This window comes from Helianthus annuus, chromosome 16, assembly GCF_002127325.2.
Source record: "Helianthus annuus cultivar XRQ/B chromosome 16, HanXRQr2.0-SUNRISE, whole genome shotgun sequence".
Taxonomy (NCBI): domain Eukaryota; kingdom Viridiplantae; phylum Streptophyta; class Magnoliopsida; order Asterales; family Asteraceae; genus Helianthus; species Helianthus annuus.
This window is the reverse complement of record NC_035448.2, coordinates 46285052-46357140: the sequence shown is the minus strand read 5'-3', so window position 1 is coordinate 46357140 and position 72089 is coordinate 46285052. Positions and strand designations below refer to the sequence as shown.

Sequence of the window (72089 nt, the reverse complement as noted above, 5' to 3'; positions counted from 1 at the left end):
TGGCATGATAGGTCGATTGGATAACGGGTCAAGACTGTTCCAGTCCAAATGGGCACATTTCAAAAATTTATTATGTTAAAGATAAATCTAGTCAGGTTGAGCATTTAAAAGAAAATTAAAACGGGTCAACCGGCCCCAATAAAGACATATTTTGGCATGAACCTGTTTTGACCCGTTTACCCAACTGACGTAAACTAACATATCGAAATTTTGTACACAAAATGTCTCGGAAAGTAGATACGACATTGTTACGACATCTAATCTTGTACACAAAACCCGTCGAAACTACGTACTTTTGATTAAAAGCTTCAAGTTCAGTTAGAATACTTGTTCACAAATCTCATACATACTATCTCTGGTTTGTATGCTTTTATAACTTTTAATAAAAAAACCTGCATCTTCTCCATTTTCTCAAATGTGGAAAACAAAAGTAAAGTTTATGTTGATATCCTAATACCCTATCTGCGTTTTTAAGTTTGTTGATAGAACTCTAATTTTGCTTGGTTCTCACATAAATATTTAGGGATTTTGTTCTCTGTAATTAAAATATTCTATATTAATAAATTACCACAAAATCATACCATGATCTAGAAATTCATTTAACTCTTTCTTTCAATCATATTGCAACCAAGATGTGTGAAACTACTTACACTTTTGGATACACAAGCAGTTAATCTCTATAAAGAACATTCAAGGCTATGCAAATTTTAGATCTATATATTTGTTCTTGAATTCTAGTATTAGATGTATATAGATTCATGCATATGCTATTGCTTAAAGAATGTAATCTTTATTCACCACCAACTGATACAACCATGCAAAAAAAATGTTGCTAACTGTGACAACCAGCAAAATTAATGGTAATTCCGTACAACTTAACAGTTATTTATACGATTAATTGTGTTCAGTTTTGCTTAATTAATGCATAATTAGGTCATACAAGTCTAGCAATTGTGGGACATGTTTAAACTTTACAAATGGTAATGTTACTTTCGTCGCATTGCGAAAAACAATTAACTATGTCCTAATATGTTGGCGAAATACTGAAAACACTATTCATGTCGGTAAATTTTGAAAACTGACTGAACGATCAACGAACGATGTGGAAGGCATATCATCATTGAAACTTGAGTAAAAACCCTAAATAGGAACATAAATTGCAATGAAACTCTAACTTTCTGGAAAAGGCCAAAACTATTAAATTGTCCGATCCGCAATAAACGGTAACAATTATAATTGTCCACAACACCAAAATTCATGCTTTTACAATGTTCATAAGACTTGTAAATGATGTTAAACACCTTAAATAAACCCGAAATATCAATGGGATATCCAAAACATAGCTTCTGGTATTACGACACATCTTTCGCAAATTGTCCGGTTTCGAGCCAACGAACGAACTAGCGATATTTTTACTATCCTAATACATAGTTAACTAGTCTAATGAACTAGTTAAGAGTAATTAACACCTAAACCATCATTAGTGGTCTAGTGATGCAAGAATACTACTAATTACCTAAATATCTAAATATAACATATATTTCTAGCTCACAAACACCACTCTTTCTTCTCCCGTGGTTTCGGCCAAGATCGCCACCACACAACCACCCATTTTCAACTTATAGACAACTAATTTCAAGCTTCACAAGCCCATTTCAAGATAAACTAAAGGAGTTGCAAGGATGGAGAAGTATTAGGAAGCACTTTGGAGCCTTCATATCTTCATATCTTCTTCTTCACCTTCATGTAAGAACTATCCTAGCCTTATGCTAGTAGTAAGGCTCTTTCACACTCATTTTTATGGTTATTATGTTAAGTAGATCATAAGTGTGCAACTTTCCATCTTGAACATCTTACATAATGAAGCTTAAAACTCTAAATACAACTTAAAAGTTTACAAAAGTTAAGTATTTGCATGTTGATTATGTTAATTTTTGTGAACTAGTTGGTATGATATTGATGATTATGTTAAAGTATGTTGTTTAAATGTTATGATCTTGTGTAAACATGGTTAAAAATGATGATCCAAACATCAAGATGTTTAGATCTAAGAAGATCATCATCTTCATGAACCATGAACTTAAACAATAAACTTGAAAATGATTTTTAACAAATATAACTTTTACAAGAACTTAAAATCATAATTTATTATATAATGACCTTAAAAAGTAGCCTAAACAAGTTTGTATAAATGGATGAACCAGGTTAAAGATCATAAGAAAATATGTTGGTTTTAAAGATCTTGTTGAAATATATTTTTAAAAGTGTTGTTAAAAATATATATGTCACAACCCAACCGATGGCGGAAACATCAGGGTGCGGCACTAAGCGTTCAGATTGCTCATGAGATTCCATAACACTAGTTATTTCAATATAGATTAATCCATTGCATAATAATTGTCTAAAACATCAACCACACAATATCAAATTACAAACCATCAAATATTGTCTCAAAAGTTTCTAAGTTTAACTAGAGTGAGTTTCTAGCAGCATCCTAGAAAGTTTCTTTAAAACAACATCCTATCAGCCTGCAACATGTATTAAAATAATGTCAATACAATGATGTACTGGCGAGTATACAAGTTTGAGTATATAGCATAGTAGTTTAAAAGACTCATATCCGTCATGTAAACAATAAAAATAGTTTCAGCCATGCTAGTTTACGCAGTCCAAGTGATAGCCCAAGTGTCCCAATGCATTTACCACTTTCCCAAGAATCAAGGAAAGCAAATAGAATCCTCCTAACAATACCCCCGAGAATAATGGGGAGGTGCATTCTCCTATAGCGCTACTATTGTTAAGGCGGAACTACACACAAGGATTAATCGTTCACATAGCATAAGAATCATGAATCAAGAATCAAGAATCCAAAAGTATCAAGTTTCACATTTACAGAGGATATAGTTAGATTACAAATAGTTTCAAGTTTCATAGAATACATGTTGCATCCCAAAAGTTTAAAATGAAAAGGGATCGAGTATAAGATGGGACGGATCAGTCTCCTGATCGGATGGCCATCCGGATGGATGGTCATCCGGTCGGATGACTTATGAGATGGGACGGATCACCATCCGATCGTACAAAATCTCGGATCAGTCTCCTGATCGGATGACTATCCGGACGGATGGCATCCGGTCGGATGACTTATGAGATGGGACGGATCACCATCCGATCGGATGGTCATCCGGACGGATGGCCATGCGATCGAATGGTCATTCGATCAATGAGTGAGTTTCCAAAGGTTTAACTTTTGAAGTTTTCATTGTAGCATGAATCCAAGTCGTTCGATCGGATGGTCATCCGATCGGATGACCGTTCGGTCGAATGACTTATTGGAGTGTAAGTTTCAAAGTTCTGATTCAAAAATAGTTTAAGTGCTGAAGTTTACTATGATAGTCCATCTGGTCGGATGGTCACTCGATCGGACGGCCGTCCGATCGGATGGTCGTTCGTCCCTTGGTGTCCTTGTTTGTTTGAAAATTTTGCAACAACTTTAAGTTTGCGTTTAACGAAGACGACATGGTAACGTATCAAGACAACGGAAACCTCATCAAGGTTCAGCCTGTCTGATAGGATGGGAATCACCCCGTCCGATCAGGTATATGTCCTTGACGTTGTTCATGCCTGAATCCGTAATCCGGTCATCTTTTTCGATGATTAACCATTTCCAAGCTAGCTCCAGACTAAATACTAAGTCTACAGCCCGTTTGGGTCTGGTCTTCATCATATTAAGTAAAAGTTTAAGATAGTTGAAAAGATAGACATAAAATCGATAAGAAAAACGTTTGCAGAAAAACTTTGTAACGATGTAGTGAAATCCTTCGGATTTGGACCAACTTTGATGGTATGACGTCATATTCACTGAACGTGATGACATCACCACCAAAGAGTCCAGATCTTGGGGATTTCATGGTGGAAATCAATGATTCGACCAAGATTTAGATGAGGAATTGTGCAATGATGAAGGTTGTACAAGAATTTAAGAAAAAACTTACAAGAATCGGCTTAGAATGGAAGAAAAGTGTAGTGCGTGCGCCTGGATTGGAGGGGATTGTCACATCAGTGAAGAATGATGTGACAGGTCCTATTTATAGTGTCTGAGGTGGGAAAGGCGGTGCAAGAACCTGGATCGGATGGTTGTTCGGTCGAATGGCCCTCGGATCGGATGGTCATCTGATCGGATGTCCATTCGGGCAGTCCAATCTGTTTTGCAACTTTTCCGTCTTTGGTCCATTTTGCGAGTTAGATTAAGCGTTGCATTGCGTATTATTGTAAAATATTATCACATAACAAGATTATTTGATTGACATAAAAGTTCCCAAGTTTACATAAGCGTCAACTCTCTAGTTCCTCGTTTAACCAAGTCTCAAGTTTCACGAGTCTCAAGAGTCAAGAGTCAAGAATCAAGTCTCAAGAATCAAGTATCAAGAATCTAGCATCAAGAGTCAAGTATCAAGTATCTAGTATTAAGAATCAAGTTACATAGAATCAAGTATCAAGAATCAAGTATCTAGAATTAAGTATCAAGAATTACCAAGTATCATAAGTGTCAAGTTTCACATAGTGTAAGGACTAAAATTGATAAAAGCTAAAAGTTCAGGGACTCAGGGCGTTACAGTCTCCCCTCATTTAGGAGATTTCGTCCCCGAAATCTAAGCAGAAGACTGCTCGAAGAGCTGCGGATACTTGGTCTTCATCTCACTCTCGAGTTCCCAAGTGAATTCCGCGCCACGCTTTCCTTTCCATTGAACCTTGACTATGGAAATTTTGCTGCACCTCAATCTCTTGACAGCCCGATCCATGATTTCGACCGGTTTCTCCACAAAGTGTAAAGCCTCATTTATTTGCAAGTCTTCAAGGGGAACCTGCAGTTCCTCGCCGGCTAGGCATTTACGAAGATTAGATACGTGGAACACTGGATGCACATTGTTTAGTTCCTGTGGCAGGTCGAGTCGGTACGCCACCTTGCCTATCCTTTCGAGTATCGTGAAAGGACCCACATAGCGAGGAGTGAGCTTTCCCTTCTTACCAAAACGAACTACTCCCTTCCAGGGAGATACCTTGAGAAGAACCCGATCACCAGCATCAAATTCCAGAGGCTTGCGCCTTTTATCAGCATTGCTCTTTTCTCTGCTCCTAGCCTTGATCAAATTATCACGGATCTGAAGAATCTTATCCGTTGTCTCTTGAATGATTTCAGGGCCAGTAAGTTGCTTGTCACCAATCTCATGCCAGCTGAGAGGAGATCGACACTTGTGACCATACAAAGCTTCGAAAGGAGCCATCTGGATACTGGAATGATAGCTGTTGTTGTACGAGAACTCAAACAATGGTACATATACATCCCAGTTACCACCAAAGTCGATGACACAAGAACGGAGCATATCCTCTAGGGTTTGAATAGTATGCTCAGTCTGTCCATCCGTTTGAGGATGAAAGGCCATGCTAAGATTCAAGTGAGAACCCATAGCGGACTGAAAGGTTTGCCAAAGACGCGAAGTAAAACGAACATCACGGTCAGAGATTATGTCGAGAAGTATGCCACGACGACATATAATCTCATCGGTATAGATTCGAGCAAGCTTCTCCACTTTATAATCTTCGCGAATAGGAAGAAAGTGGGCTGACTTAGTCAAACGGTCAATGATCACCCAGATACTATCATGACCGGTAAGTGTACGTGGTAGTTAAGTTATGAAGTCCATAGCAATGCTATCCCATTTCCAAACAGGGATTTCAGGTTGTTCGAGAAGACCCGAAGGACGTTGATGTTCAGCCTTTACCTTCGTGCAAGTAAGGCACTTAGAGACATAGGCAGCAATGTCCTTCTTCATACCAGGCCACCAATAGGTCGTACGCAAATCATGGTACATCTTATCGGCACCTGGATGAATAGAGTATCGGGACTTGTGAGCCTCGTTCATAATGAGCTCACGGAGATTATCGCGATCTGGCACCCAGATGCGATTTAGGTAATATTGAAGTCCATCAGACTTAGTTTCGAGTTGATCCACTGTAGCACCTCGTACTTCAACAAATAGACTACCTTCATTAGCTGACGAATACTGAGCTTCACGAATATAAGTATGAAGATCACTAGAGATATGAAAGCAACGAATAGTATTAACATGAGTCTTACGACTAAGAGCATCAGCCACGACATTCGCCTTGCCAGGATGATAGCGAATTTCGCAGTCGTAGTCGTTAAGCAATTCCACCCAATGTCTCTGTCGCATGTTCAGTTCCTTTTGGTTAAAGATATGTTGAAGGCTATTATGATCAGTGAAAACCACACACTTAGTTCCATACAGGTAGTGTCACCAATTTTTAACGCAAACACGACTACACCAAGCTCCAGATCGTGAGTAGTATAGTTTTTCTCATGTATTTTGAGTTGACGGGAGGCATAAGCAATAACCTTGTCCCGCTGCATGAGCACACAGCCTAAACCACGGTTCGAGGCATCGCAATATACCACGAAGTCGTCATTCCCATTAGGGAGAGTAAGGACATGAGCATTACAAAGAAGATGCTTCAAAGTTTGAAAGGATTCCTCTTGCTCGGGACCCCAAGCAAAAGGTTTCTCTTTCTGAGTCAAAGTGGTAAGAGGAACGACGATCTTAGAAAAGTCCGAGATGAATTGGCGATAATAACCCGCCAATCCTAGAAAGGAACGAATCTCAGATGCAGATTTAGGCGTACTCCAGTTCTTCACAGCTTCAATTTTAGAAGGGTCAACATGAATACCCTGTTTACTAACAACATGCCCTAGAAACTGTACTTCATCAATTCAAAACTCACGCTTATAGAACTTAGCGTATAAGCGTTCACCACGTAGCAGTTCAAGCATCAAGCGTAAATGATGAGCATGATCAGCTTTAGTTTTCGAGTAAATAAGAATATCATCAATAAAGACTATAAAAAACGATCCAAATAGGGTTTACAAACACGATTCATAAGATCCATGAACACAGCGGGTGCGTTGGTCAAGCCAAAAGGCATAACCACGAACTCGTAGTGTCCATAACGAGTGCGAAACGCAGTTTTGGGAATATCATCTTCAAGAACACGGAGCTGATGATAACTAGATCGAAGGTCGATTTTCGAAAAACAGGACGCACCTTGTAGTTGGTCGAATAAATCATCAATACGAGGGAGAGGATAACGATTCTTAACGGTAAGCTTATTAAGTTCACGGTAGTCGATACACATATAGAACGAACCATCTTTCTTCTTGACGAATAGCACGGGGGCACCCCACGGAGAGGTACTTGGACGAATGAATCCCTTGTCGAGCAGTTCTTGCAATTGACTAGCTAGTTCTTGGGCTTCCGAAAGGTGCAAGTCGGTAAGGAGCCTTGGCGACAGGAGTCGCACCAGGTATGAGGTCAATACGAAAGTCAACAGATCTAGGAGGAGGAAGACCAGGAAGATCTTCAGGAAAGACGTCAGGGAAATCACGTACTACTGGAACGTCGCTTATGTTCTTTCCCTTGCCCTTTTGTTCCACCACGTGGGCCAAGAAGGCAAGGTTCTGTTTACGTAAGCATCTGTTCGCTTGAGTGCATGAGATCAACTTCAGTCCTTTAGAAGGTTGGTCTCCATAGACGTGTAAAATATCACCGGACGGAAGAGGAAGACGTACAAACTTCTCGTGACAAGCGATCTCGGCATGATCTTATGCAACCAATCCATGTCGATTATGACATCAAAACTACCAAATTGCATGGATATTAGATCAATAGTAAATACGTGGCCGTTAAGAGTCAAGGAAAACCACTGAGAATAGAATCAACTAGAAATGATTTACCATCGACAATCTCAACCAAAAACGACTTAGGTAACTTAGAGCGTGCACAGTTTAACAAAGATTCAAATTCTACGGACACAAAGCTTCTATCGGCACTAATATCAAATAGTATCGAAGCGTAAATATTATTGACGAGAAACGTACCATTAACGACGTCATTGTCATTACGGGCCTGATTAGCACTAAGGTTGAACGCTCGTCCACGAGCGGCTGGCTGTTGGTCCTGGTTTAGCTGAGGACACTAGTTACAAGATGAGTAGTATCTCCACACTTGTAGCATTCACGAACAGCATTGACTGGCCTTGGATTTTGCTGGGAAGCTGGGAGTGCTGGTAGAGTTGCTTGAACTAGGGCTTGCTGAGCTTGTTGGGCCGGGTTAACTTGACGGCAATAAGGAGTCGTGTGACCATAGCGATTATAGTTGGTATACAAACGACATGCAGAAGTAGCAGGATGATGAAAATTACAAGTCGCACACTTGGGATGAGGCCCAGTGTACTACTTTTTGACTTCAGGAGCAGTAGGGTTTGGAACAGGAGCAGCAGGAGCAAGTTTGGCAGCTAGGTTTGCAGCAGGGACAACCGCATTGCACCCTAGACCCTGAGATTTTCTCTTCTTGTTTCTGCTGCCACTAGGCTGCTGGGTAACTTGGTTTGCTGACTTAGAGGGAGCAGGAGTAGCAAACTGTTTGTCACGGATGCGGTTGTTGTTTAAGCTTGCGGCCAGACGATAAACTTCTTCAATAGTCTCCAGTTGAGCTGCTTCAATCGAATCACGCATTGCAGGAGGTAACCTAGTCTTTAATTACATAGGGCACTCACTGTTAATGAAGGGCACTCACTGTTAATGAAGGTAACCTTCTCGTTGCAGGAGGTAACCTAGTCTTTAATTACATAGGGCACTCCAGAGGTCTACCTTGAAACATTCTCGTTGCACTCCTAGTCTTTAATTACATAGGGCACTCACTGTTAATGAAGGTAACCTCGATGTTGTCAAACCATTCCAGCATATCAGTCACCCCACCACTGCCCGTGAAAGGCTTAGGGTTGCAAGAGACGAAATGTTTGTAGTTGAACTTCGTAGGCTTTGGCTTCTCGCCTTTCGATTCCACAGAGGATGGATGAGTGTTTGATCCTTGGATCTCAGAGACGATCTTTGGCACGACGCGAGCGATCTGGTCGGCCATGAAAGACATCATCTTTTTCTGAGAGTTCTCCTTGGATCTCTTGAGAGAGTCGGATAGCTTACGGGAAGACATCTAAAGATCCAACTAAAAGGATCGTGTAAGTCTAGATCACAAGGTCTCACGGTATATGGATTTACACACGATAGCAAAAGACTCAAGTCTCAAAAAGTTTCTCATAGTTTAAAGAATCAAGTTTCCAACAAGTTTCACGTAGATTCCAAAAGATTCAACATCCACAAACGCACGACCTTCACATGGCACGTTTTACGAAGGTTTGGCAACATGTCAGAAACACTTATATATAGGAAGTACCAGCGGCGTGTCCACCATGTTTCGGGCACATCACTTCCGCCTCGTATTCGGTGTCATGTTACGTGTCGCATTTTGCCAAACATAACAATACACTCATCATCATCACATACGCGTAGATTAACCAAATAGTTTCACGTAGATTAGCGTTCAACATTCTCACCACACAAAACAACGAATTCCCACATGGCACGTGTTACGAAAGTTCAGCAACTTGATAGAAGCACTTATATATAGGAAGTACCAGCGACGTATCCACCATGCTTCGATCATGCCACGTCCGTCTCGTCGTCGGTGTCATGCTTCGCCAACCATAACATTAACTCCATAACTCTCATAAGACTTTTACATAGATTAACCAAATAGTTTCAACAACTTCACCACGAGCCTGCAAAACTACGAACTTCACTTAGTGCGTGGTACGAAGGTTTGGTAACATGCCAGAAACACTTATATATAGGAAGTACCAACGGCGTATCCACCATGTTTCGGAAATGCCATGCCCGCCTCATCTTCGGCGCTAGGCTACCTTTCGTATTTTGTCACTCAAAACAACATATACGCACTAGAGTACACATAGATTTCACAAGTAGTTTCTCATAGCTTAGAGTTCAACATTCTCATCACCGGCCTGCAAAGCACTAAGTTTCGCATGTCACATGGTACGAAATTTGGTAACATGTCGGAAACACTTATATATAGGAAGTACTAGTGGCGTATCCACCATGTTTCGTCCATGTTACTTCTGTCTCGTCTTTCTGTGCCATGTTACGTTTAGTGTTTTTGCTACCACAGTAACACATAGATTCCTCAGATAGTTTCACATAGTATCATAGTCAATCAAGATTCTCACATAGGTTAGCACAAAAAGCTTTGTAAATTTAGTTTGATATTGAGGGATTAGAGTTATTGTTTTAGATTGCGGACAAACGTGCGATTGTGTAAAAAGTCTCAAAACGAACAAGAATCAAGTTTAAAACCACATTTAAAAATCGAGATGACATAAAAGATAGGCTCATAAAACATAGGATTGTTCCGGGTAGAGGAACGTTGACTAACCAAAGTGAATCGAACCCCTCTTGAATTGAGGCAACGTGTCTTGACTTACTTAGACGAATACGTCATCGATGTTAGGCCTACGATAGTCGTCCTTTTGGTCATTTCACATTCCTAATTGATTGGGAATTTCGAGACTTTGGCGAGACAGAACAATACCAAAGAATGGGACTAGTCATCAAGGTATGAGTTTCACCTCTATCTTGTCAACATCGTACCCTAATAGTGTCGGTACTTATCAATAGATAAGACCTACTAGAATATAATATGGAAATTTCCCATCAAGGTTCGGACGGCACTCCTGGTGCGAAATACAAACACTGCATAACAGCGTTTTCAAAGTATCCAAGTGTATATTGTGTCAGCCTTAGGAAAGGCATGTAAGTTTAACAGAAAATGTGCTGCTAGGAAGTAGATACGGTAAAATGCATAAGTCTTAAACAACAGATAAGAGTCAAGATTCCTAGAACTATAGACTAGGGCAAGTATTCCTACTTTTCCTAATTCCCTATAGTTATGGCTCTGATACCAACCTGTCACACCCCAACCGATGGCGGAAACATTAGGGTGCGACACTAAGCGTTCAGATTGCTCATGAGATTCCATAACACTAGTTATTTAAATATAGATTAATCCATTGCATAACAATTGTATAAAACATCAACCACACAATATCAAATTACAAACCATCAAGTATTGTCTCAAAAGTTTCTAAGTGTAACTAGAGTGAGTTTCTAGCAGCATCCTAGCAAGTTTCTTGAAAATAGCATCCTATCAGCCTGCAACATGTATTAAAATAATGTCAATTCAATAATGTACTGGCGAGTATACAAGTTTGAGTATATAGCATAGTAGTTTAAAAGACTCATATCCGTCATGTAAACATTAAAAATAGTTTCATCCATGCAAGTTTATGCAGTCCAAGTGATAGCCCAAGTGTCCCAATGCATTTACCACTTTCCCAAGAATCAAGGAAAGCAAATAGAATCCTCCTAACAATACACCCGAGAATAATGGGGAGGTGCATTCTCCTATAGCGCTACTATTGTTAAGGCGGAACTACACACAGGATTAAACGTTCACATAGCATAAGAATCAAGAATTCAAAAGTATCAAGTTTCACATTTACAGAGGATAGAGTTAGATTCCAAATAATTTTAAGTTTCATAGAATACATGTTGCATCCCAAAAGTTTAAAACGAAAAGGGATCGAGTATACTCACAGCGGGTGTTAAGTAACTTCACCTACTACTTGGATTAAAGGGAGCTCAGAGATTAGCCTGATTATAGATTAACAGATAAGCGTCGGCAGAATAACGAGAATCGTACAAAGTGTCGGATCAGTCTCCTGATCGGATGGCCATCTGGACGGATGGTCATCCGGTCGGATGACTTATGAGATGGGATGGATCACCATTCGATCGGATGGTCATCCAGACGGATGGTGATGTGTGTAAAATGCAACATATAAATTACATCAATTAAGGCATAAAACTAACCCTTTTTAAGTACTAATGTTGGAAAAAGAGTGTTTTTGTCTTCCTTTTGTATTTTCAGGATGAAATGAGCTTAAATTCACAAAAGAAGCAAAAAGACAGCTAAATCTAACATAAATACAAGAAAAGGAACAAAAGTGGATTGCCCGACCCCTCACGGCATCCTCCCAAGCAAGAATAGAGAAGTCAGAAGACTGAACACGCCCCGTGCTCAGCCAGCACGGGGCCGTGCCCAAGAAGCAGCAGAAAAGACAAATCTATAGAAGCTTCTATTGCCCACCACGGGGCCGTGTCCAGTGAGCACGGGGGCGTGGCGAAAGTACAGCAGGTGCATTAATTGTAATTGCGAATTACAATTAATGAAGAGAGATAGTGTCAGACGGGCACGAGGGCGTGTCCAGCGGACACGGGGCCGTGCCCAGCCTTCTGTTCAGCCTATAAATAGGAGTGCTTGGCTTCATTTCAACTCATCCCTTGGCACACCACCTCTTTCACACTTCATCCACCACCCACCACCATCACAACACCATCATCCACCACCATCATCCATTGTCCATCATAGAGTGTGTGAGTCGTCTCGCGATCCAAGATTGATCGTAAGAGTTCTTGACAATCAAGGCCATGTTTGCCTAAGTCTCTTACATCACTTGGTGAAGACAAGTGTTTAGTATAATACTTTTTATTTTTAATCTTTTGCACTTTTTATTTGGTTTTGTATTAATGACTTTGATAACTAGTTACTTATGTTGAAGGTGATCTTTCCTTATCGTTTGTCCGTGGTGTCTTGGCATTATTTTACTGTCTATATAAAATAAAAGATTTTCACCATTCATATCTCCACGGTCTATATGGAGGTATGTTGGCTACCTGGTCGGGGGTTAAGGGAACGGTTTGGTAAGGGTCTTGCCCTTGTTCAGCGTTTAGAGGTCCTGCAAGGGACCTGGGTCAAATTTAGTAGGATCTCCTTCAATGCCCATAGGTATTGGATGGCGGGGATCCAAACTCTTTGACCCCCTCATAAGTTAACTACTATTAATACTATAACCCGGCTATTTAGGACTGTATCCCTGCTGACTCAGACTACTTAGCCGAGGGTAACGTCGCCGCCAAAAACGGGGCCTACCATAATTTGCATTAATAACTTAATTCATTATCTTTCAATAATCCGACCCTTTAGGATTGTATCCTTGCTGACTCAAACTACTGGGTTGAGGGTAACGTCGCCTTCAAAAGAGGGGCCTACTACAATAACTAAGATAATCTCTTAAACAAGTGCAAAAGTGCGAAAATAATCAAAGGTTATACTAATACACGAGTCGGATCCAAGTGATTCATCTTGTCTATCTGTTTTTTTATTTTTATTTTATTTTTCAGCATTTAGTTAGTTTTTATTTTCTTAGTTTTAAAAACCTTTTCTAACTTTTTGATTTGATTAGACGTTGAGGATAAACCGGTACTAAAAGCTCTTGTGTCCTTGGACGACCTCGGTATCTTACCAACGCTATACTACGTCCACGATGGGTGCACTTGCCCATATGTGTGTTTAGTGTTAGTAAATATTGTGTTTTATAAATTTAAAACTTGGCTAAAAGTGTAAAAAGGGCTTAAATATATATCTAAAAATATATACACGCTAACACGCATCAAGTTTTTGGCGCCGTTGCCGGGGACCCAAGGATTTTAAGAAAGTTAGGAATCAACGGCCTAATCATATTTTTATTTTTCTTTTTAATTTTTAGGTTTTTCTTAGTTTTTCAGCTTCTGCAGAGCTCAGCACGGGCCGTGCCTGATCGGACACGGGCCGTGCCCAGCATCGTTATTGGCAGTTTTTAGTTTTCCAAGTTACAGAAGGCTGAACACGGGGCCGTGTCGGTGCAACACGGGGTCGTGTCCAACTTTCCAGTAACTGGGATCTGGAAAACAATCACTGTAACTCCGACCATGGGTCGTGTTCATTGAGCACGGGGCCGTGGTGAACCCTCTGACCAGCATTTTTTTCTGTTTTTATTGCAGGAATTGGAACCAGACGCCATCCTACGTAGTGTATGAGCTCCAGTTCTAATAAGGACATAAAAGAACCTCTAGAAGAACCCGAACGCTTTCTCAGAAAAAGACTAAAAGCTAAAAACCAAGAGAAAGTTTCGGGGAATCCACCCATGGCGGACCAAGGTACCCTCATGGATTATCTACGACCCACTGTAGGTAACCTAGGCGCCGCTATCAATGCACCGAATGTTGAAGCCAATAACTTCGAACTTCGGCCGCATTTGATACAAATGCTCCAAAACTCCGCAACCTTCCATGGGCTTGCGGACAAGGATCCCCATCTACATATTACTAATTTCTTAGAAATATGTGATACCTTTCGGATCAATGTAGCATCAAATGACGCCATCCCCCTCCGAATGTTTCCTTTTTCACTAAAATACCGAGCGAAAGCTTGGCTCAACGCCCTCCTAGCTGGATCGGTGAACACCTGGGATGAACTAGCCCAAAAATTTCTATATAAGTATTTCCCTCCCGCTAAAACGGCTAAATTAATGACTGAAATTAATACATATTCACAAGAGGACGGGGAATCCTTATATGAAACTTGGGAAAGGTTCAAGGAACTATTACGCAAGTGTCCACATCATGGCCTTGCAGTATGGCAACAAGTATCCACTTTCTATAATGGATTGTTGCCACACACAAGACAGACACTTGACTCTAGCTCCGGGGGACTTTTAGGTAATCGCCGCCCGCATGAAATATATAACCAAATTGAGGAAATTGCTCAAACCAATTTTCAGTGGCACACTCCCCGAGGCAATAAATCTATTGCCCCGTGCGCCCATAAGGTTGATGAAAGCACCTCTTTGCAAGCCCAAATCGAGGCCCTTTCTTCAAAAATAAAAAAATTGGAAATGACAAAAACAGTCTCGGTTATGGCTTGTGAAGGGTGTGGTGGGCCACACGAAAATTGGAGTTGTATGAAAGAAACGGAAGATCAACAAGAGTCGGTAAGCTACATTGATAATAGACCTAGGCCGTCGGGTCCTCCAACGGGCACCTACAACCAAGGATGGCGAAGCCACCCAAACCTTGGTTGGAGAGAGCCCGGCAATAGTAGTAACCAACAAACCCAACGAACAAACTTTCAACAACCAAGAAACGAGTCACAAAATTTCACTCAACAAGGTGGACGAGAAAGGCTTGAAGATACTGTATCTCGCCTCATCTCCGACACTAAAAAGAAAAACTCGGAAAGGTTTCTACAATTAGAGTCAAATTTTAGAAATCAACAAGCTAGTATTCAAAACATAGAAAAACAATTAAATCAACTAGCTCAAAATTTTTCCGAGAGACCACAAGATGCATTACCAAGCAATACCGAAACAAACCCAAAAGCGCAAGTTCATCTCATCACGTTATGAAACCGAACCGTGGGGCCTGCGGAGGCGCCACCGCCAACAGAAGAAATTATACCCCCGCCTCTGCAGGAAAAGAACTCCCCTCCGTCATCAGAGCCTGCCAAGGCTCCTCGAGTTTCGTACCCCGGTAGGTTAATTCGTCAAAAGACCAATGAGCAATTCGCCGAATTCGAAAGTCTGTTAAAACAATTGCATGTCAATATTCCTTTTATTGATGTCCTAACCCAAATGCCCAAATACTCTAAGTTCATGAGGGACTTCCTCACTCATAAAAAGAAAATTGAAACTTTGCAATTAGTTAACTTAGGCGAAGAATGCTCTGCTCTCGTACTCAACAAACTTCCCCAAAAGAAAATCGATCCCGGAAGCTTCACGATTCCCTGCTCAATCGAGGATTCCCCCGTTCGTAATGCACTAGCCGATCTTAGGGCTAGCATTAACCTCATGCCATCATCAATGTTTAAAAGACTCGGCCTAGGAACAACGAGTCCCACAAAAATGAGCATACAACTTGCTGATCGATCCGTCAAATTCCCGCAAGGTGTCATCGAAAATGTCCTGGTAAAGGTAAGCAAATTCGTCTATCCGGCCGACTTTGTCATACTCGATATGGAGGAAGACACCGAGGTCCCCCTCATACTAGGGAGACTATTTCTTGCCACCGCACAAGCAGTGGTAGATATGAATGATGGAACGCTCACCTTGAGGTACGGGGATGATGAAGTAAAATTCGGAGTTGGGAAGAGAATAGAAGACGACGACCCGGTCAACTACATGAAGGTTATTGATTCAAGTTTGGATGCGGCTCTCCGAGGGTGTAACATGGGATGCCAAACATCCCACTCAGAAAACATATAACCTCACATTGGGTCTAGCCAAGGACCCTTATAAACGTGGCGCACCACGGAGGCATTCCGCAGAACTATCCTTTGTTTAGTTTAATCTTTTAGTTTTATTTTGCAGGAATAAAACACACTCATGGTGGTAAATGATGAAAAGGGAAACGAGAAAAATGGCCCCATGCACAAGAACAAGGCAACCCGACATAAATTTCTCCATTACAGAAGGCTCAACACGGGCCGTGTCCAACCAACACGGCCCCGTGCTGAACCCCCTACAGAAAATGCCCAGTTCAGGTAACTGGACACGGGCCGTGTTCACCAGACACGCCCCCGTGTCCAGGCTTCTATCTCATTTCTTTAATTTTTGTTACTGGCACCTGAACACGGGGCCGTGTCCGGTCCCCACGGGGCCGTGTCCAGACTGCCAGTAACATAAATCCTTGCTTTTTAACACCGTATTACACATCCAATCAACCTAAAAAATTATTTTTGGGACACATTGAGGACAATGTGTAATTTAAGTGTGGGGGGGGGGGGGCGAAGCTAAAACCTTGAAATTTTGCAAGTCCTATTAACAAGCCTTACACAAAACTCTATTGGAACCGCTAAACAAAAATTTTCATTTTTTTATTTGTCTAAAGTTTAAGTTGGAATCCTAAGATTAATAAGGTTATATTTTTACAAATTTACAACTGAGAGCGTCGTGATAACAAGAACCAACATAAGAAAATTATGAAACGGCATGACAAGCTTAGTTAAAATTTGATTATATATACTTGATCACATAAAAACCCATTCCCACAAAAGTGAGTTTTGAGCCTTTATTGAGCATACAAAATTTACATCTTTTGACTAAATGCTCATTTTTCGTTTCTTGTGTGAATAGCCGCTTGGTTCTTACGACTCTAGAACTTGCTACGATGATTCATTCCCGGTCCTTACCAACTTAAACCCAAGTAAGTAAATGATGGAGGCATTAGGACTAACCATTTTTTTTCTACACCATTATTTTTCATTTTTTTACCACCTACCCAAAATCCCCCTAGTTAACCCCCTTTGAGCCTAAACCTTTCATTTCTTTACCCTAAAAACCCTTTTTACCCACCAAAAACCCTTTTTATTTTCACCCTTTATTTTAGTAACAAGCTCGGTTTTTCGTGTGAAAAAAAAATGATGATGAAGTTAGAAATAAACAAACAAAGCTATCAAAACAAAAAGCTTGTTTGGAGAAATACTTCGAAATAAAAAGTCAATAAAACAAAGTGTTTTACGAAAACCGACGCTTTTTACGCCTTTTCGCCCTTTTACTAACCACTAACCCAACCACCCACCTTTAGCCCAAGCCTAACCCTTCACCCAAAAAGCCCTCTTGATATTTACAAAGGTATAAAGTTAAAAAGGAGGAGGATTGATTGCTTGGCAAGCTTATGGTAGGAATAAGTTCCATGCCGCTCTCGAGTGATTCACTAAAAATACACCTTCGGCCGAGTGCTGAGTGATCCCCCGTGAGGTATGTGAACTTGTATATAGATGAAATTTTAAAAAAGGCATGCTATGCCCAAATAAGTAATTTCTCTTATGAAATGTTCTAAATAAATCATAACAAATAGGATTGTAAATAAATAAAAATAAAACCCAAAAAGATCTTGGATTCCCGACACTCTATGACAAGCCAAAAACCTTCTCTTCTACCCATTCCATTTGGGAGTGTAAGCCACATATTAAAGAGTTTTGCTTGAGGACAAGCAAAAGTTCAAGTGTGGGGGTATTTGATGTGTGTAAAATGCAACATATAAATTACATCAATTAAGGCATAAAACTAACCCTTTTTAAGTACTAATGTTGGAAAAAGAGTGTTTTTGTCTTCCTTTTGTATTTTCAGGATGAAATGAGCTCAAATTCACAAAAGAAGCAAAAAGACAGCTAAATCTAACATAAATACAAGAAAAGGAACAAAAGTGGATTGCCCGACCCCTCATGGCATCCTCCCAAGCAAGAATAGAGAAGTCAGAAGACTGAACACGCCCCGTGCTCAGCCAGCACGGGGCCGTGCCCAAGAAGCAGCAGAAAAGACAAATCTATAGAAGCTTCTATTGCCCACCACGGGGCCGTGTCCAGTGAGCACGGGGGCGTGGCGAAAGTACAGCAGGTGCATTAATTGTAATTGCGAATTACAATTAATGAAGAGAGATAGTGTCAGACGGGCACGGGGGCGTGTCCAGCGGACACGGGGCCGTGCCCAGCCTTCTGTTCAGCCTATAAATAGGAGTGCTTGGCTTCATTTCAACTCATCCCTTGGCACACCACCTCTCTCACACTTCATCCACCACCCACCACCATCACAACACCATCATCCACCACCATCATCCATTGTCCATCATAGAGTGCGTGAGTCGTCTCGCGATCCAAGATTGATCGTAAGAGTTCTTGACAATCAAGGCCATGTTTGCCTAAGTCTCTTACATCACTTGGTGAAGACAAGTGTTTAGTATAATACTTTTTATTTTTAATCTTTTGCACTTTTTATTTGGTTTTGTATTAATGACTTTAATAACTAGTTACTTATGTTGAAGGTGATCTTTCCTTATCGTTTATCCGTGGTGTCTTGGCATTATTTTACTGTCTATATAAAATAAAAGATTTTCACCATTCATATCTCCACGGTCTATATGGAGGTATGTTGGCTACCTGGTCGAGGGTTAAGGGAACGGTTTGGTAAGGGTCTTGCCCTTGTTCAGCGTTTAGAAGTCCTGCAAGGGACCTGGGTCAAATTTTGTAGGATCTCCTTCAATGCCCATAGGTATTGGATGGCGGGGATCCAAACTCTTTGACCCCCTCATAAGTTAACTACTATTAATACTATAACCCGACTATTTAGGACTGTATCCCTGCTGACTCAGACTACTTAGCCGAGGGTAACGTCACCGCCAAAAGCGGGGCCTACCATAATTTGCATTAATAACTTAATTCATTATCTTTCAATAATCCGACCCATTGGGATTGCATCCTTGCTGACTCAAACTACTGGGTTGAGGGTAACGTCGCCTTCAAAAGAGGGGCCTACTACAATAACTAAGATAATCTCTTAAACAAGTGCAAAAGTGCGAAAATAATCAAAGGTTATACTAATACACGAGTCGGATCCAAGTGATTCATCTTGTCTATCTGTTTTTTTTATTTTTATTTTATTTTTATTTTATTTTTTAGCATTTAGTTAGTTTTTATTTTCTTAGTTTTAAAAACCTTTTCTAACTTTTTGATTTGATTAGACGTTGAGGATAAACCGGTACTAAAAGCTCTTGTGTCCTTGGACAACCTCGGTATCTTACCAACACTATACTACGTCCACGATGGGTGCACTTGCCCATATGTGTGTTTAGTGTTAGTAAATATCATGTTTTATAAATTTAAAACTTGGCTAAAAGTGTAAAAAGGGCTTAAATATATATCTAAAAATATATACACGCTAACACGCATCAATGGCCATTCGATCGAATGGTCATTCGATCAGTGAGTGAGTTACTAAAGGTTTATCGTTTGAAGTTTTCATTATAGCATGAATACAAGTCGTTCGATCGGATGGTCATCCGATCGGATGACCGTTCGGTCGAATGACTTATTCGAGTGTAAGTTTCAAAGTTCAAAGTTCTGATTAAAAAATAGTTTAAGTGCTGAAGTTTACTGAGATAGTCCACCTGGTCGGACGGTCACTCAATCAGACGGCCGTCCGATCGGATGGTCGTTCGTCCCTTGGTGTCCTTGTTTGTTTGAAAAGTTTGCAAAAACTCTAAGTTTGCGTTTAACGAAGACGACATGGTAACGTATCAAGACAATAGAAACCTCATCAAGGTTCAGCCTGTCTGATCAGATGGGAATCACCCCGTCCGATCAGGTATCTGTCCTTGACGGTGTTCATGCCTGAATCCGTAATCCGGTCATCTTTTCCGATGATGAACCATTTCCAAGCCAGCTCCAGACTAAATAATAAGTCTACAGCCCGTTTGGGTCCGATCTTTATCATATTAAGTAAAAGTTTAAGATAGTTGAAAAGATAGACATAAAATCGATCAAAAAAAAAAAACGTTTGCAGAAAAACTTTGTAAGAATCTAGTGAAACCCTTCGGATTTGGACCAACTTTGATGGTATGACGTCATATTCACTTAACCGTGATGACATCACCACCAAAGAGTCCAGATCTTGGGGATTTCATGGTGGAAAACAATGATTCGACCAAGATTTAGATGAGGAATTGTGTAATGATGAAGGTTGTATAAGAATCTAAGAGAAAACTTACAAGAATCGGCCTAGAATGGAAGAAAAGTGTAGCGTGTGCGCCTGGATCAGAGGGGACTATCACATCAGTGAAGAATGATGTGACAGGTCCTGTTTATAGTGTCTGAGGTGTGAAAGGCGGTGCAAGAAGCTGGATCAGATGGCTGTTCGGTCGAATGGCCCTCCGATCGGATGCTCATCCGATCGGATGTCCATTCGGGCAGTCCAATCCGTTTTGCAACTTTTCCCTCTTTGGTTCGTTTTGCGAGTTTGATTAAGCGTTGCGTTGCGTATTATTGTACAATATTATCACATAACAAGATTATTTGATTAACATAAAATTTCCCAAGTTTCCGAGTTTACATAAGCATCAAGTCTCTAGTTTCTCGTTTAACCAAGTCTCAAGTTTCACGAGTCTCAAGAGTCAAGAGTCAAGAATCAAGTCTCAAGAATCAAGTATCAGGAATCTAGCATCAAGAGTCAAGTATCAAGTATCTAGTATTAAGAATCAAGTTTCATAGAATCCAGTATCAAAAATCAAGTATCTAGAATTAAGTATCAAGAATCACCAAGTATCATAAGTGTCAAGTTTCACATAGTGTAAGGACTAAAATTGACAAATTCTAAAAGTTCGGGGACGCAGGGCGTTACAATATATACAAAGGTTCTTGGAAGAATGAAGATGTTATGAGATATACATGCATGCAAAGTTGATAATGTCATTTGTTTTGAGTTGATGACGATTTTTGGGCTTAAACATGGTTTAAAATACGTTTTAAAAACGTGGAAAACGCCATAATTTAAGAGGAAACTATGGCGAAATTTTCTAAAAATCCTAATCGTGATTAAGTGTAATTAGAAGTGATTAACATGACTAAGGTGCTGTTTGTTTTTTCTGCAGGAAAAGGTCTGCAGTCTGCGGACCACATCTGCAGGCATCTGCAGGAGAAGATGTGGACCAAATGTCTGCAGTCTGCAAGGAGAAGTGGTTTGTTTTTCTTTCTTCTACAAAAACACTTTTCACACACATCACATAACACACACTTCTCCTCTCTCTGCCTCAACTCTCTCTCTCTACTCTCTCTCTCTACAATCTGCCATAGCACCACCACCACCGCCCATAGCACCACCACCACCGCACCACCTCCGCCATCACACCACCGCCATCATCTACCGCCAAGAACAACCACAACCACCCACCCCCGTCGTTCAACCACCACCACCGCAGTCGTCGTTCACCTTTATCAAGTCCTAATTGCCGGAGAAACATTGGGAATAACGACGCCGCCAGGAAGCACCAAGTCCTGAGTTAGGGTTCCACCGAGTTCGATGAGGGTTGACCCGGATGGACCTGGTTTGCATCCAGTTAACCGGAGGTCGCTGATCGAGGGTCGAAGAAATTTGGGGGTTTTGTTCGATTAGGGTTTTTGGTTCGATTTGGGGGTTTTTTGTTCGATTTGTGGTGGTGATGTATCAGGTGGCTGTGGTGGCAGGGATGTGGTGGTGGCGGTGGTGGCAGGGATGTGGTGGTGGAGGTGGTGGCAGGGAAAAAGAGGTATGTGCCAAGAAGAGGTTCCAAGAAGACATGGGTGAATGTCTGTGTGGTGAAGAGGTATCGCAGACCTTTTTTAATGAAAGGTCTGCGAGAAAACAAACAAGCCGCAGACTCCAAACCTCTGCGCACGTCTGCGCGGCGCAGACATAAGTGGCCAAAAGTGCTTCTGGCCAAAAAACAAACACCACCTAAACGTCATTGGTGAACTTAATCATGATTAGGCAAGTCTTGATGGAAAAGTTTAAGTCCTAAACTCCTAAAGTATTTTCTTAAATACTTAAACATATTTAAACAAGTTAGAAAATGGGAAGTTATATATATATATATATATATATATATATATATATATATATATATATATATATATATATATATGTATTTTAGGATGAAAATATATGTCTTTAGAAAACCCATTTTGTGTAAATGTATAAGTGTGTTATGTGTATGTATTAGAAGTTAGGAAAAATACTAACTAAATACAAACACACCATATAAGGAAAACCCTCAAAATACATGGAAGATTTATTTACACAAAAATACATTTACGGACAAACTTATGTTATATCACTAAACATGATGCGGACAACGGATAAATTGGACATCGAACAAACCGTTACATAAATATATATGTATTGACAAAATAATATACAATTGAAACCGATACAAAATATAATACGAGTTCGGTAATAACTTAAATACGTTGTCACCGACAACGATCGCCATATCGTCACGACAAGAAACAGATACATATCACGAACGACACTTAGGCATTCTCGACACGAAAATATATATTAACGAATCCTACGACGAACTCTAAAAATAATATATTTTTAGACCTTGGATAATATATATATTTCAATACTCTTAAAATTCCGGCAAGTATAAAATAAATAATTTCTAAGTGTAAATACATAACTATACATGTATACTATTACGTATAAGAATATGTACAAAAATACAATTGGTGAAATTGCAAGAATACGAGAAATGTACATGTACACAAATACATATAAATATGACATAAATACCAATAATAAAATATACAAGTAAAGTATATACATGGTATACCTATACGTATAAATATGCAAGTACACAATGATGTACTCAAATACACTTGTTGAAGTGTACACACATGAAGAATACCGTACATGTACATCAACATAAATACGACGTTAAAAATAAATATTTTTAACTATTATATCAAGACAATATATATATAGATATATATTTGTGAAACAAATATACACAATCGAACCAAACATACATACACATGTGAACGAGGTTCACTAAACTTAAAAATATATATGACACGTAACAAATTTATACCGTGCTTGGCACGGAGACTCAAATGGGCTAGGTCCATTCTCACTTGTGCAAGGCATAAAGACTCTCATGGGCTAGGCCACTTATGCTCGTGCTAGGCATGAAGACTCACGAAGGGCGTGACCCGTTCGTACACATTATGAATGCAATATGTATATATATATATATATATATATATATATATATATATAAGAAGTATATATATATTTAAAGCAAACACACGAAACAAATGCCAACATATTAAAATACACAAGGGTTCCAAATATGTAACAAATACAAATTTAACAACGGATTGAGCAACGCGTAGGTGGTCTAGTAGAGACCTAAGTGTCTAATGGGTTAGAACACTTATAGGTTGTCTCACGCATTTGGAATACCCCTTTGCTAGCATACTCATTCAGACACAAAATTGTGAGTTCATGTCCCCCTTTTCTTTTAAACGTTTTCGGTTTTATAACTCTCGGGGGAAATACATGTCACTATGGTATGGTTAAGTTATGGAATGAAACAACTAGATCATGTGCGAATAGGGTCTCTCTTAAGCGTCATTAATCTTGTATAAGACCAAGGAACAAAAATGGTAGATCTATCGGGTACGGGCGAGCCCCATTCATGGGTCCTTATATGGCCGTATGTAGTGCTTTTGTTATCCCAGCCAAGTGGATCGATACTAAATCGTTAAAGGGTTGAGTGCTTCCTATGTCGTCACATATATTAATGTCCTTGCAAAACATTAATGATGAACGATTTCATAGACGCTTTACATACCAGTTTTTTATACTCGAACTTTTAAATGTTTTTAAGATTCATTTGATGTGAACTCAAACACATGAATTCACCAACTTTTGTTGACGATTTTTAAACTTACATGTATTTCAGGAAACTAAGTGGATCTTGGCGCTATTGTTATCACAAAGAATTTGGTTGTCTTGTTGGCGATGTCATCTGCTTTTGAAGGGTTTGGTCCATATATCTCATCTTCGATGAGACATAGGATGCAAGCCTTGGTGTTTAAAAATTTTATTATGAAACAAGTCCTCTAAAACATTATAACTTGCATTGTCTTTTGTTATCGAACATCGTATGACTTGTATTCTTTTTTAACTTATGTTCAATGGATGAACATCGTGACTTTTATTCATATAGTTGTTTACTTATATCATATGTAATGAAAACTGATCAAGTTCACACCGTGCGCTTTCACCTACGAGTGGGTGTGACACTATCGGTGAAGCCCATCAAAATGAGAGAAACATATTAAGATGTAAAGAGATTCGACTACAAAAAGAATACCATTTTATTGGAATAGTTAGTTGGTGTTCTTGTAATTATTCTCGAGACTCTTATACGTATATATTGTATACTATGAATGGTTATCTAATATAAGGGTGAGAGGGGCACTCCCCTCTTAGGGGAGTCCCCTTTCTTACGCACACCCAATCAGGTTATGCCACGTCAACTCCCCTCTTAAACTCCCCTCGCACCCCAATTTGATGGCGGCACTCCCCTCTTAGGGGAATTGTTTTTTTATTAAAAAAAAGTTTTCATTGGTTGAAAATGAGGGTGGCCCCACCTTCTCTCTCCTACCTTCTTCGGTGTCTCCCCACCGATTTGGCCCCCCGATTTGGCTCACCGCCTGGATGGCGGCACCACCACCGATCGCCAACAATGGTCCCCGCAAGGGGTCACCGATTGTGCCCCGCTCCCCCTAACTTTTTTTCATGATATGCAGGGGGGACCTACCTACAGTAATGAAATATTTGTACGAACAAAAATTAATCCTTAACTCACCGCCAAAATTAACCCAGGTTCAAATGTGAAAATGAATCCTTAACTTACCACCTAAACCAACCCATGATCCATACATCTAGACCTGCATAGGTTCATTCGGCCCGTTTCATTTAATTTGCTATATTTTAACTTAGATTCATTTGTTTATTATATCTTGTACTTACTCAACCCGTTTCATTCTAGTTCACTATACTTGACCCATTTCATTTTAGTTCCCTGATTGACCATATTCATTAAATTTATATTATGATTCAGTTGACCCGTTTTAATCTAGATTTGCCTAGTTCTGATATTACAAATTTGAACGCCATTGAATAGGAAATTTTCCACCTTTATAATGAAAATAATACATACAAGACATTTCACAGATGGGAAAACATTCCAAATCCTAATGTTTCATCCATGTGCCCATCACTATTACCTGACCATCGGGTGACGTTGCTAGATACAGTACTCTATTGGTGTGTCTAGTCCCAGTCGCATCCTTAAAAAAGAAAAAAAAAACTATATTATTAATAACCTTAAAAACATCAATTAAAAACTTATAGACTAACGATATCTTTACCTTAGACAATGTTGGATATTTCTAAACCATAATTTGATTTTGAGGTACCCATGAGTGCTAACCAATTCATTCATATTCGTGCTCCATCATTCAAGATTACACACATGGCTCGCAATGTCAACGTAGTTCAGTTGGTTTCTGCTGCCGGTGTTCCAAATCCGAACGCAACAGGTGGACTTGCGCGCGCGAAGCGTGTCCAGGAGTAAAGAGTGCTCGCGTGACAGAGTTCATCCGCGGCGGCGGACTGACACGACGAGCACGAGACTTCCTTCAGCATGCGCTTATGAGTTGTGGTCACTAATGGCTTTAAAAATAGCCATGTCTTTGAAAATGAAAAACGATAAGGGCGGAGACCTTTATTTAACGGCAGTTTGGGACCACATAGTTGGCAGCTTTACTTACTCTTTACAGCTCTATATGTTTCTTTAAAAAGGACAGATGACAGCTATTGTAACCTCCGTTATTTAATATTTAAGAATAATTTAAAATAACAAAGCTGAAAGATCTCCCTTTTCCCAAGACCAAATTCAAAGTTATAATCACATATCCCGTGAGCTCTTCATAGTCAACAAATATTAAATTAATAAATATTAAATTTAGAGCATGTGGGATTTTCAGAGGTGATGTAAAAGACTTCGGAAATTTGTTTTTCTTTCTCTCCTTTTGTTTAAGGAAAAAACGAAAAGACATTTCAGAAAATTTTGCCGTACCTAGATTTTGACAAAAACCGTATTAGTCAAGGCTTGTAGCCCCACGAAGAAAAGATCCAGAAGTTATGCGTTGTGCCACCTTAGATCTGCAGCTCGTTGATCCTGAACGGTATTTTTAGACAGAACTCGTGTATGGATCTTGTGAGAAAAACAGATCTAGAATGCCAGGTAGAGAAAAGTAGCAAGATGCGGTTCGTTATCGGTAAGCTATGGAGGTTTTTGATTGAAATCCATGCTTAAAGCTTGGGTCAGCACATATCTAAGATTGTAGATAAGAAAACCCACATAAAACTTAAATGAAACCCCAGATCTGGAGTTTTTTTATTGAGAATCGTGTGTAAACAAAGATCCAACAGTTGTCAACTCTGTAAGAGTTTGAATGAAAATATTTATGGGGTTTCTCAATTCGAAGATCGAGAGTGTGAATCTAAGAACACAGATCTGAAGATCTGATGATAGAACGAGACGTGATCAACAAATGTATAACATATATACGGTGGGCGCCAATGAAGAAACACAGATTCACCTGAAGAAGGATTCAAACTGCTTTCTCTGAGAGGATGGAGAATCACACCTTGTTTGTCACACCCTAACCGATGGCGGAAACATCGGGGTGAGGCACTAAGCGGAACAGATTGTCCAGGAGATCCACAATAACTAAAATTACCAGATATTTAACGTTACGTCCCATACCATAACATATCAAATAAAAATAGTTATTACAGACATATTGTTCTCAAAGATAATCATTGTTCCGACAACTCATAAATTGTTTAATTTGTTTCTAGACTCCCCTAGCTCGGTTCCACAGAAATTCAACAATCATAGCAAGCATCCTAAACACCTGTCACATACGTTAAAATAGGTCAATACACATAGTGTAAATGTGAGCATACAAGTTTGATAGTATAGTAGTAGCGAAAGCGGTTTACGCATAACCAACATGTAACATGTTGATAAGTGAAGCATGTAAGCTATCGACAATGAAATATGCACAGACATGACTGCGAGTTGTAGAATGCGCAACACATATCACCACTGTGACAAGTGAAGTAAAACCCTTAACAACCCCTGTCCATGACAGGTGCTGAGTCCAAACTATAGTACTATCGTTGCTAAGGTGTCAGGCAATAATCACTGTGTAAACATAACATACAAGCATTCACCGAATAACACGTAAAACATGCAGAGACGGTTGGCGTATAAAAGTGTTTGCGTTGTGTGTCGAATATGATTTGAAATAGGTAACGTATGTAACACCCAAAAGTGCGTGAAGCAAAAAGGGTTCGAGTATACTCACAGATTGTGTTTAATGAATAAACACAGTCTTGGATTGAAGGGAACGCTGGAAAGTTAGCCTGATCATAGAACGATGGCATAAGCGATGAGCAGTGCGTTAAACAGCGTGTCAGTGAGATGAGGGACGGATATTGATCCGATCAGATGACGGTCTGGACGGATGGTCATCCGAACGGATGCCCATTCGGCCGGAGGGTCGTCCGTTTGGGAAGGATGTGTTTGTGTATGATGTGAACTTTGAAGTTTTCGTTGTAGAATTTTAAAAGTGAGAAGTATCTCTACCTATCAGGTCGTCTGGTCGAATGGTCATCCGGACGGATGGTCGTTCGCTCGGATGGCGATCCGTTCGAGTGAGATGTTTCAAAGATCCAAGTCCTTTGGTAGGATAGTCATTCGATCGGTTGGTCGTCCGATCGGATGACTATTCGTTTGGGACTGATATTCTTCAAAGTTTTGTAAAATGTTTAAGTGTTGAAAAATCACAAGTTTTCCGTTCGGATCGTCGTGCGATCGGATGGTGATCCGATCGGACGACAATCCATTCGGCGACATGTTCGTTTGAAAACTTGTAAATCTGTTAAGTTTGGAAAGTTGCGGTTTGACCGAGACGGTGTGACCACGTGCTAAACAACGAAAACCTCATCAGACCCAACTTATTCGGTCGGACGGGAATCACCGCGTTCGGTCAGTACCAGCTGTTCACTGACGGTGTTTCATGTTCAACCCGTCAATCGGTTGTCTCCTTGATAGTAATCCATTCTCAGACCGGCACTTCACCAGAGAACGAGTAGAAGGCCTGAATGAGCTCAGATCCTATCGGTTTTATGTGAAAAGTTGAGGATGTTGAGGAAAAGTTTGAATCTAGTTGAAAATGTTTAGATTTAGGTGAAACCAGTGTTTAAACATTGTGGAAATCCTTTAGATCTGAGTTATTCTTGGTGAGATGAGATCATACTCCGGTGTTCATATGAACCCGTGATGACGTCACTCGATAACAGGCCAAATCAGGTGGATTTCATGGTTAAAAGTTGTGGTTTGTGAGTGAAATCGATGAGAAAGTGTGTGCTGATTAAGGAAGTACAAGATTTGAGATGAAAACTTAAAAGGATCACGAGGAATCGAGAGAAACAGGGTCGAGAATGCACTGGTCGGAGGAGAGTTGTCACATCACGTGAACAGGTGATTTGACAGGTGAGTATTTATAGGGGAAGGAGAGAAAGGCGGTGTGGGTTAGTGGGTCGAATGGCCTTTCGATCGGATGGCTTGGGTGAGTTGGTTTTCTGATTTTCGTTTCATGCGTTGAGCGTTGCGATGCGTTTAAGCGAGAGTCGAATAAGCGATGCGCTAGTTTTAAATAATAGTTACACAAATAACATAACTAACATACAACAACATAAATAACCTTGCGTTTCCAGTTTGCAATGAGATTGTGATAGAATTGCGATTGCGTTTGCGATTAATCACCTCAAAACATATAATAAACATGCACAAGTAACACATAATAACACACACACGTAAAACAATATCCAGAACTTGCGATTCAAGTTGCAATGCGATTGCGATGAGATTAGCGTTAAGTAGATTAGCGTTTAATTGCATTTATTGCATGTTACTTTGCATAATACAACTAAAACAACGTACATTAAAGTATCGATTATCGAGTGAAAGAGTACAGGTAATAATTAAGCAAGGAATTAACAGATCTGATCAGCATTCTTTTCTTCCTTTGACTTTGACTTGTACTTTGACTTCAAAAAGTCGGGTTGTTACATTGTTCTTCCTCTTAAACCTAGATCTGCAATGGAGAAGATAGAAAAGTGGGGATGTAGAGATGGCCGGTAAGAGAAGAATCTCTTATTTCCAGCAACAAAAAGTGTGGCGGCTCCATATCTTTTGCCCTAATAATGAGGTGAACACCTCTTTATATAGGAGACATGGGCCTCCCCTAACCTCAATAGGGCGGGCCCAGTTAGGGGCTATCTCTACAAGCCCACAACCTAGTATAGTGTAAACTACAACGCGCTAGGCTTCGTGGGTTAGCACGCAATAATAATAAATATTATAATAAAAGGTGATAAGTAACGGATATGTCCGATCGTTCGGGTTGGGTCTAATTCCATACCCCATCAGATGGTTAATTAAATAAATTTATATAAGAAGAAAAAGGTCGGTGGTTCCGACCGTATCTTTCTCACGTGACAACAAATTTCCTTTTTGCATACATATCATCTATGATGATTTTTCTTGATCACGTATGCCATTATTAAAACTGGTTTCCATTCTCTATAAGAAATTATTATTTTGATGTAAAAAACTGAAAAAAAAAATAGTTATATAATAAGAAATAATTAAAAAAAACAAATTTACACCGCAATATGCAAGACATCCAACTTTAGAGATTTAATACATCCAAAATTCGTCTTTTGGTAAGTGACATATTGACCCCTAACTTTTGGTAATTGACAACTTTGAGCCCTATTTTTTCTACTTAAAAACTCCACACTTCGTCTTCTCCAACATTTCAATTATTTGTTTAAATTACTTTTACGAATTTACACCATAACGTATAAGACATTCTATTTTTTTTTATCTTTGACTAATCACATTAAACGTAACATGTGTAACAAAGTCAAAAAAACGTGCCAAGTCACATGCGGGCACCACATGTTAATGGCATCATCGAACGTGTGTAACGAAGTCGCAAAGGCGACATTGCCGTTGTAACGCGCGGCACGGGTAATATAATCTTAAAGACAAAGGTCGGTGGAGGACCTTTGTCTTTCAGTCCTCAACTTTTACAAAAATACGCACTTAGCCCCTATACATTTATCTCCTTTCAATTTTCATATATTACAATTCTAAGAGTTAATTACACAAATGGGTCCTGTGGTTTATACCTAATTTCGCCTTTGGGTACTAACTTTATTTTTTAACAGGTTTAGGTTCTATGATTTCAATTTTGTAACACCTTTGGGTACTAACACCAAAATTAGTTAATTAATGACTAAAATACCCTTGCATTTTTTTAAGTTTATCAATGTAACACATTTGGGTACTAACACCTAATTTTATTTAAATTTAATTCAATTTTACAAAATCTATTTATTTATTTTTTATTTTCATCTTTTTATTATATCTCTTAATTAACATAAACTCTATTTATTTTTTTATTTTCATATTTTTATTAAATTTCTTATTTAACATAAAATCTATTTGTTACACCAGTATTTTTTTAAATAGATTTTTTAAATAAAATCTACTAACTATATAGTTTTATGTAAATTAAATTTCTTACTTGTTTTAAATAATGTAAAACTTACTCGTTTTCAATTTTGGATTGAAATGATTGATAATAATAATAAATATATTTCATGTAAAAGAATTTAAGCCTTTTTTTAACTCGTTTTTTTTTCATTTACATTTTACTATTTTAGAAAGACATTTAATTTACATAAAACTATATAGCTAGGTACTTTAGATAAAACTAAAAAAGTTTAAGCCTTTTTTTTTAACTTTTTCTTTGTAAAAAAGATATTTAATTTACATAAAACTATATAGCTTGTAGATTTTACTGGTGCAACTAGTAGATTTTATGTAAATTAAATATCTTTCTAAAATAGTAAAATGTAAATGAACAAAAAAACAAGTTAAAGATGGCTTAATTTTTTTTTACATGAAAGATATTTATTATTATTATTATCAATCATATATATCCAAAATTGAAAACGAGTAAGGTTCACATTATTTAAAACTAGTAAGAAATTTAATTTACATAACACTGTATAGCTAGAAATTGAAAACGAGTAAGGTTTACATTATTTAAAACTAGTAAGAAATTTAATTTAAATAAAACTATATAGCTAGTAGATTTTATTTAAAAAATCTATTTAAAAAATACTGATGTAACAAGTAGATTTTATGTTAAATAAGAAATTTAATAAAAATATGAAAATAAAAAAAATAAATAGACTTTATGTTAATTAAGAGATATAATAAAAAGATGAAAATAAAAAAAAATAAATAGATTTTGTAAAATTGATTTAAACTTAAATAAAGTTAGGTGTTAGTACCCAAATGTGTTACATTGATAAACTTAAAAAAAATGCAAGGGTATTTTAGTCATTAATTAACTAATTTTGGTGTTAGTACCCAAAGGTGTTACAAAATTGAAACCATAGAACCCAAATCTGTTAAAAAATAAAGTTAGTACCCAAAGGCGAAATTAGGTATAAATCACAGGACCCATTTGTGTAATTAACTCCAATTCTAATTTCTATACTTTTACTTTTAACCTCTATGCTTTTACTTCTTTTAGTTCACACTCTCAAACTAGGTAACTTAAGCATTCACTTTTAACTTTTGTTAATTGACAACTTTGATCTACCAACTTTTTTCTACTTAATAACTTAACGTCTCATTTTATTTGAATTGCTTCTACAACTTTAGACCATAGTATCACACATTAATATATTTTTTTTATCTATGTCTTACCATGTTAATGTCTAAAGTACTTTTACGATTTTACACAGTTGTCTAAAATATTGTTACAACTTTATATGTCGTTTTAAAATTCACGTTTCAACGTAAAGGACTCACGTTTTGACATAAACTATTTTTCTCAAGCGAGTCTGGTAAAAAATAATACGTTTTATACTTATTTTGTGTACGTTCGTAAACTGTATTTGAAATCAAGTCGGGTCAAATATAATACGTTTTCATTCGATGACGATGTAATTTTTTTAAGTAAAGAGTCGGGTCAAACATACAGTATAAATATGATTTACTTTAACTTTCGACGCTACCGCAACGCGCAGCGGGTCAAAATCCTAGTAATAGATGAAATAGAAAAGATAGACAAAAACACATATCTACATTAAACTTTTTTAAATAAAAAAAAATCATAACCCGGAGACAAAAGAAGCAGCACCAAGTCCTTTGATTTCAAATACCCCGATGATGTTCAAAAATTTGAGGTAAATCCCATAGCAAACTAAATCAAAAAAAAAAAAAAAAAAAAAAAAAACAATACAGATGGTCACACATATAGGTATTTTAAAAACTGACATGTAAATAAAATATTGTACGGTACTTAAGACTATACGGAGTGGGAGTGCATGAAAAGTGGGCATTTATTTGACATGTGGCGGCCACGTCAGCACATGTCAGAAAAGTGACGTGGTGCAAAAAAGGACGGAGTGGGAGGGGCGTGAAAGTGGCGTTTTTTAAAAATATTACACATCAACTAATTAAAACCAACCCAAACAACACCCACCAATCAAGAGCCACCACGTCATCACCCGTTTGCTCTCCACGCCGGTGAAGAAACCCCACACACTCACCACCACGCCACACGCAGGCCGGTGTGCCCGGTGTGGAGAGGCTTCCACGCCACAAATCCACGCCCACTCCGTTTGATCTAAGTAAGAAATTTACTTCTTATATGGTCATATTACCTTATGTCCTTTAACATATTACGAAGAAAAGCACCTCCTCATGCTGAGATAACCATTTCGTCATGTTACCAACACCATCCATTCTACCTCTTTCGGGATCATAACACATCTACAACACACATATAGATCTTGACCTCAAACTTGAATTATGAGGTTTGTGCAAATCTATAAGTTCATGTGAATCAAACAGGACAATTTAAGATTATTACGAAGTTATAACTTACCTAAAAAATTAACAGAAAAATAATCAGATTCCTTAGAGTCCTGGCAATTGCTCCCCATCTTCATCTCGGTAAATATGATTCATCCATTTCAAGAATCCCTAGTGTAAAGCAATGAAATAGATGAAAAACAACCACATCAACATTGTACACCTAAAAGTATATAATCTACCAACATCAACATTCTTCATGTAACGCCTCGTTTTTTTAGAACTTCCACTCTTAGAAACTCATATTCCTTCGTAATCACATTCCGTTACTAATCATAATATTCCGACGCTTTAATAGAAATTTAAACTTGGTCATTTTATTTAAATTATACATTAATTAAACACTTTTGTTTTACAAGTTACCTCATTCACATGATCGGCACATATTCTTCGTTCGCATAAACACATACTTGTTTTAATTACAAACTATTGTAAATACACGATTTCTTACGCATTATCTGTGCAAATACTCGGTTGTACAATTACAATGCTAAAAATATACTTTATTTCATGTTTGATACTTAGTTAGATGTTTTATATACAAGTTATGAATTCAAACATCATATGTACAATTCGTCTTAAATACGAGATTCCAATACCTATTATATGTTTAAATACGTAATTATATAATCACAATACTTAATTATATTTTAGAAATAACACATTTTTTGTGTTTTTTGTCTATTGCGTTTTAGAAACAATATATTTCTTTGTGTTTTTTTTTTGTCAATTACGTTTAGAAAAAAGTCATCTTTATGGTTTTGTCCATTGCGTTTACGCAATAGGGTTTTCAAATTTTTTTTCGAAAATATAGCAATAGTATACTCGTTTTAAAGATAAAAAACGTTCATTTTTTGGTGTAAATTTTATATAAAAATAATGTCGTATGAAAGAGTTATTAACGTTTAAAAAATGAGGGGGGATTGGAGAAGAGAGAAACTATTGCCTTGAATTGACTAGAATGTCTCTAAACAAACCTACGCGCCTCATTTTTTTTTCTTTAGTTTCACTCATTTAATCTTAGCACTTGATTAATAAATAGTGGTCAAGATTATTTTCTACCTAAACAAACTTTCTATTATATCCTGACCTTTAATTAATATTGTGTACATAAGCCTAACCTTCTAATCTATTTTTAGTTTCTCCAGAGTTTTTATTAAGAATTAATATTGTGTATATAAACCTAACCTTCTAATCTATTTTTATGTTTCTCCAGAGTTTTTATTAAGACGTTTTCTTTTATAATAATTTGAAGATCATTTAATTTTTATATTAAATTTTATTATTTCTTATAGATAATAAATAAATCATTTCAATTATAACTAAACATGTAATTTTTTATTATAAACACTTAATATTCAAGAATAAAATTAATAACTTCTGCTAGCATTGGGTTAAATACTTAAACAATTTAAACTGAAACATAAAATATATGGAGCTGTAGCTTATCGGTTTGGTTCGCTTATTGAAAATGGTTTATCCGAAAAACTGAACCGAAATTTTCGATTATTAAAAATCCGAAAACCGAATCGTCAGTTTTTGTTTCAGTCTGGCTTTTTGGTTTGGTTTCTTCGGTTAGGGTTCGCTTATTTTGATTTTCTGCTCACTCCTAATATTAACACCCTTTTTAAGTCATGTATTTCTTGTCACACAAAAAAGGCCGTTATAAAATTAAAATTCTAAGCAGTCTAAGCCGTTATAGTTCAGAATACTTTAAATTATCAAATTCGTGGTGAATTGCATTAATGAATTAATGAATAATATATTGTTTCGGGTCAAAACGGCCCCAGCAAAATTCTATGGACTGGGCTTAAAGCTTTGCAGGCTAGACTGTAATATTGGGCCACATAGCTACAAAAATACACGTTTTATTAGCTTATCACGTTTCAATTGTTACCCGAGGTGCACAAAAAACCTGAACTCGAAAAACAATTCTGAATCCGGGTATTAGAAAAACCGGGTTTTTTAAACCCGAACCCGACCCTACCTGTAGGGTAGGGACCGGGTATGCATATTTTGTTCAATACCAGAACCCTGGTTTTTTCGTACCCGGGTTTTCAGCATACCCGGTTTTCCATAAAACCTATACCTGGGTTTTCGTAATACTCGTAACCGGGTTTTCGTAATACCCGGATCCGTTGTGTACAACTTTTTTTGAACGTTTAGAGCTTGTGTGAGGCTTTTTTTGGGCAAACTTCAAGGCATACAATATGTAAAAATAAAGGTTTTCATTATATTTCTATATTTTATGCCAAAAGATGAATTGAAAAACCCGATCTATACCCGAACCCGAACCATACCCGATCAATACCCGAACCATACCTGACCAATACCCGACCAATACCTAAACCCTACCCAGACCCGGAAATAGGGTATTATATTATCCGGGTATTGAAAACCCGAACCCTGGTACAGAGGGGACCAAAACCTGAACCCGAACCCGACCCGAACCCTGGTACAGAGGGGACCAAAACCTGAACCCGAACCCGACCCGGGTATGGCCAAAACCTGAAAAGTCAAACCCGGTCGTACTCGTACCCGGGTATATACCCGAGCCCGGGTAGTAGAAAAAACCCGGTTTGTGCACCTCTGTCGTAGCTTATTTTTTGGTTTAACTTTAAGAGTCATTTTCTGATAGCTCTCAACTTTTGATCATATGTGCTACTTTTATGAGCTTTAATCCCATTGCTAATAACATGTAACACTTTTACATGTTATAATATGTAATTCCAGTAGTGAGAAGTTTGTTAATTTTTTTTATAACTGTATGGTTATCTTTGCATTTTCTAATTTGTAGCTATACATTTGTAAAATTGTAAACATAACATTAATGTATAAATTGAAAATGTAACATCATCAAACATAATACATATTTTACCGTGGCGGATCTAGAAAAAACCTAAAGGGGCAACGTTTCTATAAAAAGGGGGCAGCGAAATCGAAAAAACGTCAAATTTTTTCAAAATTTACACTAATTTTACACTACCGCCGGAGCGTCAAGGGGCAACGGGGGTTGCCGCTTGTTCTATGTTAGGTCCGCCCCTGCATATTTAGATATTATAATTTTTTTAAATTTTACAAATTTTTTGTATCCAACACTTTGTGTATCATGAGTTTATAACCTAGTTAAATAATATATAAGATTGTGGTTTAAAAAAATATATTTCAAATCTAACATGGATTGATAGTGGTTTCTTTAAGTAAACATCAAAGGCCCTCGTAGATGTCATATGCGCAGCCAAGAGTTCATTCAGATTCATATTTATGTTTGCACCCTTAGCTTCTTAGAATTTTAATTTTGCCCGAATCACACAACGTTTCAAATTAGTTAATCTAAATATCAATTATCACGCTTAACTTCTAAATAAATCATTGCAACAAATTGAGCCATGTGTACGAGTAAGGCTAGATACTTTTTGATGCAAACAAGACACGTAGTTAACACGAACTATGCTATGCAAACTCTTTAACATGAAATTAAATTAAGTCAAAGATGGGTAAACACGAAATTGTTTGGGTCTCCCCATGGTGACTCCAAACTGAAGTTTATATTAATCTTTGATATTTTTTTTTATTCGAGTCAGTTCCACTGATTGGTTTATTAAATTTACTAGGTTAGAACCCCGTGTATTATACGGGTTGAATAAATGCAATTTTATATACCAAATAATAAAAAAATATATCTTTAAAAATCTCGTTTGTTACACGGGTTGAATAAATGCAATTTTATATACTAACTAATAAAACAATATATATTTAAAAATCTCGTTTATTACATTGGTTGAATAAATGTAATTTTATATATTAAATAATAAAAAAAAAGTTATATCTTTAAGAACCCCGTGTATTGTATGGGTTGAGTAAATTAAATTTTATATATTAAATAATAAAAACTTACATTTTTAAGAACTTCGTCGAGCTGAGGAGCGAGACTAAGTTCGACCTTAGGGAGACTAAAGCGGGAGGCTGTGTTATACGGGTTGAACACATGTAATTTTATATACCAAACAATAAAAAGTTATATATTTATAAATCCTATGCATTATATGTATTGAATAAATCTAATTTTATATCCTACATAATAAAAAAAGTTATATTTTTAAAACCCCGAGTATTACACGAGTTGCATAAATGTAATTTTGTATAGTAAAAAATAAAAATGTTATATCTTTAAAAAACCTCGTTTATTACACGGGTTGAATGAATCTAATAAAAATTTATATCTTAAAAAAAACTAACGGATATACTCGATATACGATGGAGGGTGATTGCGGTTATTGTTCTTATAAATGTCACGTAAACATAGTGACTACCGTATTTGAGTTGAGAATTGAACACGAAAGTATAAGTATAGAACCAATAAACATTTTTGAAATAGATTCTACCCTTAACTATTTTAGATTAATAAAATAAATAAATTATTTAAATTAACTGAGTTAGGGTTAAAGGACATAACTTGCAAGGGTTTTGCAAACATCGAGTACGTTTTCTGTAATTATTGAAGACAAAGGACACAGTTTGCAATAAGTGACATAAATAAAGGATGATTTTTGTAATTTACTCTATTTTAAAATATTATATATATTATCTCCTATATGAATTGTTTAAATTTATATTAAATTTAATTGTATAATTATCTTTTAATTTTTAATTGATATTAATTATCTATAAAAATAGATGGCTTCAATGAATGACACGTGTGCAAAACTTGGTTTCTTTTATTATAGTAGATAGAAGATTGTTATATCATCCCAAACTATTAGGCATGGATAATGGTTTTAGGGTGGAGGGTATGATTCAAACACTTTAGGGTGTTTGAGTTTTCTCTATCCAATGATATAAAGCCGTGTCAACTCGATGTACTCGATATACGATGGACGGGGTGATTGCGGTTATTCTTCTTATAAATGTCACGTAAACATAGTGACTACCGTATTTGAGTTGAGAATTGAACACGAAAATATAAGTATAGAACCAATAAACACCTTTTAAACATTTTTGAAATAGATTCTACTCTTAACTATTTTAGATTGATAAAATAAATAAATTATTTAAATTAACTGAGTTAGGGTTAAAGGACATAACTTGCAAGGGTTTGCAAGCATCAAGTACGTTTTCTGTAATTATTGAATACAAAGGACACAATTTGCAATAAGTGACATAAATAAAGGACAATTTTTGTAATTTACTCTATTTTAAAATATTATATATATTATCTCCTATATGAATTGTTTAAATTTATATTAAATTTAATTGTATAATTATCTTTTAATTGATATTAATTATTTTTAAAAATAAATGACTTCAATAAATGACACGTGTCCAAAACTTGTTTTCTTTTATTATAGTAGATAGATTGTTATATCATCCCAAACTATTAGGCATGGATAATGGTTTTAGGGTGGAGGGTATGATTCAAACACTTTAGGATGTTTGAGTTTTCTCTATCCAATGATATAAAGCCATGTCAACTCCCCCCCCCCTTCACTCTCCATTTTCTATTTAAACACTAGGTATAATTCAAACACCTACTCAATTAAAAAATAAAAAATTTTGATTGGTTCTTCTCTCCTTTCTCCTCTATCTCTCTCTCTCCTCCATCCCTCCTTCACCTTCGGTGTATAGTCACCGATTTCTCTCACTCTCTCCTACTCCCCACTCACCATTCAAACACTAGGGATGATTCCCCACTCGGTAAACTTCTTCCCCGAAGCCACTTACCGAGATCACACCGTCCCCCCCAGGGCAGGGCCGGCTCAAAATTTTCTAGGCCTAAAGCGGATAGCAAAATTGGGGCCCTTTTTTAAACGAAAAAAATTGCTATGGATCCTATTATTCATATATTATCTTTGTATACATATAATTGTTGGTTATAAACCTCATGTTAACAATCTCAAAGCCAAAATTACCAACATATAATATATTTTTTTAGAATTTGAGGCTCTAGGAAAATGGAAGCCTAAAGCTCTTGCTTTATTTCACTTCCCCTTGAGCCGGCCCTGCGTAAGGGTCCGTATTCTTGTGTGCATAGGATACCTTGTCATGCATGGTTCTCTGAGTATATATAGATAAATAGATAGAGTATAGAACAGAGAGTAATACATCGAGTCTTATAATAAAAGAAAAGGTCGTCGTGAGGTAAAGAACAGAAAGTTTTATTATTCTAGGTAAAGAACACATGGTCTATTGTTTAAAGAAGGCGTTGTACGGGTTACCACAAGCTCCGAGAGCTTGGAATGAGAAGTTGGATGCGACATTGAAGTCTTATGGTTTTATCAAGTGTGCACGTGAACCGGCGGTTTATAAGAGAATTGCTAATGGCGAGCTAACCATTGTTGGTATTTATGTTGACGACTTGATCGTGACGAGTTCAAGTGTTACGGAAATTAACCAATTCAAGGAGCAAATGAAAAGTATGTTTAGTATGCAAGATCTCGGTTTATTAGGTGGGTCTTAAAGTATCACAAGAGGAACAAAATTTTAAAACTTGGTGGGATGTCCGATTGTAATCCTACTCGTTATCCTATGGAGCATCGGTTACATCTAGATTGAGACGAAAGTGGCGAAGGAATAAATGCAACCTATTATTGAAAATTAATCGGGAGCTTACTGTATTTGACACATACAAGACCTGATATAAGCTTCGTGGTTGTTTTAGCTTGCCGATTTATGCAAGAGCCGAAATTATCACATACGACTATACGAGGAACCATTGATTACGGGTTGAGTTTTGAAAGAAGTAGTAAGATGGAACTAAAATGTTTTTGTGATAGTTCACATGCAACTGATCAAGTGGATGAAAAAGTACAATCCATATGGTATTTTATCTCGGTGAAGCGTTAATATCAAGGGCGTAGCTTTGTGGGGGCGGGAGGGGGCGGCCGACCCCCCGAACTTTTCACTTAGCAGTGGAGAGTATGTAGTTTTCGTATAGAAATTTTTGGGCATATATGTTTTTGACCCCCCGGTTTTATAGAAATTTTTGGTATATACGTCTTCAACCCCCAGTCGGAAATCTCAAGCTTCACCACTGGTTAATATCTTGGAACTCTCAAAAGCACGAACTGTATCACTTTCTTCGTGCGAATCAGAGTTTATGGTGGTGGCCACAACGACGTGTCAAGTGTTGTGATTAAGAGGATTACTAAGTGACTTAACGGGTCGGAAGGAAGAAACAGTGTTACTACGAGTAGACAATAAATCAGCGATTGCTCTAATTATAAACCCGGTGTTTCATGGTAGAAGCAAACACATAAACACAAGGTTTCACTTCACTAGCGAAAGTGTTTAAAAGGTGAGATTCGTGTTGAGCATATTGATGGAAACGAGCAATGAGCCGACATACTAACTAAAGCCTTACCCCGTGTGAAGTTTGAAGAAATGCGAAAGTTACTTGGCATGGTGGACCTTGGTGGAACGAACAAAGATTAAAGGGGTGAATGGAGTTTACATTAATCTTTGGTTTAATTTTTTATTTTATTTGAATCGGTTGTGCATTGATTGATTTATTATATTTACTAGAATAGAATAGAACTGAAGCCCCGCGTTGCGGGGCGTATTTTTTATCATGCCGGAAGGTCTTTTTTAATGTGATTTGAGAGTCGTGTATTGTTTTTGTAATTACTTATCAAATAATATATGAGTAGAACAATACATATCAACTAAATTTTTTCGCACCAATGAAATCATTAAAAAATCAAGTGTATTATTTGAAATTGATTGTGTTTTCAAACTGAGGCTGAGACATATCGTTAATAACCTCTGGTTATAATCAAAGTTACATATTTCTTTAACCTGTAGTGTTTTACCTAATTCGCAGATTATTCCAGATTACAGAAAAAACGTATTTCAAGAAAACGTATATGGCTTAGAATCATGGCTGCATTTGTTTGCTTGTTTCGCCAAGAATACAATATCATTATTGCCAATTCACTAATCCGAACATATTATCTTTACGAAAAGATTGAATCTTTCCCATCAAGCTTTGTTTTCATTTTCCAAAACTCAAACCCATCTTCCATTGTTATTGTTAGTTCCACTCCAAGTGAAAAAGAAATCGATACAAAATATCATCTTTGGGTGCATTGATTTTGCAATAACAATCTGACATTATCATTCAGTTTTGCTATTCTAATAGTAAAAGTGCATAAGTCTAAAAATTTAAATAACTCTAAAAATCATTAGTTGAATTTTGTAGATTTTGTTATTTTTAATACTAAAAGCATTCAGGAAGTTAGGTCAAAGGGTCAATAACAATATAACATTCTCATTCATGATATGAGGCTGGTTGACAAAATTCATCGAGAAAACTCTAAATATCTACATTTGACTAACTTTAAATCAATATTTCACTAATATAAAATAACTAAAAAAAAAAACATTCCTTATCTTGTAAAAAATCGATCCTGGCATACTTTCCCCATATTTTCCACCATAGCTGAATACCATACCTGCGTTACAAAAACAACAATTGTAGTAACATTTTCATTTTCATTTTTATTTAAACTGGGGGTCATAATAAAATTTTTCACCTAAATAAATAAATAAATAATAGTTCATTATTTTTTAAAACTAAAAGCATTCAAGAAGTTAGGTCATTTTATTTTAGCCCTTTCACCCATCATCAATACAATACAGCCCAACTTGATCCTTTGACACATCATTAATAAAAATATATTTCGAATTGACCCATATTTAGTATAGACCTGTTGAATAAGTTCTTACTAATAAAATCTAACATGTCTCCCTTTGGAACATCATTCAGAACTTTACAACTGTGACACCACGTTCGGGCTCTTCCAAAACCAACCTCACATGCGTACGTGAACAATTAAACACATATTATTGATAAAACTTTGGTAAATAGAATGAAACTCGTTAAATCAAATCGTCAGATGTGCAAAATAAAAAGGCGTCTAACATTGTAATTTACCACTAATATAATAGATTTATTTCTTCTATTTAATAGCATGCATTGCACTATTGAAGACAAAAGTCATCAAAGGATAAAAATAATACGAAGACGTTTTAGTTGCATTGTGAAAGTGATTACCTAATTATTAATTTTCAAGTTTAACATGATGTTCATTCTACGAAAAAATATAGAATCTATGTATTGGTGTAACCACGTATTTGGAATTCTTCTAGTATCCCACACGTATAACATAGGTAATCTAACTAATACGATAATGTACACAATTCGGACATGCGTAGTTACCGATACGAAGCTCTTTCAAAACCGAGGCGTGTATCACTCCTCTGCCTTTGACCACTTGACACATGTTTTAACTTCTGTTAACAGCGATGACCAGTTGACTCCAACCAAACACCTCCTAAGCATCCACCACCACTACTCCAGTGGTTCAGGTTGGTTCCTTACGCTGACAGACACCATGAAGAGACATAGTTCTTCATTGACAACCCTTATAAAACTCAAGCATCATACATCATGTTCAAGGGGCATACATCATATATCTCGATTAAAGAAGTTCACGCGCAGGTTAAGCCGCCGACCGGATTCCATCATTTCTATCGCCGATTCTCTCTCTCTCTCTCTCTCATGTGAATACTCTACTCGGTTCTCTCGCTTTGTTTTGTGGCCCGAAAGAAACCACATGTAACATGGCAAAATGTAAAGGAAAAGCTTAGTGGTCAAACCCAAAAACTCTAAAAGCTACACTGGCGCTAAGGCAATGATGTTTCATATATATAACAAAAGCTTATTAAAAAAAGAATTTAATAGTACATAACAATTGCGGTCCCTAGTCCCTACCTGGAAGTAGAAGGTATAATGAGACCTTCCTAATTCCTAAAGTATTATTGAACTGAAATTGAATGTTAAAACCCAAAAGTTCATCGTTGTAGAGCAGTTCAATTGCAGAAACCAAACTGAAGTAAAAAACTATTAAGAACCCTTTCTCGCGTCTAGAAACAGTAGCTATAGTTAAAACTGAAACCATATACATTCTTATTTCTGACTAATCGTTCTGTATATCCACATAAGTATCCCTTTCATATACTAAAAGGCCAAAACAAAATCGAACGATTCATGAATAGAACACCAATTTTTATAACTATTTTTTTCAAACACAAACGACATATATGGAATATCGAAATACAAACATAAGTTTTATTTGTGATTAAATTCATTTTTAAAGCAACTATCAGTCTCATCAAGATACTTAACGGGGTAACATCAGACCTTCCTTCAGCGTCACCAGATTGATAAAGTGTCAAAAATCGAATGGGCATGGTGGGATGTGAAATGAGTAAGTGCATCTTTGCCCAAATTTGCATCACATATTGGACAAACCAAGACAAACAACTTAATCCCAGATAAACAATTGATTGCAGAAAACTAAATGCTTCATTTGAGACTATGAACGCATCTTTAAAAAGATAATAATAATAATATAGGAAATCATTACCGCGTTTTTCAGTTAGAAATAGTATCCTTCCTGTGCATATATGGGAACAAAGCAAAGGGGTATCAATTTTAAAATAACAAGAAGGGCAGGGAGACCGGCCTCTAACATCATTATCTCCATCCATTCAAGAAGAGTAACATAAAGCGAGAGAAGAAAAAGTACCTGATGTTATATTCGGTTACGACGATTCGACGCAGTAGTGTTCAATTAGGGCCAATAGATGGTGTTGAGCAAGGATAGGGTTTTGCAAGAGGTGAGTGACGGTGATTGTGGTGACGATGGTGGTTAACCAATGTGGGGGACGAAGTCGTTGCCTCTTGCGGTTTAGGGAAGTAATGCTTTCTTTGTCGCCGGACCTGGATTTGGGGCAGGGCGGCGGTTATCGGTGGTATTAAGGCTATAGGTGGGCGCTGACATGTGTGTAACCTACCGATGGTAGTGAGCGGCAGATGTAGGTCGGTTCCGGCACCGCCGCCGGAACCCTAGAACCCCCGGCCGTCAAGTTCCCATTCAGCGACGATCGACAACATTACCGTCGGCCGGAGACCATAGCCAGTTCCTCCATGACCGCCGCGCCTCTCTCTACCTCCCTCGCGCGCTCAATCTCTCCCTCCGTCTTGCACTATCTGTCTATCTCTTTCTACCGCCAGAGAATGGGAAGCGGTGTTTTCTTCATGTGGTAAAAAACCCTTAAATACTCCTGACGTTTATAGGAGAATCGTTATATTATCCCAAACAGTTAGGGCGTTAGGCGTGGATAATGGTTTTAGTTTTTGAGTTAGAAGAGTCAGTATTCTTGTGCATAGAATACCTTGTCATGCAAGGTTCTGAGTATATATATAGAGATCGATACATAAAGGATAGAACAGAGAGTAATACATCCAGTCTGTAATTTTGTTTTTAGTTTGTTTATAATAAAAGAAAAAGCTGTCTTGAGGATTGTCCGCCTCACAAAATTAGTGTGTTCGTAATCTCGATACCGTTGTTGCGTTTCTAAAACACAGGGTCGGCCCATGGGCCAGCTAACTCAAGCTAGGGCTTTAGGCCACATATTTTATAGGGCCTCCAGCCAAAAAATTTTTTATATAGCCTGTATTGCATTTTGGGCTTGTAAACAAAAGAGTGGGCTTAAAAGATTGGGCTGCTAGGTATAATAATTGGGACGCTTGAAGGATAGAAGAAAACACAGCGCGTGAATGCGTGATTCTTGGGAACGACAGAACTGTTTGTTATAATGCCTCAAAGAAAAACAAACCTGTTGACTTGTCTTTGACCTTTGTTACTCTTTCTCGTACAGCCCTTCCTTTGGCCAGGTTCCTGCATTTCAAGATGATGACATCACCTTGTTTGGTAAACTCTTATCTATGTGTTTTATGTGATTATTATCTTATTTATTGTTTTTCAAATAGGGATATTCAGTTTGGATGAATTTAAACTGGTTAAAATTATCTGATTGTTTCAAGATGCAATATCAAAACACCCCCTTATCATAAGAAATTCAATTCTTTTTATTAGATAGGGTTAGGGTATGGAACCATCGATGTAACCAAACAGGGAATTGGAGACAAGGAATGGTTCGACCATTGCTTTCCAATAGCCATAATTTGAGGGTGAGAGGGTAAAGGCGAACTTGTGAGAGTTGTGAATGGTCTTTTCTTGGGTGGTAAAGAGGGCAAGGGTGGCCATAATGAAGACTGGAATGGGTGTCGCTGCTGTTCAAAGAGAGAGTTTGTTGAGTAGATGGCCGGAGATATTACTCACGGCTGTACAGCTGCTGTCCGGCGGTGGCCAGAAAAAAAAAAGGAGGCAGCAGCTAGGGTCAGAGACAACTTTTAAACAATTTTTACACATGGTTACCGGTGTTTTGACCCGGTCTCCGAACGTGTCTATGTCGCACGTCATGTTCGTTTTAATGAACATATTCTTCCATCTCGTACACCACCACCACCTGCCCCACCTCCTCCATCCTACACTTCCATCTTCCCGACCCCACCACCCAACCTGTCCAACTCCGAAAACAACCCTACTTCCACAGTTTCTAGCCCAAACACTAATCAGCCCCCTTCTGCTCCTACACCTATGCCTCCCCAACCAGCTGACCCAGTCCAGCCCACACCCTTCGATTCCTCTTCTGAACCGGGTCCAGCAGAACCGACCACATCAGCCCCGAATCCACCTATTAATGCTACCCAATCTGCCCAACCTGACTCTCCCACTCGATTGTTAATGGTGGGAGGTTGTTTTGTGGTGCTGTTGTAAGCCTGTGGTATTAGGGAGGGTTGTGGTTCTTGGTTTTTAGTAATCATGTAATCATGGTCGGTCAATAAACCATATAATTCGTTAAACTGAACAGGTGGATTACGAGCCAGTAGATTACCTTTTAAGCTATTGTACTCCTCCCGAAGACCCGCAATAGTAAGCATCACCACATCTTTATCTTTCTGGGGCTCCCCGATGTTAGCCAAGGCTGTTGCATATTCTTGAGCACGAGTTAAATAGTCAACAGCTTTCTCATCGCCTTTCATGGCTATTTTCAAGAGTCGGGTCTTCAAGGTATACTCATGTGAGGCGGTTTGAGGCGCGTAGGCGCGTTCCAGAGACAGCCAAACATCTTTAGAAGTAGTGCCCTGGACATGTTGGAAGGAGGCTTCAGACACGGTTGAGATGATAAGCATGCGGACATGGGCGTCATTTGCAATCCACCGGGTGTAGTTCGGGTTATCAGCAGCAGCCGCATCAGCGGAAACTTTGGGTGATGGGCACAGTGCCCTGTACATTCAAGCTTGGGGTAACCATGGAAGAATATGTGGTTTTACCCATTAGCACACAACTCTGATGTTTACACAACTTTTAAACAATTTTTACACATGGTCGAACGTCAATTTAATACTAAACTAAAAAGTGTGCAAACTGATTGGGGTGGTGAATTTCGGAATCTAACTCCATTTTTTAACTCGCTTGGCATCATTCATCGTCGTTCATGCCCTCACACAAGCGAGCAAAACGGAATTGTTGAACGTCGTCATCGTCATGTTGTGGAAACTGGGCTTGCACTGCTAGCCCACTCCAATCTGTCACACCCCAACCAATGGCGGAAACATCGGGATGAGACGAAGTGTGAAGATTGCTAGAGACATCATAACGCTATTTGTGACAATATTTAGAAAATCCAAATTTCATTTCATTTCATAACTTCAAATAGTCCACATTACAAGAAATTCAAATACGACAAGTTTAACAAAACAACATGATAACATAACAAAATTTTGATACAACATTTTAAACCCTAACGTCTATATGTGTATCTAGGCATCAACGCTATCTCTTTTCTTAGCATCGTCCTCATCAACCTGTAACTATGTTTAAAATAATTCAATGCAAAAGCAAAGGCGAGTATACAAGTTTGGTACATACATAGCATAAGATAAAAATGTGAACAATTCCTCATAGCAAGCATGCGATTCAAGATAAACATTAAATATGGCATGTGTATAACATATCAAACCAAGAAAACGCAACTTGCTCATGACATAACCAAAGTTTCAGTAGAGGCGGGTCGTTAATCCTATAGCGCTACATATGTCAAGGTTTGGCTCGTACGAAGTTAATGATAAGTTCTACACATAAGAATCACCCAAATTTAAAGTATCAAGCCATCACATATACAAGCATGTTATAGGAATGTTCATGTGTTTAGACAAAAGTTCATGTGTAAGTTTCAATAGGTAAACATGTTACACCCCAAAAGTGATAAAAGTAAAAAGGGGGAATACGAGTATACTCACAAAGTTTGCATATGTTTTCCGATTATCCAATTGTTGACGAGTAGAGATTTAGAGTCCGAATGTATAAGGGTTAAAGTTCAAGTATGTTTAGAGTCGAGATTCGGTGTTTAAAACAACATAAAAATAAGATATGAGAATAACATGGAAAATAATCATTTAGTACATATGATGCTTGTTCTTGACACTAGGAAACTCGAAGGAGTTTAGATGTTTTCATGGAACAAGGTTCCATTAGAATCGTGACAAGTTATCATAGTCTAGGATGATGTAATCTAGTACCCTGACATATGAACACTAGTTCATCATCAAAGATTCGATTATTCGAATAATATATTTAGGTTATATAATATATGTCCAATAGTTCAAGCATGAGGTAGAAGATTAAAATCTTCATTTTGGTACCTCTAAATGTCATAGAAGTCATGTAGGAGGTAGGAAGATCAAGTCTTCCATTTAGGCACCTCTATGTGTTCACCACTACACTTGATGTAAAAAAAACAACCAAGGAGGGTCATGAACATACAATAAAGAATAAGAAATATACACACTAACTAAGAGAAATCATCAAATCATGTGAGGATTGTATGTTTGGACAACCCAAGTTGTTCCATAATCACTCATGTATCAAAGACAAAGTTTGACATGACTTGTGGGTTAAAAACCCTAAACAAAACACCAAGTTTATGAGGTTTAATCCTCTGATTTTAAATGTCTCAACCTTGTTTTTAAGCTTAACCAACCATGGGATAAGTTGTAAGCATTAGGACATAGGTATGAGATGTGTTGGACACAAGTTGCATAGGTTTAAACAAGTTTTTGATGAACATAAAAACAAACAGAAAGTTTATGGACTATTTTGGGGCATTTCCAGGTCTGATTTCTCCAAGGAGAAGTCTAGGAATCGAACCCCATGATTATACAAGCAAGTAGGAAAAAGAATCGAGTGAATCGGATAAGAATTGAGTGAGTTATGCTCATTTTCGTGAAGGGGTGTCAATCTACTCGAACCCTTGCTTTCAGCTACGGTTTGGAGGATGTTTTGAGAGTTTTTAGTGTTGCAAAAGTGGTCGGGAGGCTGGTTATAAGTGGTATTTATAGGGGGAAGGATTAGGGTTTCAATGGGTTGGGCTTTGGAAGTGTTTAGAAGGGGTTACACCTTGAAACTAGCCCACAAAACCCAACTATATGGGGCTGAATTTGGCTGAATTTGGGCTGCCATATTTCTTTATTTTTTTATTTTTTTAAAACATTATAATGAGTAATTTTGTTAGTTAAGTTGTGTAATAATATGCAACAATGTTTCCCCTAACTTGTAACAAGGTGAAATATGAAATAAAACATGATTTAACTAGGTAAAAAGTGTAATGTACAAGTTTTATTTACGAAGCAAGCTCCGTATTTTACAACGATTACGATGAAAGAATGGTTATAAGAACACAAGATTTCCAAAGATAGAATTTCACGTAAGGTTTCTAAATGTAGGATGTTTGAAAACGCAGGGCGTTACAGTCTCCCCTCCTTTAGGAAATTTCGTCCCGAAATTTATTCAAGAGGAAGGCTTGAAAGAGTTTTTGGCATAAAGGTGATCATTAAGAATTGAAACTTGGGAAGTTTGAAAGTTTTGAAAAGTACCAAATTTTGGAGAACATCAAGGTAGATTTGCAAGGGGAAGTTTTTAAGGATAGTATAAAAAAAATCATACTTTCGTAAATCCTGTTTATTGAGAGGAACGAAAAGGTTTGTTACTTTAAATAAAGCAATAGAGGTATACTAAGTATAGTTACACAAGAATCAAGAATAGGGAGGCTATTTTATAGGTAATGAGGTAAGTTAGGACTCAAATGTTTAAACAAGCTGGATTGCGAACGAGTTTTGTATAAAATAATACGAGTATAGAATGAACGAATGGCTCTTAAAGAGTACAAGTATGTGAATAGCATAAGTGTTGGATAGATGAACATAGTGTGTTAAGGATGAAGTCTCGTCATGAATAATCGGATATAATGCGTTTGTGAGTTGCGTGAAGTTGTATAAGGTCCAAAAGGTCTGCAACACACTGAATTTCTCATGGCACGTTTTACGAAAGTTTGGTAACATGGTGAAAACACTTATATATAGGAAGTACCAGCGGCGTATCCACCATGTTTTAACCACATTACGTCCGTTCCGTTACTTGGGGTCATGTTACGTTCCGTGTCTTACCATACACAGTAGTACACTCTATGGTTCTCATACGCCTATCACTATAATCCCGTGTGCACCCGCGATTATACTGATTGTCGCATGATCCACATAGCTTGTACTAGTTATGTATGAATCAAGGTATACATGAATTTGAAAATAAGAATGTGTACGTAGAAGAATGTCGTATGTAAGCATGTTTATGTTTAAGCATGTATGGGACCCACGTAAGCGAATCCCTCGGATTACGCTCGCGTATAGGTACGAATGTACGAATCATGAGTAAGGATGAAAGTATGAGCATAAGTTTAAGTATGAATACGCATGTATGTATGAGCATAAACATAAAACGTGTAAGTAGTATGTGTACAAGCAGAAGCGTAAAACGTATAAGTAGTATGTGTATGAGTACAAGCATAAAACGTATGAACATAGGTGTAGGTATGAAAAATAAATATTGCGTATATGGTGTACGTTGAGACATTGCGGAGAAAAAAAAAGTTAAGTATGTAGATACGAACGATATAAATGATGTTATTGCGAGATATCGTCTAAAATGTGTATGATGATGTGCATGTATAGTTGTTTAAACAAAACGTTGAGTTTGTCGAATCAAAATTAGATTGAGCTTGGTTTGAAAGGTAGAATATAGTTTGTATATGTAAAGGAACATAAAGTACTCATTGGTCATGCTTAACGTATTTTGTAATGATTGAAATGCTACTTTTATTTTAAAAAAAAAGAAGTTCACGTATGTTGAAAATTGTCGGTCCCCATGAAGTCTTCTAGCCCACGTGTTTTGAAATTTGGATGATGAGTTAAGCGTTGTAGAGAAGGGTTTTTTTTTTTTTTTTTTTTTTTTTTTTTTTTTTTTAATAACGGGTTTGTTTCATTTGCATCAAAACATGAAATTTTGAACTTTGAAAGTTCTTGTGAAAACGTCGACCCTTAGAAAAGAAATTTAGTAAAAGAACTTAGTGATTGTTTAAAAATAATTTTAACAAAGGATTTATTGATGTTGGAAAGAGTATTTGGTAAAACGATCATATAACATCTATGGGGTCTTATAAGTAATTGAGAAAGGTTAGTTTGATTTCGATTAAGAGTGGAAGTCTCTAGTATGATGATATAATGTGAACGTGTTTCAGTTAATAAATCAGATGTGAAGTTCATGGGCAAGAGATTCATTAGACCGATTAAATTGATAGGTAGCATTTCGTAAGGTTTGGAAATTCGTGTAGTAAAACGGTAAAGACATGATTAAGAATCTCGTGTATATGATTTGAGTGAAAATGGATGGTAGAATAAGAAGTACGTTTGATAAACAATGTATTTTGAAATCGGTATAAGTAGGTATTTTGAATAATGATAAATGATTTAGGTATAAAACATGATCGGGTTTGCATAATAAAATATTTTGAAAGAGAAGTTTTGGGTAACGGTGACCTAAGTAAGGGAATCACCCCTAACTCGTTGGTGAGGTCGTTTTAAGGGAAGATGGGTGGAGTCAATCGTCAAGGTAAGGAAGTCACTCCAATCTCGATGATATCTCTCCACTAGTTGTTACAAGGAATATGAATTTAAATTATATGAAAATCATGCATATATAAATGTATCGAAAAGGTTCGATATGTTGTGCGTGTGAAAAGAGAAATCAAAGGTAAACTCAAGGTTGAAAGATTGCATCGTATAAAATGAACAATAGAAACACATGTTTGACCAAAGTTTGGAGTGTTCCAAAACGGAACTTTGACTAACCAAAGTGGTCGAAAAGTCTTTTGAATTTGAGGAGCATGTTTTGGCCTAATAGGTAAAATACTCTCGCCGACAAGTCGGTTAACGGTATTTACCCTTCCGGTTACTACATGTCCCAAATCAATCGAAATTTCGAGACTTGGCGGGATTTATGAAAAAAATGCCAAGGAGTGGAACTAGTCGACAAGGTGCGGGTTTCACCCCTAACTTGACGATTTCGTATCCTAAGTGTGGTTGGTACTCGTCGGGTCAAAATTTAATTTCGACGTGTTGACGAGGGTCCACTAGAACATGAAATTTGAGATTTACCATTAAGATGTGGATTTCACTCCTAGCTTAATCGCGATATCTCGTGTAAAAAAAAGAATAGGTAGATTGAGAGTCGTTCACCAAATTGTGGGTTTCACGCCTATTTTGGTGAATTCGTCTCATTTGTACAATATGAGTGTTGTCGGATTTAGAATAATCGAGTAAAATGCATGAGGGAAGTGTATGTCGAAGGAGATACACAAACAAGTATAAACACATAAGAAAGCATATCAAGGATGATACTTAAATAATGAAATAAAACAAGTATTAACACATAGAGAAATATGTCAAGAATAACACATAAAGAATCGAACAACGAAACAAGTGTTAACACATAATAAATCAAGCATTAATGCGTAAGAATAACATGTCGAATATTACACATGAGTAACATACATGTTTAAAAGAGCATAAATAAGTAACAAATAAAGTATCATGTAGTAGTCCAAGCAAAGCATACGAATAAGGTTCTAAAACTATAGACTAGGCTAAAGCATTCCTACTTTTCCTAATTCCCTATAGTTATGGCTCTGATACCAATCTGTCACACCCCAACCAATGGCGGAAACATCGGGATGAGACGAAGTGTGAAGATTGCTAGAGACATCATAACGCTATTTGTGACAATATTTAGAAAATCCAAATTTCATTTCATTTCATAACTTCAAATAGTCCACATTACAAGAAATTCAAATACGACAAGTTTAACAAAACAACATGATAACATAACAAAATTTTGATACAACATTTTAAACCCTAACGTCTATATGTGTATCTAGGCATCAACGCTATCTCTTTTCTTAGCATCGTCCTCATCAACCTGTAACTATGTTTAAAATAATTCAATGCAAAAGCAAAGGCGAGTATACAAGTTTGGTACATACATAGCATAAGATAAAAATGTGAACAATTCCTCATAGCAAGCATGCGATTCAAGATAAACATTAAATATGGCATGTGTATAACATATCAAACCAAGAAAACGCAACTTGCTCATGACATAACCAAAGTTTCAGTAGAGGCGGGTCGTTAATCCTATAGCGCTACATATGTCAAGGTTTGGCTCGTACGAAGTTAATGATAAGTTCTACACATAAGAATCACCCAAATTTAAAGTATCAAGCCATCACATATACAAGCATGTTATAGGAATGTTCATGTGTTTAGACAAAAGTTCATGTGTAAGTTTCAATAGGTAAACATGTTACACCCCAAAAGTGATAAAAGTAAAAAGGGGGAATACGAGTATACTCACAAAGTTTGCATATGTTTTCCGATTATCCAATTGTTGACGAGTAGAGATTTAGAGTCCGAATGTATAAGGGTTAAAGTTCAAGTATGTTTAGAGTCGAGATTCGGTGTTTAAAACAACATAAAAATAAGATATGAGAATAACATGGAAAATAATCATTTAGTACATATGATGCTTGTTCTTGACACTAGGAAACTCGAAGGAGTTTAGATGTTTTCATGGAACAAGGTTCCATTAGAATCGTGACAAGTTATCATAGTCTAGGATGATGTAATCTAGTACCCTGACATATGAACACTAGTTCATCATCAAAGATTCGATTATTCGAATAATATATTTAGGTTATATAATATATGTCCAATAGTTCAAGCATGAGGTAGAAGATTAAAATCTTCATTTTGGTACCTCTAAATGTCATAGAAGTCATGTAGGAGGTAGGAAGATCAAGTCTTCCATTTAGGCACCTCTATGTGTTCACCACTACACTTGATGTAAAAAAAACAACCAAGGAGGGTCATGAACATACAATAAAGAATAAGAAATATACACACTAACTAAGAGAAATCATCAAATCATGTGAGGATTGTATGTTTGGACAACCCAAGTTGTTCCATAATCACTCATGTATCAAAGACAAAGTTTGACATGACTTGTGGGTTAAAAACCCTAAACAAAACACCAAGTTTATGAGGTTTAATCCTCTGATTTTAAATGTCTCAACCTTGTTTTTAAGCTTAACCAACCATGGGATAAGTTGTAAGCATTAGGACATAGGTATGAGATGTGTTGGACACAAGTTGCATAGGTTTAAACAAGTTTTTGATGAACATAAAAACAAACAGAAAGTTTATGGACTATTTTGGGGCATTTCCAGGTCTGATTTCTCCAAGGAGAAGTCTAGGAATCGAACCCCATGATTATACAAGCAAGTAGGAAAAAGAATCGAGTGAATCGGATAAGAATTGAGTGAGTTATGCTCATTTTCGTGAAGGGGTGTCAATCTACTCGAACCCTTGCTTTCAGCTACGGTTTGGAGGATGTTTTGAGAGTTTTTAGTGTTGCAAAAGTGGTCGGGAGGCTGGTTATAAGTGGTATTTATAGGGGGAAGGATTAGGGTTTCAATGGGTTGGGCTTTGGAAGTGTTTAGAAGGGGTTACACCTTGAAACTAGCCCACAAAACCCAACTATATGGGGCTGAATTTGGCTGAATTTGGGCTGCCATATTTCTTTATTTTTTTATTTTTTTAAAACATTATAATGAGTAATTTTGTTAGTTAAGTTGTGTAATAATATGCAACAATGTTTCCCCTAACTTGTAACAAGGTGAAATATGAAATAAAACATGATTTAACTAGGTAAAAAGTGTAATGTACAAGTTTTATTTACGAAGCAAGCTCCGTATTTTACAACGATTACGATGAAAGAATGGTTATAAGAACACAAGATTTCCAAAGATAGAATTTCACGTAAGGTTTCTAAATGTAGGATGTTTGAAAACGCAGGGCGTTACACAATCTTCCTCTACGATTTTGGCGGTTTGCTTTTGACACTGCTACCTATCTCATAAACCGCCTACCTTCTCGGGTGTCCTCTAACATGTCTCCCTATCAACATGTTTTCAAACATAAACCTGATTACTCCTTCCTTCGGGTCTATCAACATGTTTTCAAACATAAACCTGATTACTCCTTCCTTCGGGTTTTTGGTTGCCAATGTTTTCCATATCTTCGTCCTTACAATCGTCACAAAATTGACTTCCGCTCCACTCCATGCATCTTTCTTGGCTATAGTCCAGACCATCATGGTTACCGGTGTTTTGACCCGGTCTCCGAACGTGTCTATGTCGCACGTCATGTTCGTTTTAATGAACATATTCTTCCATCTCGTACACCACCACCACCTGCCCCACCTCCTCCATCCTACACTTCCATCTTCCCGACCCCACCACCCAACCTGTCCAACTCCGAAAACAACCCTACTTCCACAGTTTCTAGCCCAAACACTAATCAGCCCCCTTCTGCTCCTACACCTATGCCTCCCCAACCAGCTGACCCAGTCCAGCCCACACCCTTCGATTCCTCTTCTGAACCGGGTCCAGCAGAACCGACCACATCAGCCCCGATTCCACCTATTAATGCTGCCCAACCTGACTCTCCCACTCGACCTCGCCCAGCTCATCTTCGTCCTAACCCAAAGCGTCTGAACCGCTATAACCCATTAGCCTATTACACCACCACTTCCCCTGATCAACTCACTGAACCCACTTCCTTTACCGTCGCTAACAAGTCTCCGGAGTGGCGTCATGCCATGAATGAAGAGTTTCATGCACTTAATAAAAACGGGACGTGGTCATTAGTTCCTTATGTTGATAATTCTAATGTGGTTGATTGTAAGTGGGTGTACAGGTTAAAGAGGGATGCACAAGGCAAAGTGACTCGCTACAAAGCTCGTCTTGTAGCCAAAGGGTTTCATCAACAGGCTGGGGTTGACTATCATGAGACTTTCAGTCCAGTAGTTAAGGCTACTACCATTCGAGTTGTTTTATCTCTGACTGCCACTCACAAATGGGCCCTACGCCAATTGGATGTTCAGAATGCATTCTTGCATGGTGATCTTCAAGAAACGGTTTACATGAGACAGCCACAGCGCTTTGTTGATCCCTCCAAGCCACATCATGTTTGTCTCCTTCATAAGTCTCTATACGGACTCAAACAAGCTCCTCGGGCCTGGTTCCATAGGCTATCCACTGCTCTTCAACAGCTTGGTTTTCATGGGTCCAAAACAGATCCGTCTTTGTTCATTCTCAACTCACGAGGTACAATTATTTATGTTTTGGTCTATGTTGATGATATCATCATCACTGGGAACAACAACCAGGCCGTTGATCACATCATTCAGAGTCTAAGCTCTTCGTTCGCTGTAAAAGATTTGGGCTCTCTTCATTATTTTTTGGGCATTGAAGTCATTCGCCATGGTCTTGATCTTATCCTATCTCAAAAGAAATACATCTGGGATACTTTACAGCGTTCAGGGTTATCTGACTGCAAACCAGTCAATTCGCCTATGAGTACATCTCAGGTTCTTATGCCTGATGACAGTCCCTTGATGCCTGACCCGACCAAGTATCGTCAGGTTGTTGGAGCCTTGCAGTATGCTACTTTGACCCGTCCTGATATTGCCTTCTCTGTCAACAAAGTCTGCCAGTTTATGCATGCACCCACTGAGAACCATTGGACAGCAGTCAAACGAATCCTGAGATACCTAAAGGGTACCACTGACTTGGGTTTACGTATTCGTCACGACTCGGGCTCTATTCTTCATACCTTTACTGATGTTCACTGGACCAACTCGGTACAGGCATATTCTGACTCTGATTGGGCCGGGTGTCCTGTTGACCGTCGGTCCACGGGGGGATTTGCTATCTATCTTGGATCGAATCTTGTTTCCTGGATAGCCCGAAAACAACGCACTGTGTCTCGCTCATCTACTGAATCAGAATACAAAGCCCTTGCTGATACAATTGCAGAATTGATTTGGTTAAAGGCCCTTCTTCGTGAACTTGGTATTGCTAAAAATTACTCCCCCACTCTTTGGTGTGATAACTTAGGAGCCACCTTCCTTTCGGCTAATCCAGTTTTTCATGCTCGCACAAAACATGTTGAAGTGGACTATCACTTTGTTCGTGAACAGGTGGCTCAGGGTAATCTGCATGTCAAATTCATAGCTACTAGTGATCAGATCGCTGACGTCTTCACCAAGCCGTTATCTTCTCAGCGGTTCCAGTTCTTACGGTCCAAGTTGCAGGTCGTTCCCCGCCCTCAACTTGCGGGGGGATATTAGACTAATAATCAGCCCTAACAATCAGCTGAGACTTATGATAATTAGAATAATGTTAGCCAAGATTTATGCTTAACTTTAGAATAGAGATTTCCATATTTACATTTTCCATATTTACCTGTAATCATCTCTATTTATACTCCTTATGTATTCTGCTAATTTATATCAATAAAACACAGAAATCTTTATGTTTAATAGGTTAGTACCCTAACCTTTTCTTTGAACGGAATAAAACCAAAATTCTAAGGATTTGGAAATGTATCCGAAAATCATCAAACCTATAAATTGTAAGGGTCTATTGGCTGGGTTGGTTACGGAAGTCCTAGTTTCCCTTTATTCAATGTTAAGATCTTGCATGATCTGACCTCTTACCATGGCCTAATTAATACCGTAAATAACCAACAATGTTTTAAAAACCGATTTTTAAATCAAACTGGATTAGGCTAAAAAATGGTTCAAGCGGTTGAACCAGGTTGTATCGAGCAGTTCAGCCAGGTTGACTAGCTAACTCTATAATTTCATAAATTGCAACATCAACTCAAAAGTTAATCCAAAAATGCATGATTACATATTAAAAGATGATCCAAAAGTAAATCCATAATAAAAAATAACCTAAAAAGATAATCGAAAATCATTCAATCTTCCAACAAGCTCTTTTAAATGAAAGTGTACGATATGTTTAAGTCATTTGAGCCTTTTATATACCATGTGGTTGTCATAGTTTAAATTTAGTTCTTTGTGATATGGCTAATTCGTGTACAAAAGCTCGCCAGTTTTTTTGGAATTATACAACGTACTTATACATATCTTTACACATACAACAAATATATAAGTGTACAAATTTTTTTAACTCCGCCAACAATAAACCTTATAGTTTATTTTGCCGGTCCCAAGCCCGGGTAAAGGAGGAGGGTTTTTCTCAAATTGTTTTCTTTTTTCTTTTTTTTTTTTTTTTGGAAAAAGGCCACAAACTTTTACTTTCGCCTTAGGCCACCAAAATGGTTGAGCCGGCCCTGCTAACACAAACTACTTGGGAAGTTCTTGGAAAAAAAATATAAAGGTAGAAAAATAGAGATTACGACTTGTAGTCTTCTGATTGTCCCATTAACATATATAAACATGATGTTTTCTTATTTGGGTCAACAATCCTCTTATTATCTACTCTTAAATTGGAGGTGCAACTCTTTTCTGTTTACGTTTTTATTTTGATTTGTGGTATAAGTTAGATTGTTAAGATTATTTAATAATTATAAGGCTATAGGGTGTGGGGATCATGGTTGGGACATAATTTGCTACCTAGGAACATGAATGGAAGGTTACACCACCCCCTTGATTGATCCACCATGGTCCTCCTTTCCATTTTTCAACAAATCATTTCCTTTTTTCTTTAGACAAAGATAAATTAATAAAATAAGGGGCTAGTGGTTTGAGTTATGACCACACCCTTAAGGTAGTTGTTTTGGATGGTGGATTAGAGGTGGGTTACATGGCACTAACATGAAGGGTCATAATGGTTATGGGGGTCATTACCACACCCTATAGCCTAACTGGTGAAGAAAACGTCGTGTTCTATAGAAGATAAGTCTCTCTCTAAGTCCAAGTTCAGATACTTCTAAACCTACTTCAGAGGCCTACAAAGATTACCTCAACTCAAACATCCAGAAAGTGTATGAACATTCATGACTTAATCTTCTCATTCAACTGAAAAAAACGAATACCACCGTCAAAACTATTCATGTCTGACATGGACAACTTTCCGCTTGTTCTATGACTAAAGTTATCCGTCATCCGTGTTGCGAGGCGCTAAACCGAATATTTCTTACTTTAATAACATGTACGCATTTATTTCGGTTACTTATACATGCTACTTATAACACGATATCAAAAAAGATACATCAAGTTAACCAAGTAAAGAAAAAACTATCATAGTTATGATAAAAAAATAACTAAAACGATGACAAGCGTGTAATTTAGAGTTGGGGGCAAAACGATAATTTGTTAGTACCAATTAGCGAGTGTTAGGCAGCTGTTTGGCACAAATAAAAACTAAATTAAGTCAACCAAGTCAAATAAAAGACTATTAATAGTTTTGCCCAAAAAAAAAAACGATGAGAAGATTGCAATTTTTAGCTGAGGTAAAATCGTAATTTTAAAATAGAGGTAAAATAATATTTTGAACTGAGGGCAAAACCATGTTTTTATTTTGAATTGTGGGCAAAATCGTAGTTTTTTTTACTGTGGGCAAAGGGGCAAACAAAAATTTTATTTTGAACTGGGGCGAAATTGTAGTTTTAAAATGGGAACCAAATTACAGGCAAAAGTATATATATATTTTTTAACCAGGGCAAAATTGTATTTTTAACAGAGAGCAAAATCGTAGATTTAAGCTGGGGGCAAAGCATAAATTCAATTTCGAACAGGAGGCAATATCATAATTTTTAACAGGGGATAAAATCGTAATTTAACAGGACTTATAAATAACTATTTTATGAAAAAAAATTATTAAAGTCAGCTGCCACTTTTGGCCAACAGCTTTCTTTCACTATTCCCGCCGACATTTCTAACTTATGTTTGTATGTATTGGAAATATGGCAAACCTGACAAATGTTAGGGGTTGGGGGACGAACCTATGATTTTTTTTTCAATTGGGTCCGTTTTTTTCGATGTTCAAAATTTTCATAACAAAACATTAAAATTTTCAGGTCGGTCCTCGTTCGGGTCGGGTCTAGCGAGGTTTGAACTAGATTTAAAAAAAACATGAAAAATAAGCTATACAACGATTGAACCCATGACATGTCACACCCCCAAATTCCACAAACGGAGTATCACCGCAGGGAGCGTGACTGACCAGGATCCAGCCACCAATCATATTGAATAATATAAATTAAATAAATAAACGTCCGAACCAAACAATATAATTGGTGTCAAAACAATTCAACAAAGTTTAAGTTATCAGCGGAAGCATAAAGTTCAAAACACAAAACATAAGTTTAAAAGTTCATAAGTTTAACATGGAACCCAACGGTCCATGTCCCACAACGACCTCGTCTTCCTGTGCAAGCTCCATCTAAGCACCTAACGACTTGCAAGGCATATAATAACGAATCAACAATAAAGTTGAGCGAGTTCATAGTTGGTTGTCCATTTTAGTGTTGTTCCAAAATCCATAAGTTGTTTCGAAAACCACGAGTTTAACCAATTCCTTGTTTCCCAAACCATAATTAGTGGGGGCTTCCCCATGTAATCTACTAGACCCGTTACTATATCGACTACTGACTGTAGTTACGTTTATGTGCCCTGCGTCAATGTCTATCATCATTGACTAGTGCCCAAGTCCATTAGTCCACGCCCGTCCTCTGCGGCACGGTGTAAGGCTTGTCAAACCTAATAGCGCTATTTAACTAATGACCCGTTCGCCATTGTCCCGACGATTAAGTCGATATAAAAATGAGGGACTTAATGATAGAATTTTTGTCTAGTGTCAATGTTGTCACCCTTCAGTTAAGAGGGTGGGAGTACGTGTCCTAACCAAGGAGAACATGCAGGTTTCAATGTTATTACCCTTCACTTAAGAGGGTGGGAGTACATATTCTACCCAAAGAGAATTACGCAGGTTTCCTTATTAAACGTTAACCCATTCCCTAACCACCGGGAATCCCATGCCTTGTAGAAAGTGTGAACTCACCTTAGATTAGCTCGGCAGATAAACAAAAGGTCACTTAAGCTATTTGTGGTCAACCACGTTCTAACATGGTTACCATACAAGTCAGGTCTAGGTTCAGGTAATGCACGTATGTTTACACATAAAGTAGCAAGTTACGTACACACAACTATCATGGCATACACATAGAAACATGTTAACAATATCAATCAAGTATACACATAAGCCCAAATTGTGCGATTTCAAGTGATTGGGCCGGTAAGGTTGTGCGAGCCCAATCATCTTGTGCGACTCAAAAAGTGAAGCCCAATAATGGCCTGGCCCAACATGTTGTGCGATCCAAAACATACCCCGACCCAATAAAACATGCAGTCCAATAATATGTGCGGCCCAAAAGCATTAAACAAAGAAACTTCTTGTGCGGCCCAATATATTGTGCGATCAGCACAGTCTTGTGCGATCCACAATATATTGTGCGATCATGCATAACGGTGCTGTACACAGTGCTTTAATAGTTGTACCATAGTGAATCCTAGCTTGTGCGACTGTCTTGTGCGACTCATTCTTGTGCGATTCATGGCTTGTGCGATCAGAACTTGTGCGATTAGTTATATAATCTCGTAAATTATGGCAATCGATTACTTAATTAGTATGTAAAATCAATTCAACAGTTTCCAATTCTACATTCAATCGATCAAATCACAAAGTTACCAATTAATTCTCATGAACCCTAATTAACCTCTAATCATAAACAATAATTCATCATCACCGAAAATCGGATCAAATGGTATGATTAACACTTAAATCCTATTTCATCATGCGACTAACAAGACGAACATTATGCGATCTAGATCAAACACACATGCATATCATCATACCATTCTTTATGCCAATCAAACCAATCGACCACACATTCAATCAAGATCAACATAATCATCATACAATCCATTAACAAGAACAATTCCATCGTATACATATATTGAAATCGAACACCTATTTCAAATTCAAACATTGCAATTTCCATCAACACAACTACTAACATGAAGCCCTAGTTTTTATATAATAACACATTAAAGATCATACAATTAAACAATAATAAAAACACTAACCGGAAGTGTGCGATGTGATACTAGACAAGGAAGATCACGTTGCAAAGAAAGTAAGGCTTCGAGTTATGGGGATGGGGCTGCCGTCGAACAAGAGAGGGGAGAAGAGAGCTTAGGGTTTTGTGTGTGTTCTTGTTTTGTAGATTATGAGAAGTATACAAACTCCCCCTAAAGTTATGCGTATAAGGAAGTGGGCCGAACCCTTCCTTGGGCTGCCCTTGGTCTCGAGTTCAAGCGAAGTGGGCCGAGAGAGGTGTGTGACAAAGGACAAGGTGTGCGGCCCAAGTGTTTGTGCAGTTGGTCATATGTTGTGCGACCTACTTAGTTGTTATATACACATACTTACAATACAATCACATAACATGTAATCATTCAAACTCATAGCGTTCCATTAAAAGTAAACATAACAATTAGTCACGTAAAAACTCATACAAGTTACATCAAGCACAAAGGAAAGGTTTTAAAATACGAGTTGTCACATGACATCTTGTTGGTAAAGAGAGGGATTTACCACTACACCAAGTTTCCTTTTCTTTCTATGGTGTCCACCTAATTGTATTTATGGGGTCCTTATACAATTTAATATACTGAATTTACTAATTTTTTTAAAAACATTGGGGTCCGGGACCATGACCCACTCTATGTGGGTCCGCCCCTGCCCCTGGGTTGGGGCGCCCATCACTCATCACTCGTCACTCATTCACAACTTCCAATCAAGTTCCGTCATGTCATCAACCATTGTTCCCTCATTAGTGATGGATTTTAGTGGAAATGTCCATCACTTGTGATGGAATTCCATCACTCACAACCTTTTTTTTTTGTTTTTAAATTATAAATTAACAATAAAACAATTAAATTCTAAATTCTAAATTCTAAATTATAAATTTCATTTAAATTAAAAACAATATTTCTTGAAATATTTTAGACTATAATAAAAATAAAAATATACATAAAGAAACTCTACTCCTTGTTCGAATTAGGAAATTCCAAACCTAAATAACCTACTAGTTCAATTAAATCGTATCTCGGAAATTCCAAACCTAAAGAACCTACTAGTTCAATTAAATCGTATCTCAACTAAAAGTGAATTTCTTCATCACGCAAGTCTTGTTGGATATTTTCGGAAACGACAACTTGTGTAGGAGGATCCGGCACCCAATCTGGAGATATTGCACGTCCGTCTTGTTTGATTAGCATATTGTGCAATATGATACATGCATATACTATGCTATGTATTGATTTCTTATTCATCGCACGAACCGGTCGGCTTAGTATGCCCCATCTACCCTTTAAAACACCAAAAGCCCTCTCAACATCTTTTCTTGCCAATTCTTGCAACTTTTTGAATGCCTCTTCTTTAGCCTCGACTGGAAATGAAGGAGCTTTCAGAAAAACAGACCATGATGGGTAGATACCATCCACAAGAAGAAAGCCTCGTCTGTAATATCCTCCGTTAACATAAAATGGACAGAACGGTGCGGTACCATCCGTTACGGTTTGAAACAACGGCGACGTGTGCAAAACATTGACGTCGTTGTTTGAACCAGGAACAACAAAATATGAATGCCAAAACCATAAATCATTCGACGTCACCGCTTCAAATATGATGGTTGGTCTTTTGACGTCACCCCTAACATACGCCCCTCGCAACTCTCTTGAACAATTTCTCCATTTGATATGTGTACAATCAATGCTACCGAGCATCCCTGGAAAATGCCATCTAGCCTCATGTGCGGCGTAAATACGTGAAATGTCGTGTCTCGTCGGTTTACGTAAAAACTCTTTACCATACAATTTAATGATTGCATTACAAAAAAATGCAGACATTCACGTGAAGTTCTGTCCGACATAGGTAAGTATTCATCAAATTGATCGGGAGGGTTACCTGTCGCTAATTGCCGAATGGCGGACGTGCATTTTTGCATCGGCGTGAAACTTCGTTTTTCCCTCCCGTCGTAACGTAACGTTCTTGAAACCATTCTTCAGTTGCTTCGATGTCTCCAACAATCTTTAAAAATAATTCTTTTGGTAAACGAAATCGATCACTAAACGTTTCAGCATTGTAGACCGGATTCTCCACAAAATAACGTTCATTAACACTCCGTTGGCATGTATACGATCACGATCCATTATTTTCTTCTTTGGGCAATTCGAACTTGCTTCAAGTTCGTTATACACCGACTTGTAAAATTCAACCGTCTCATTGTCGGAAGACGATTGGCTATCGCTGTCAATCGGAAACGATGAAGATGTAGGAAAATCCATTTGTAAAATATGTAGAATGTGTGATATGTGTTTGTGTTTTGGTGTGGGTGAAATGGTATAAAAATGTGAAGTATATATAGATTGTTTAAAGGTTTTTTTTATTTATTTATCAACGATCAACAAGCAACGGTCGAAAATCGAAAAGTTTAACGCGCCAAAAACATAACGCGCTTTGAAGTTCACGCATGGAAGAAGGGAGTGGCAGCGGTGTTTTGTTCCTCACAATGCGTGATCGGGGCCCTATAACGGGGCGCCCGGACTCCCTTATAGAACTTGCTCAAAAAAACAACTTAGCAATAGAGAAAACTCAGAACTAAGATGTCAGACTCATTAAATGTATAGACGAGACTCAATCCCATAATTAAAGTAACTAATGAAAAACAGTTGCCTTCACTAAATTGACAAGTGGATTCATCTATATAAAAGTGAAGCTAAAGGGAAATACAAAGCGTAGACACAACTCACTTCTATAGAACAACTACTTAGGGTAAGAAGGGTGGTGAGTGGTCACCTAAAGGGGAGTGGTAAACTCCTATCACAATCAATCAAAACATGTCATGTCAACTTCACTTTTCACTTCCTATTTTATACTTAGGGTGAGAGGGGTGATTCACCCAAATAGTTTTTCCTTAAAAATAAAAAAAATTAACAAAAGAAAAAATTATGATTGGTTGAAAGAGAGTGGAGCCCACCATTACCCCCTCTCTCTCCTCTTTCCGCCTGCAGTAACAAGTTACCGAATTTTGAGTTCACCGCATAGACTTGGTGTTTTGGCGGCGGATCAAACTTGGGCAACTCCACTCCCCGCTCACCTCCACCTATGCACCCCGTTCGCCCTTATATATTCCTTAAGGGTCTGTTTGGTATGGCGTAATGGAATAGATGAGTGAATGGAATGGACGAGGTAATGGAATGGACAAAGGAATGAAATGGATCATTACATTCCATAGTCTTGTTAGGTTACCATGCAGGAAATAAATAAATCATTATCTTGTGTTGTTTGGTAGGTAAGAAAAGATGAATGAATTAAATTGGCGATGGGTGGTTGCGGTGATCGGTGGTGGCTAGTGGCGGTGGCAGCGATGGGTGGCGGTGGTCGATGGGTGACGGTTGTTAGCCGTGGCGGCTGCGATGGTCGGGGTTGGTGGTGGTCGGCAGTGGCGGCAATGGTGGTGGCGACGACGACGGTGGGTGGTGGTGGTCGACGGTAGCGGGTGGTGGCAGCAGAGGATGGTGGTGGTGGTCGGTGGAGGGTGGCGTTAGTGGTCGGGGTGCGGTGGTCTGCGATGGCGGGTGGCAGCGATGGTAGTCGACGGCCGTGGCGGCGGGCGGTGTTGGTGGTGATCGGAGGTGGCGGCGGAGGACGGTGGTGGTGGTCGACGGAGGTTGGTGGCGGGTGGTGATGACGGCAGGTGGTGGTGGTGGTGGCGGATGGTGGTGGTGATGGGCGGTGTTGGTGATGTAGGGTGAGAGAGGGAGTGGAATGAAAAAAAACAGGAGGAGTGGATGAAATAACTTATGTAATTGGTGATTCCATTACCTTGACCAATCAAACACACTTTTTTTTCATTCACTCGCAATAATTTATTTCATTCCAACTCTCATTCCTACGTAACAAGGACAACTAAGAGAACTTAATTAGAGAGTGTTGACCGAATAGTTTGTAAACTGTAAAATCACTTTGATTTAATACAACATATATATATATACACACCTAATCATTTTAAATTTTATGTGATAGTTTTAATCTCTTATTCTCCTCCGATCTAGATCATTAGTTTTCCACCCGTCCACGTGGAACCAACAGGTCAGATTCGTTACATCATTGTTTTAGTTATTTCTTTAAAAAAAATCCTATACATAAGGGTAAGCGGAGTGAAGGTCGGTAATGTGCGGTAAACCTCTTTACCGGGTCGGTAAACCACCGCACCACTTTACCGATCTTGATCTTACCGATTAGTTGTTCCATTCGGTGAAGGTTTACCGATGGGAAAGAGAGGGAGTACTAAAGGGTATGTGATGGGGTCCATTCCTTCTCAACTAATCACACATTTTTCCTTTTTTCTTAAAAAAATAGTTACCTAAACCTCATTAGGTAAACTACCGCTAACGTTTTTAAGCATTAGATAAATATTTTAGGTGAATTGACATGACACTATGTGATTGGGTGAATTAGAAGTTTACCTATTTGGAATAGGTAACCACTACCTTCACCCTAAGAAGACAATGTTGTGTTCAATTGACAACACAATGACATTTTGCAAACGTAACTAATAAAATAAGACAGAGAATAGCCATCCCCATGAATTGATTATACTTATACACATCCCTTGGGCTTGGGGCATATGACAATTAAATGCCCTTATTAAGTAAGCTCAACTCTCTAACAAATTAACAATACCCTACCCAAATCAACGGCCAGAATGAGAGGTGACTTGACCTTTATTGATGGCTTCCTTCACCACCAGGCAATTGATATTATCTTCAAGAAAATGACAGGCAAAAATATGGGCCACCTTTGGAAGGTGACCCATAACACTAATGCATTAAACACAATTAGACTTCTATTCCACTTTGGAAATTTGGCAAGATATAAGTTATAGCAAAAATTACATCTTTTCATGTATTGTTTTAAGTCGTCAACAAGTAAGTTACATACTTAAATGAGAATAAAGTTAAAACAACTATGGAAAAGACTCTTTCGACTTTAATACGTGAAAATCATTTCTCAATGTAAATGAGTATACTGTGATAATTTGAAAACATTTGTTAGATAATTAAACAAAGCGTAATGATTTAAAATGGAGTAATTTTATTAATGGTTTTCTAAAAGTTAAACCTGTTTTAATAATGTACTAGACAATAATGTTTTACATCATTTAATTTCCAGCTTTTGTAGGGATATTTAATTATATAATTAGACAATAAATAAATTTAAAGGATTTGATAACAATAGTCTTGAAATCGTCAAATCGATTGTCATACTTCAATATGACAATCTTTAAAGGTTAATGCTAAATAAGGAAAGTGTAATAAATAATGATAAATCACTTTTTAACCGCAAACAACTTGTTAGGCTATAGGATGTGGTTCCCTTTTCCCTCATAGTCATTTAGGCGTCACCTCACCACCTACTCCACCTCATTACTACTCCCCATAGGTGGGGCGTGATTCGCCTTTCTTCCCCCTTCTATTTTTTTTATTTTTTAATACATAAATTAAAATAAAGTTTTCATTAATTAAATTAAATTACATAGACTTGAAATAAACATAACTTAAAAAATAAAAACTAATGCGCACTTCCACTTCCCCCGAGCCATTTCTTCGTGATCCTGTCTTTTATTCTCGAGAGCACCGTGCGATCTCTTTCTGGTCCAGTTTCGATGTCGGTTCTCAATAGTCGGAACTCTTCGGTTTCTTGATTTTGAAGATCAAGTTCAAGTCGCCTCTTGTCAAGCTCTAGTCTTTCCATTGAAAGCATCACCTCTTCTTTTTCTTTCTCTTTCTTTTTTGAACCTTTCCTCTTGCACACCCATAAAATGATCAAATTTTTGTAGAATTGTATCAAGTTTTGATATATCACTCGTGTAACACCCCGTGTTTTGAAAGTCAAAGTCAAAGTCAAGATTGAAGTCAAAGGGAGACAAGATTGCTAATTGCGATCTGTCACTCCTTGCTTAATTCCTGTTTAGACTTCTTTGACTCGTAGATAGTCTAATTTATGCTTAACGTTAGTTGTATTATATGGAGTATCTATTAATAATCGATGTTTGTTCGATATTTATCGCAAGTTTTATCGCTTTATCGCTTATCGCAATCGCGCTCGCAACTCGAATTACGCATTTTGGTTAATTGATTCTACGTATGTGTGTGCCTTATGTGTTACTTGTGCATGTTTATTTATGTTATGTTGTGGTGATTAATCGAAACAAAATCGAAACTCAATCGCAATCGAATCGCAAACGCTAAAGGCAAGATAGAATCATCCTATTTCACCGATGATTGTATGTTAGATATAGTAGTTGGGATTAAAAGTAATTTGAATGAGAAACTCTATCGCACCGCAACGCTCGCAATCGCAATCGAAATGGCCAAACTCGTCGCACCAAACACTCGAACCAAGTAACTGATCGACCAGGCGACCAGCCGATCGATCGAGCTGCCGCTCGATCGGCCAGCCACTCGATCGGGCTGCCACCCGATCGACCAGCCCCAATCCACTTTGGGTAACCCTATAAATACTCCATGTCACCATCAAACTTTCCACGTTTGCTCTCTGACGTCCGACCAGCGCTCCAACCTTGCTCTTCCTCCGATTTCTCTCAATTCCGGTAAGATCTCAACCTAAATCTTGTACATCTTTGATCTACACTTGATTCTACACCTTTCTATCCTTTGAATCTCAACTTTTAACTGTGAAATCACTAGATTTGAGGTATTCTAGGATGACGTCATCATGGTGTTCTTAGGAACTTCATGTTTTGGCTTCAATCCTTCAAGAACAACTCGGATCTAACCTATTTCCACATAAACAAACAAAGATCTTCCATAAGATCTAAACATATTGACGGTGAAAAGGATTGAGAGAAGGTTTTCCAACTTTCTTTCAACTCTTTTACACTCAATGCACCAAAACCGATAGAGTCGGAGCTTGTACCGACTTCCTACTCATTCATGTGGTTGTGTTGGTCCAAGATTTGGATTCTATCCACGATGTTTACCGATTTCGGGCTAAACATGGAACACCGTCTCGAACAGTTAACTGATCAGATTTGGGTGGTTCTTGTCCAGTCAGGAGTACCAAGTATTGACGAGGTTCATGTTGTCTAAAACGTTATCAACACATCTCGATAAAATGACAAACTATCGAGGCTAGGAAAGACCTAGGTCAACAATAAACAATTGTCTGTAATAAAAAAAAATCTGAGTTGTCGGAACAGAACAATTTGACTAGATCTTTTCTGTAATAATTGTATTATTATTTATGACATGGTATGTGTAACACCTCGAAATTTTGTGTCCAATAATGTGTTAACACGTGTCATTAGTTTACACGTGGCATTAGATATTAAATAAAGGACTAAAGTTAACAAACCTTGAAAGTATGTAAATTCGAGGGTTATAAATGTCAACAAAGGGTAAATATACTGTATAGTAACCCTAAACGATGCTCGTACCTTCAAACGAATAAATCATGGATCGTACGGAAGCGAAGCGCGGAAGAAAGTGAGAGATTACAAGCTGCAGGGGTTAACTGTGTCAACATGTTTAATTATACCTATGAGTGACCCTTTGACGAACCAGAGGCTTTGTAACAGTAAAATACGCTCACTATAATGTACTATATAAATTCCGCGAAATTCCGTTTTAAAACGAGAAAGTTATGATCAAATTCGTACGAGAGGGGTTAAAAGCGTCAACAATGAAAGTTAAGGCTTTCCGGATAATAATTAAACTAACCAGGGGCTTAACAGTACGGGTAAAAGGCACGAGGCCCTTAATTGTAATTAACCAAGGGCCAAATCGCAAAGTTACCCCTTCAAACCCGAAAGGTCAGGTTATTAATTACCGAAGATTTCGTTAATCATTACAAAAGATTTAAAAAGATTTAAAAACAACCCTTACGGACCGCAAAGGTCCTGCCTTACGGACCGTAAGGGGGTGAAAGATTAAGCTTGTCTCCGCCACAGGCTTACGGACCGCAAGGCCCAAGCCATACGGTCCGTAAGCGACGCCCAGTAACAGAATAATGGGCAGATTCAATGATTGGGCTAGTAAACGATCTTGTGAGCAATCAATGAAGCATGGGCGCCCTCTACTTGACCCCTAGCACCTTAGGACACCTGCCAATCATCCATGAGCAATGTAGGATGTGTTGTAGTGATCTTGTGCACCAAACTTTGCTATAAAAAGGCCTTCATAGTGCATAAGTGAAGCACACCTCAAACACTGCTCTCAAGTTCATTTCTGGAGCTCTCAAGTGTTCTTCTATCATCCTAAGTCGTGCACAAGCTTCTGTAAGTTGTCTAACCCTTTTTGTGGTTTAGTTTTGCTTAGTTTTCGCTTAAAAGTCAAACCGTCGTAACTAACGGTTGACATAACAGTTAACCACAAATGGTCCAGTGATTAACCGAATCAAAAGTAGTTATAAGTTGGTATTTATGTGGGTAATAAACCCCTAAAAGGGTTCCCCCTGATCACCACTCTAACTAGTTCAAATGTCGAGTCAAACGTGTACTTAAAAAGTCAACAGAAAGCCATTTTGCGATTTTACGCATAATCTGTAATGTAGATGATATGCAACCTGTTTAAACACTCATAAAATATGATAGTAAGTATATTAACACGTCTAAGCTTGTTTGATCCGGCCATTTGCTATATTGACCCGGTTCGGAGCCGAATGTCGCAAAAGTTTGACTTTTGCTTTGACTTCAGTTCTGACCCGTTTTAGTGTAATGTAGATATGCCTTAGGACTCTCTTAGGACCAGGTTACATGATGGTATAAACCTCTGTGACCAGTTCGTTGTTTGTCCGAGTCTTTTACGCATTTCCGTTAATTGCTTAAAAGTTGACCGTAACGCCCTTATCAAAATAAAACGAGGATTTCAGACATATGAAGGGATCATAACCTTGGTTACTGATTTCTAAGCATGTCCCTAAAATTTCATGTCAATCCGAGGTCCAGAATAGGAGTTATGCTAAATAGCGCAAATTGCGAAACTTTAGTAATTTAATAGCGCAATTAGCATAACGCCTATCTAAACCCAGATTTCGACACCAAACCTTTTACTCACTGTTGTAAAATAATATTTTGGGATTTTTAAAGATTTTTAATTATTTTTAAACTGCTTATAACCTGCGGTTATGGCTACGGTTCGGTAAATACCGAATATGCCCTTTTCGGCCATAACTTGAGTTCTACAAGGTCTTTTGACCCGATTCCAGTTGCTACTGATTTTAAATAATAAATAAAGTATTTTAGACTTAATAAACTGTTCGGGAAACTCAGATTTCCTGTAGAACTCTAAAAACCTCTTTTTAATCTTTAAAAAGACCGAAATACCCCTACGGGGCATAATATCAACTTAAACTCGTTACGGGCATTATGGAAGGTATCCTACTGATACCACAACCTCTTTAAGGTATATTGACTTAGGAAAACAGTGTAGGACTCTTACGGTTACCCGTTGCGCCTTTTACGCGCACGGTTCGACTTATGTAACTAGTTTACATAAATTAGCCGATACGGGCCAAACCATATTGTTTTGACCCCAAAATCCAGAGTGTGAATAATAAACCCATATAAAACAAGCCTTCAAACTTGTTGGGTCAGAATCACATTCCATTCCCGGTTTTCGCCTTTCACGCGATTAAACCGTATCTATCCTTTGAAACTGACCGGTCTAGGCTACGGCTAATATAAAGACCCGTTAGGATTCTAATAGGTTATTTTAAAACCTTCGTTCCAGAATAGGAGCCCAGTAAAAGATATCTGTGATTTAATCAATTAAGGACTATACTTGCAAAGGTAAATACTTTTGACTTATTTTCCGTATTACGGGCTTGGGGTACGGTATCTAAAATACCGCTTGGTCGGGCAATTGACCCCAACTCATTTGTAGTCGGGTATTATCAATGTGACCCGTTTAAAAACTTGTTTTGTTGGCTTAACGCCTTTGGGGGCTTAATGACCATGTCCCGGATATCCTTGGCATCATTTTACGAAATGGCCACGACCTTGACATCCGGGTGTAGGCGTACACCCGGCATTATGTCCATAATTATAAAGGCATAGCCGTTGGTTACCCGCCACGGTGTTATATGCTATGTGGTGTGTCTATTAAACTTTAACCCGGCACGACCCGGGCGACCGAACGCATAGCAAGCATGTAATTCTTTACAAGATTTAATTATAAATTATCCCAAGTTATAAAAGAGTTTGTGCCTAGTGCATTCAAATCAATTTTAATAAACATTTTACAAAAGTGTCGGTTGAATGTATTTACCAGTGTAAACTGACGTATTTTCCCAAAAAGATTAACTGCAGGTACTAAACGTAATCGGCTGGCTATAGCTCCTTAGCATCTTAAAGAGTCTCGCAAGCTTTTGATGCCTTGTCTGTTGAACAATACTTTTTATTATTTTGATCCCCCTGTGGATACCATTCGACTATTTGTGATACATTCGATATTACAATCAATGGTTGAATTATATTTAT

General features: G+C 37.8%; 2 long non-coding RNA genes and 1 other non-coding gene across 3 annotated transcripts; all 3 read right to left on the bottom strand.

The window, feature by feature from the left end:
• Window positions 1-14391: 14391 nt before the first annotated feature.
• On the bottom strand, window positions 14392-14498 carry LOC118488498. Its single transcript, XR_004885037.1, has one exon. It is a non-coding gene; the product is annotated as a small nucleolar RNA R71 (small nucleolar RNA).
• A 10866-nt stretch (window positions 14499-25364) lies between these two features.
• LOC110918051 lies at window positions 25365-26918 on the bottom strand. The gene is made up of 2 exons (XR_002581045.2): window positions 25620-26918; window positions 25365-25538 (listed from the first exon to the last, which is right to left on the bottom strand). It is a non-coding gene; the product is annotated as an uncharacterized LOC110918051 (long non-coding RNA).
• A 14624-nt stretch (window positions 26919-41542) lies between these two features.
• Window positions 41543-44584, bottom strand: LOC118488127. The gene is made up of 2 exons (XR_004883844.1): window positions 42510-44584; window positions 41543-41742 (listed from the first exon to the last, which is right to left on the bottom strand). It is a non-coding gene; the product is annotated as an uncharacterized LOC118488127 (long non-coding RNA).
• Window positions 44585-72089: the final 27505 nt, after the last annotated feature.